This window comes from Schistocerca americana, chromosome 5, assembly GCF_021461395.2.
Source record: "Schistocerca americana isolate TAMUIC-IGC-003095 chromosome 5, iqSchAmer2.1, whole genome shotgun sequence".
In the NCBI taxonomy this organism is placed as follows: domain Eukaryota; kingdom Metazoa; phylum Arthropoda; class Insecta; order Orthoptera; family Acrididae; genus Schistocerca; species Schistocerca americana.
Window position 1 is genome coordinate 618,252,444 of NC_060123.1, and position 72,089 is coordinate 618,324,532.

The 72,089-nt window shown below is 42.9% G+C and overlaps 1 non-coding gene across 1 annotated transcript; it reads right to left on the bottom strand.

Annotated features, from left to right (window-relative positions):
* Positions 1 to 12,941: 12,941 nt before the first annotated feature.
* Positions 12,942 to 13,016, bottom strand: Trnal-caa. Its single transcript has one exon. It is a non-coding gene; the product is annotated as a tRNA-Leu (tRNA).
* Between the last annotated feature and the right edge of the window lie 59,073 nt (positions 13,017 to 72,089).

Below are 72,089 nucleotides of genomic sequence, written 5' to 3' on the forward strand. Positions count from 1 at the left end.
GCTCTGGCTTGATACCACTGCAGTCGCAAATGACAGCGGTTTGAGACCTGCAGAACGCACAGTACAGGGCATCTGACTCGAAGCTATCTTTAAAGGAAACTATTTATAACAGTTCTTTGTGTCACTGTGATATTAATTACTGCTCGAATTGCTGCTGCAGATGCAGTGCAAAGCGCACAAAACCAACGCTGAACACGATAGACCTTCGCTCTCGATAGTGCGACCACCGCTGCCAGCGGTCCTGTACAGGAGCTACATTCCTGCCAAGTGCCTCAGCAGTATCACAGAAGGAACGTCCAGCTTCTTGTAGCTCTATTACACTACCACGATCACTGTCAGTGAGGTGCTGATTATGGCGCCTTTTCGCCTTAACGTCTTTCTTCACTAACATCTACCCACCAGGCCAAATCTAAAAGGTAGCTAATGCTCACAACCATTTCACTGTATATTTAAAGTAAAACTGATTTGCAACCTAATAGTAGAGGCATTAGCGCCACTCTTCTGCAACTGTTGTGAAACTTGAATGACATCATCTTTCAGATGTAGGAACACGAATACCAACTTCCACAACTCCTTCATGTTGTTGCGATTGTCTTTCCTGTCGATAAATAAAGGGTGGTCCATTGATAGTGACCGGGCCAAATATCTCACAAAATAAGCATAAAACCAAAAAACTACTAAGATCGAAACTCGTCTAGCTTGAAGGGGGAAACCAGATGGCGCTGTTGTTGGCCCACTAGATGGCGCTGCTATAGGTCAAACGGATATCAACTGCGTTATTTCTAAAAATAGGAACCCCCATTTTTATTACATATTCGTGTAGTATGTAAAGAAATATAAATGTATTAGTTGGACCACTTTTTTCGCTTTGTGATAGATGGCGCTGTAATAGACACAAACGTGTAAGAACGTGGTATCACGTAACATTCCACCAGTGCGAACGGTATTTGCTTCGTGATACATTACCCGTGTTGAAATGGTCCGTTTACCAATTGCGGGCCGGCCCTTGTGGCCGAGCGGTTCTAGGCGCTTCAGTCTGGGACCACGCGACCGCTACGGATGCAGGTTCGAATCCTGCCTCGAGCATGGATGTGTGTGATGTCCTTAGGTTAATTAGGTTTAAGTAGTTCTAAGTTATGGTTGATGACCTCAGATGTTAAGTCCCATAGTGCTCAGAGCCATTTGAACCATTTTTTATCAATTGCGGAAAAGGACGATATCGTGTTAATGAATGGCTATTGTGATCAAAATGCCCAACGGGCGTGTGCTACGTATATTGCTCGGTATCCTGTACATCATCCAAGTGTCCGGACCGTTTGCCGGATAGTAACGTTATTTAAGGAGACAGGAAGTGTTCAGCTGCATGTGAAACGTCAACCACGACCTGCAACAAATGATGATACCCAAGTAGGTGTTTTAGCTGCTGTTGACGCTAATCCGCACATCAGAAGCAGACAAATTGCGGGAGAATTGGGAATCTCAAAAACGTCGGTCTTGAGAATGCTACATCAACATCGATTGCACCCGTACCATATTTCTATGCACCGGGAATTGCATGGCGACGACTTTGAACGTTGTGTCCAGTTTTGTAACTGAGCACAAAAGAAATGACGTGACGATGACATATGTTTTGCACGCGCTCTATTTAGCGACGAAGCGTCATTCACCAATAGCGGTAACGTAAACCGGCAACGGAAAATCCACGATGGCTGTGGCAAGTGGAATATCAGCGACCTTGGCGGGTTAATGTATGGTGCAGCATTATGGGAGGAAGGATAACTGGCTTCCATTTTATAGATGGCAATCTAAATTGTGCAGTGTATACTGATTTCCTACGTAATGTTCTACCGGTGTTACTACAAGATGTTTCACTGCATGGCAGAATGGCGATGCACTTCCAACATGATAGATAGCCGGCACATAGCTCGCGTGCAGTTGAAGCGGTATTCAATAGCATATTTCGTGACAGGTGGATTGGTCGTCGAAGCACCATACCATGGCCCTCAATTTCAGCGTATCTGATGTCCCCAGATGTATTTCTGTGTGTAAAGTTGAAGGATATTTGCTATCGTGATCCACCGACAACGCCTGACAACATGCGTCAGCCTATTGTCAATGCATGTGCGAACATTATGGAAGGCGAACTACTTGCTGTTGAGAGGAATGTCGTTACCCGTATAGCCAAATGCATTGAGGTTGACGGACATCATTTTGAGCATTTATTGCATTAATGTGGTATTTACAGGTAATCACGCTGTAACAGCATACATTCTCAGAAATGATAAGTACACAAAGGTACATGTATCACATTGGAACAACCGAAATAAAATGTTCAAACATACCTACATTCTGTATTTTAATTGTAAAAAGCTACCTGTTACCAACTGTTCGTCTAAAACTGCGAGCCATATGTTTGAGACTATTACAGCGACATCTATCACAAAGCGAAAAAAGTGGTCCAACTAAAACATTAATATTTCTTTACGTACTACACGAATATGTAATAAAAAATTGGGCTTCCTATTTAAAATTCGTTTGACCTATGGCCATCTAGCGGGTCAACCATAGCACCATCTGGTTTCCCCCTTCAAGCTAGACACGTTTCGTTCATTTAAGTTTTTTCATTTGACGCTTATTTCGTGATATTTGGCACGGTCACAATCAATGGACTACCCTGTATGCAGCAACAACTTCCCTCTCTTTCTCTCTCTCTCTCTCTCTCTCTCTCTCTCTCTCTCTCTCTCTGTGTGTGTGTGTGTGTGTGTGTGTGTGTGTGTGTGTGTGTGTGTGTGTGTGGGTGGGTGGGTGTGTGGTAGAGATGTAGAGAGAGAGAGAGAGAGAGAGAGAGAGAGAGAGATAGAGTGGGGGTGGGGGGGGAGGGAGAGAAAGAGAGAGGCTGAATTACCTAAAACTTACACCGCTAGTATTACGGAAATGGAAAGTGCTATTGATAGGCGATTTCCACAGAATGGGTTGGTAGTAGGGGGGTCGTATTTTCATCCAATCAGCAAATTGTAATAATACTTAGGAAGTATTAACAAGAGTCTCATAATCGTTTCCATGCAGCTCTTTATGGAGCGCGATGTGATATGGATGAAACCTATGACGACGCAGAATGCGCAGGAGGTTTTCCTGACTCATGCCACATCATCATGCGATTGCGCGGGAGCTAACGTACGGAACAATTGCGACAACAACAAGAACATTCATTTCCCCCTCTTCAGTCGTCACTTGTTTCCTTCTGTTACTGTTGTTAGGTGATAAACTTCCACACTCACGTAATTGATTGAAGACGTTGATAAATAATTGCCGAGTTGGTTAACGTCTATTGGGGTGTTTTGTTGCGTACACCGTACAAGAACGAACTGTTTTATGCCTATAAGCTCCCTACACCACGATAATGTCGGCTTTTTCTGAACCGGTGAATCCCATCGCCAATTCACGACCTAATACTTGCACTGCCTGACGCTGACTAGCAAGTGGCACTGCACTCAGGAAACACACGGATGCACTATAAGTAAACATAACAGAGTCGTACCTGGCAACTAAGCATGTTGAATGACAGAAAAAGTGTCAGTGTGGAATGTTTTCAAAATACGGTATCTCGTAAACCACTCGCAGTGGAATCCTTCAACAAACACCACTGATATCTTAATGTATCCTGCTGCTAATTTGTTAATGACAATAGGAATTATTTCATTTAAAAAACTGTATGTTTGCACAAATATATTATTACAACCTGATCATTGGCTAACTCTACGAGGTACTGACCAGCAATCTTTTGTGTGAAAAGAGCACATCAATATCACTTCCCTTTTCCGCAAAATTTACGGTGCAAATCTGGTGTGCTTCGACATGTATATTTTGAATGTACCCTCTTTGGAATAAGGGAGTGATATGACAGCGGCATAAAGCAAACCGCGAAGGATGCTGCGAGGAATGCACAAAAAAGGAAGAGGAAAAGTAAGATCGTCAAGTATGTAGCACGAAAGAGGAAGAGACGAAACAGACACTGGGGAATCAAAACATTAGGAGCGCTTGCCAGACAACATATTGGCCCATCTTTCCAGTGCGATATAACAGCGATCCTGCATGATACTGTGTCGATATGTTCTTGGTGGGTTTCCGGATGTGTGTGGCAACAGAAGTCTACGCACGGGTTACATAATTTCTGTAAATTACGGGCCGGTGGTCTGATGAATGCCCGCTAGAGTCTCAGAGACACTCTGCTTGTTTCATCTCAGACTATTTCGGTGGCCAAGAACTAACACAAATCACTATCACGCGCCTCAGTCCTCCGTAGAAAGACTCTGGCCTTGTGACACGGAGAGTTAACCGTCCTGCAAAACGCCTCGCTGCCGGGAACCGCATCAAGAATGAAGGGATGCAAGTATTGCCCTCGTAGGGCTATAATGATGCCTCTGATAGCTACCACAGCTGCTAAGGAAACCTATGCCAATGTCCCTCATTGCCTGATACTGCACCCATCGATCAGGCTGCAGGTTTCACCGGTCCGTGATCCATTCTCGATCATCCCTCGCCCAACTGTAGTCGTAAATGACAAATTCGTTGGTTCAATGTGGGAACACGTGCGGGTCGTCTGCTGCAGAGCCCCTCGTTCAATAATCTGCGCTGAACGTCGTGCACCGATACAATCGTGCTTACAGCTCCACTGTACTCTGTTGAAGGTGTACTTCGTATCCTGATTGAAAGAACACCCAATCATCCAGCCTCAATTATCACTTATAAGGCACGGATTGCCGACTTCCTGTTGAACACTCTTTCTTTCACCATTCTTCAACCACATTCCATAGATGCTCAGGACAAGAGAACATGATATGTCAACCTGATTCGCCGTCTTCGAGAAGCTCGTTAACAGCCGCTCGAACCTAATACCTGCCCTTTGTCAAAGCCGCATATGTCAGTGGATATACTCATTCGGGGCCCATATAGTCGCTAGACTGATCCCCTATTCGTTTCCGCAAAGCTTATAAGCTTTCGATACTGCATCACCTGCCTGCAGCTCACTACGTGGGATTTACTATCGCTACGCTATGGGCAGAGGTAGCCAACGGCCTTGCCGCAATGGTAACACCGGTTACCGTCAGATCACCGAAATTAAGCGCTGTCAGGCTGAGCTAGCACTTAGATGGATGACTATCCGGTCTGCCGACCGCTGTTGCCAAGCGGGTTGCCTCCCGCCCTTGTCAGGAAAACTGAGGAGCTACTTGATTGCGAAGTAGCGGCTCCCGTCTCGTAAACTGGCATACGGCCGGAGGAGCGGTGTGCTGACCACATGCCCTTCCATATCCGCATCGAGTGACGCCTGTGGGGTGAGGATGACACAGCGGCCGGTCGGTACCGTTGGGCTTTCGAAGGCCTGTTCAGAGTAAGTTATTTAATCGTCAGAGGTAATTACGCTTGGGCTCTTCAGTGCATGCTACGTAATTAGGCAGAAAGGAAGGGAGAGGAGAAAGAGTAACAGGCAGCGTTGCTACGAGCCAGAGATGTATAATAATAGACTATACATTGTTAACTGACTTCAAATGAATGTCATAAAAGACGAAATGTGTGTGAGGAAAATAGGTACTAGCGCAGCAGTGCTGGCTTTAAGGACAAGATAGGACTTGTTACAGTGTGGTGGGAAAAAACGTGTTATATTCCTATTAGTAACGTTTACATAAGTATCGAAGCTCTTTGGACGCCTTTGAGACTTACCCGGCCCAAACATATGAAGAAAATATACAATTAGAATTAGAATATAACAATGCATTGAAAGCATTGTAAGCTTGTTTTGTAAGTTACTATAGCTTCATTCGATCCATCCGCGGGTTGAGAGTTCACTGTGTTACGCGCTCTCTCTAGTTTAATAGTCCACTGGAGACATCTTCAGATAGCCTCCTGTTTTCACGTGGCAGCACGCAGGTCAGTAGGCCTTGTGCCATAGGAGCGTGGCAGCGAGGCTTGCTACAGCCCTTGAAATTGTCTATTATGTAGCGTGCTATTAAGTCCTGATTTAACAAAACATGAAAAATTCGCCAGTACAGGTGATCAATCGAGAATGGCTTGTGCAGGTGGAGCACTTGTGTCTTTATTCGCCTTACTGGATTTACTAAATGAAGTGCGCTTATAAATATAAGCGATTCACACCACAGATAGACATTAAAATAACTGATGGAAATAAATCCGAAGATTTCAGTTTTCTTGGCATAAAAAGTATCCTTGACTTACAGGTTGCTCTGTAACAAGTAAATTGTATTGTTACAAGTGTATTTCTTTGGTGAGTCTGCAACTGAAAAAGAATGGACGTAAGCTTCTTTCGAAGTATACGTGACAAAAAATTTTCATAGAAAAGCCGAGGAACTTCAGAGTTCAAGAATGTAGCTCCAGGATCAAGAGAGATTGTAATTGTTGGGTGATGGAGGAACTGAGCATTCAGTTTCTGAAGGGACCAATCTTTTATCCGTAAAATATAGTGCAATTGTTACTGAAACTAGATTCGTAGTCAAGAGATTTATGTTTCTTGGGAAAGCAAGGACATGCGTTCAGAGGACAGTTCGTTGATGAAAATTCCGACGACAAAGGCAATTACCATGAATTACTAGAAATTTTTTCTAGGCATGAACAGGTTTTTCGTTATCGCTTGCAGAGCACTTCTCAGTTCAAAGGAACTTCAAGCACAGTTCAAACACAAAAATTTATGTTATCGGTTACCAGTGTCATTAATGATCACGTTACAAAAGAGTTACAGTCATGACAGTTTGTTGTAGAGCAAGTAGACGAAATGCTGGACGTTTATTGTAAGTCACAAATGAGTACTATTCTCATGTTTTGCAAACGAAACGGTACCATATTGGTTTCCACAATGTTTCTAGCGGCAAAACTCCTGAAGCTGTGTGAGAAATTTTACTCAACGCAATTGCTGTTTGGGAAGCTACTGACAGATTTCTGAGACAGACGGAAGATGGAAGCTGAGAAATGCCAGGTAAACATGAAAGTGTCCAAAATTTTGTGAAACAAAATTGTCTACGAGCTACATGTTTTCACGGTTATTCCTTAAAGTTAATCTAGTGGTGGTACATATTTCTAAAAATAATGAATCAGTTAGACTCTTCATTTACAGTCTTGTAGCATCTCAAGCATTTTGAGTGAGACGTCAAAGAGAACACTGCTCTTACAAAAACAAAGGTTCGGATTCCCTGAAACACGTACTACACACTGGAAATTCAATTCACGACCTGATCAGGGAATGTGCCTTAAATACCACGAGTTGCATTTTCCAAAATATGGCCACAGAGGATGATGAGTGGGATGCAAATTCGTTCAACAGTGCTTGTGGCTTTCTGAGTATGCTTAATAAAACTCAGTTTCGTTTACTGTTTAGCCTTTCCAAAGAAATATTTGTCTACGTTGACCAAGTCTATCCACTTTTTCAACACAAAATTGCAGGTGTTTTAGAATGTGTAATGTTGAAATCAAGAGGATCATCAGTTTTATAAAAGACATCAGTTTAGAAAAAAAAAAAACTGACCTCATTTATTGGAAGCTGTAAGGAGAAATTACCCACTGAAAAGGCCGGCCGGGGTGGCCGAGCGGTTCTAGGCGCTACAGTCTGGAACCGCGCGACCGGTACGGTCGCAGGTTCGAATCCTGCCTTGGGCATGGATGTGTGTGATACCCGTAGGTTAGTTAGGTTTAACTAGTTGTAAGTTCTAGGGGACTGATGACCTTAGACGTTAAGTCACATAGTGCTCAGAGCCATTTGAACCCAATGAAGAAATGTTTGTGAGCGCGATTTCCAGTCCCTTAAGACAGTATGTTTTGGGATCTTAGATATCGTGATAGTGGATGCGGAAGTGTGTTTTGTAGATATTCAGTATGTTCATTTTACACAGTTACTTGATAAGAATCAATTTGGTAATTACGAATGAAATTTCTTAACGATGAAACTGAATGGTCTTCTAAGAAATTACCCATTGTTAAACAAAGAGCGACTGGAAAATGAGTTAGGATATATTTCCACTGACAACATAAATATTCATAGCCTGCAGATCGCCATACATTCATAATGGAGAATACTCTTCAAAATATTTTTAACGAATTTTATGAACTTCATCCTCACATTTCCTGTGACTTCAGCATCTTCTGGAAGTAGTACGAGCACCATTAGGAGAATTAAAACTTGTGTTCGTAATTCAATGGTAAATGGTAGCTCAACTCCACTCAGCACAATTGCCATAGAAAAATTCCTTAAACGACTTACAGGTGATCAACAATTTTAGGTAACTTGACTGATAACTTTGATACCAAGAAGAATCGACACAAGGATCTCCCGAATAAAAAGGTATACTGTAAGATAGCCTGCCGACAAGTAACCCATTAGCTCCACCACTAGTTTATAAGTGCAGGAATGCTAATTTTAAAGAGCACAAGATGGGAGTCGTGTTCTTATGTATGCAGTGAGTGTTCGAAGACTTTGCTCCTGTGACTACGTTTCTAGTACGAATATTGTTGTGCCACGAAACGCACTCAATCGTATTCATACCAAACCCGGGCGCTTGGCAGGCAGGCAAGGAAAGCGAAGGGATGTGGAGTAGACGTCACAGCAGCGAAAGCAATTGGCACATCGCTAGCTGCAGCCATAGCAGTGACGCAACGTCGTGAACAATGTACCAGGCGCCTGCCTGCGCGAGGTGGAAGACAAAAGCGCGTCGCAGCCGCAACAGCGGCGAGTGATCTGAGTGGCGAGGCCAGTGCCACTTGAGCCAAGGCCCCATCGCGTATGCTGTGACGTCACGATTCTGCGGCTGACGTAGCTAACTGCATTGGAGTCACCCATGAGTCAGAGTTTAGTAAAAGGTAGACGTGAAAAGAAAAACCGGATACCGTCTGCAGCTGAGCGCGAACTATGGTCTTTGCTGCACTACTTTTTAAAACATAAAACATCTCACGATAGATTCGAGTTATTCCAATGTTGGAACCTGTGTCTCTAGAGGTGAATTACCCATAAAATAGTGACTTACATACTGACAGTGTATGCCGGCCGGAGTGGCCGTGCGGTTCTAGGCGCTACAGTCTGGAACCGAGCGACCGCTACGGTTGCAGGTTCGAATCCTGCCTCGGGCATGGATGTGTGTGACGTCCTTACGTTAGTTAGGTTTGATTAGTTCTAAGTTTTGGGCGACTGATGACCTCAGAAGTTAAGTCGCATAGTGCTCAGAGCCATTTGAACCATTTTGAACTGACAGGGTATCCTTGCTGCAAGCACATGTTTACAGTTAGATAAACTTCAACTTTTGGGAGGGGGGGAGGGTTGGGTCCTTTAGGGCAGAAGACCAGACAGTGATGTCATCGGTCTCATCGGATTAGGGAAGGACGGGGAAGGAAGTAGGCCATGCCCTTTCAATGGAACCATCCCGGCATTTGCCTGGAGTGATGTAGGGAATTCACGGAAGACCTAAATCACGATGGCCAGACGCGGGATTGAATGCCGTTATCCCAAACGCGAGTCCAGTGTGCTAGCCACTGCGCCACCTCGCTCGGTAAACTTCAACTTTCAGCTATGACTTCATATAATTATTGTTTTAATAATAATTTTGTATGAAGATGAAAACTGGTGTGCACCACTTCATACACAATGGAAATGAAATCGTATGGCGTCATTGGCTGGGAGGCCCCTTGCCGTGCAGGTCCGGCCGCCGTGGTGCAGGTCTTATTACATTAGACGCCACATTAGGTGACCTGCGCGCCCGATGAGGATGAAGTGATGATGAAGACAACACAACATCCAGTCCCTGAGCGGAGAATATTCCCCGATCCAGACATGAATCGAACCCGGGCCCGTAGGATGGCAATCCGTCATGCTGACCACTCAGCTGTCGGGGCTGACTTCATACACAATAATAAGGAGAGATGGGCTACACAGAGGTGTGGCAACTGTCATCGCAGGACAGCTGGACAGAAGCAGAACGGTTAGGGAATAGCTTAATGACAGTAAGACTTACTTAACCTGTATTTTACCAAATGAAGAAAGACTCATTACAAATTTTGCAGCAAGACACAGAGTCCAAGTTTCGCTGTCAAAATGTATGACGTGTTCCTCACCACAGAACGAACTACGGTGTCAGAGACACGATTAGACAACATCTTCGTAGCGCCATGTGACAATGTTGCTCTGAGCTCACGTAGGCTGAGCTTCTGCTGCCGGCCGTTCTTTACTACAGCAGATGGTGATATCATGGTACAGAGCTCCTGGAGGTGTGGCACTTTATCGTTAAAAGAGACACCAAAACAGAACAAAACTGTTTCTGCATAGACTTCATACTGTGACCCACTATGGAGGTAAAAAATGCACAGCTCATATTCATCATTAAATCATATTCGAATTCAATTTCTTTTCTCTCTTTCTCTCTCTCTCTCTCTCCCTCCCTCTTTCAAACACACACACACGCGCACACACACACACACACACACACACACACAGAGAGAGAGAGAGAGAGAGAGAGAGAGAGAGAGAGAGAGAGAGAGGGCGAGAGAGAGAGAGAGAGAGGAGAGAGAGAGAGAGACTGAGAGAAGGACAGACAGAGCATAGGATGGAATGAGTGAGAGGGGGGAGAGTGAATGAGGGTGGCTGTTGGGCTGAATATGTAATATGTAAACATTCTAAGAAGTTATTTAAGAAAGTTTTGCAGTATGCTTCTTTATTTGCCAGTTATTATTTCATGAGAACATAAATATGTATCAAAAAAGTTACATAAAGAAACATTAGCACATCAACCATTACATTGTATAAACTGTGAAGTTGTCAAATGTGCAGTTGTTTAAACAACGAAATCTAGGATATAAATGTTTGGGTATACTATTGGCTGCTGCTTTCATGTGCATACTTCTTTGGTCTGTTCACTGCACAAACCAAATTTACCTTACTGTAAGTATTTTTAGAAGAATTAAATATACATGCCAAAATCATGCCAGTACATTATTGCTTGGATTGATCTGCTCCTCCCTACCTTATGCCACTATTAAATCATGTGCTTGATCATTTCTTGGTAGGTAACTCTGTTTGAAACATGTCCAGTGTATTTTAGAAGCATCTGTAGTGAGCAATCGCCTGATGTACAATGAAACAATGCACAAGCGTTTTCCTTCATTATTATCTACTAAGGCTTTAACTTATAAATTTCCTATTCTACAACAAGCTGCATCTGACTCAGTCCTGGTCAATAACAATATTACCAAATGCTAAGAAAACATATTCTGTATCCTCAGTTTTCCTCTGTTTCAAATACTTGCCTAAAAGAAATGTAGCAATAGCCCACATTTTGCTCCACAGTATTTCACAGATCTATCTGTTAAAGAGTCCGTTTGAATTTTTCCGATAATTAATTATATACCCTTTTCTCTTACACAGCCATAAACTAGGAAAAATCATTCACAGGAGCAGTACTGTGTTTAAGTCCACTGCGTATTTCTCTATACAGCTTCTTTCCATCAGAGAAATCTTGCTATGAGCACAACCATGACACAGTTCATATGCAAATTATGGATATGTTGCTAACTGACACTTACGGCTCCCAAAAAATATGCCTCAGCCCTTGACCTTTAAGCAATATTTTAAGGTTAGCAACATCCCACTACTTATTATTTTTGTAAGAGTGGCATTACTCTTCCAGTTTTCAATCTCTTTCTTGGGCGTAGCTTATACAAAGCAACAACTGTCATGTAGTCAAACATACGCAATGTTAGCTTCACTATTTGCCCTTCACTTACATTTGGATGTAGGGTCTAAGTGTCAAAGTGTTACTTTGTTCGAGTAACTTACTCTTTTCTTTAACGTTTAGTCCCTTCTGTAAGTCAGACCTCCTTTCAAGCTATCACCAAAGTCAGTAAATCACAAGATTTGCTGCTTTTGGTTAAACCAGTTACGCAGATCTATATTAAATGGTGAACAGTATCCTCAAAATAGGGAAGTGGGCAGTCTGCAGAAAACTTCGCATGATGAATATATTGTATGAAACTTCCTGGCAGATTAAAACTGTGTGCCGGACCGAGACCCGAACTCGGGACCTTTGCCTTTTGCGGGCAAGTGCTCTACCAACTGAGCTACCCAAGAACGACTCACGTCCTCTCCTCACAGCTTTACTTCTGCCGGTACCTCGTCTCCTACCTTCCAAGCTTTACAGAAGCTCTTCTGCGAACCCTGCAGAACTAGCACTCCTGATAGAAATGATATTGCGGAGACATGGGTTAGCCACAGCCTGGGGGATGTTTCCAGAATGAGATTTTCACTCTGCAGCGGAGTGTACGCTGATATGAAACTTCCTGGCAGATTAAAACTGTGTGCCGGACTGAGACTCGAACTCGGGACCTTTGCCTTTCGCGGGAAAGTGCTCTACCAACTGAGCTACCCAAGAACGACTCACGTCCTCTCCTCACAGCTTTACTTCTGCCGGTACCTCGTCTCCTACCTTCCAAGCTTTACAGAAGCTCTTCTGCGAACCCTGCAGAACTAGCACTCCTGATAGAAAGGATATTGCGGAGACAAGGCTTAGCCACAGCCTGGGGGATGTTTCCAGAATGAGATTTTCACTCTGCAGCGGAGTGTGCGCTGATACGAAACTTCCTGGCAGATTAAAACTGTGTGCCGGACCGAGACTCGAACTCGGGACCTTTGCCTTTTGCGGGAAAGTGCTCTACCAACTGAGCTACCCAAGAACGACTTACGTCCTCTCCTCACAGCCTTACTTCTGCCGGTACCTCGTCTCCTACCTTCCAAGCTTTACAGAAGCTCTTCTGCGAACCCTGCAGAACTAGCAGACCTGATAGAAAGGATATTGCGGAGACAAGGCTTAGCCATAGCCTGGGGGATGATTCCAGAATGAGATTTTCACTCTGCAGCGGAGTGTGCGCTGATACGAAACGTCCTGGCAGATTAAAACTGTGTGCCGGACCGAGACTCGAACTCGGGACCTTTGCCTTTTGCGGGCAAGTGCTCTACCAACTGAGCTACCCAAGCATGACTCACGCCCCCTCCTCACAGATTTTCTTCTGCCAGTACCTCGTCTCCTACCTTCCAAACTTTACAGAAGCTCGTGGTAGAGCACTTGTCCGCAAAAGGCAAAGGTCCCGAGTTCGAGTCTCGGTCCGGCACACAGTTTTAATCTGCCAGGAAGTTTCATATCACCGCACATTCCGCTGCAGAGTGAAAATCTCATACTGGAATTTATTTCTTTATTTATATTAGGAAGGTCAGAACTGCATCAAGCAGCTTCTGTGAGTGTGTAGGTTTTATTTTGTTCAGTTGTACAATGGATTGATCCAACAAGTACCCTTCGGATCCTGCAAGAAACAATTTCCACCTCACACTACTACAAAAGTCAGACAGACGCTCCAGATGTACCAACAAGAACTGCTTGAAAAACATTCAGCAACAAATATCTTCTGGAGTCATCTGCTGTAAGGATAAGACACAAAAATATTCTACACTCCTGGAAATTGAAATAAGAACACCGTGAATTCATTGTCCCAGGAAGAGGAAACTTTATTTACACATTCCTGGGGTCAGATACATCACGTGATCACACTGACAGATCCACAGGCACATAGACACAGGCAACAGAGCATGCACAATGTCGGCACTAGTACAGTGTATATCCACCTTTCGCAGCAATGCAGGCTGCTATTCTCCCATGGAGACGATCGTAGAGATGCTGGATGTAGTCCTGTGGAACGGCTTGCCATGCCATTTCCACCTGGCGCCTCAGTTGGACCAGCGTTCGTGCTGGACGTGCAGACCGCGTGAGACGACGCTTCATCCAGTCCCAAACATGCTCAATGGGGGACAGATCCGGAGATCTTGCTGGCCAGGGTAGTTGACGTACACCTTCTAGAGCACGTTGGGTGGCACGGGATACATGCGGACGTGCATTGTCCTGTTGGAACAGCAAGTTCCCTTGCCGGTCTAGGAATGGTAGAACGGTGGGTTCGATGACGGATTGGATGTACCGCGCACTATTCAGTGTCCCCTCGACGATCACCAGTGGTGTACGGCCAGTGTAGGAGATCGCTCCCCACACCATGATGCCGGGTGTTGGCCCTGTGTGCCTCGGTTGTATGCAGTCACGATTGTGGCGCTCACCTGCACGGCGCCAAACACGCATAAGACCATCACTGGCACCAAGGCAGAAGCGACTCTCATCGCTGAAGACGACACGTCTCCATTCGTCCCTCCATTCACGCCTGTCGCGACACCACTGGAGGCGGGCTGCACGATGTTGGGGCGTGTGCGGAAGACGGCCTAATGGTGTGCGGGACTGTAGCCCAGCTTCATGGAGACGGTTGCGAATGGTCCTCGCCGATACCTCAGGAGCAACAGTGTCCCTAATTTGCTGGGAAGTGGCGGTGCGGTCCCCTACGGCACTGCGTAGGATCCTACGGTCTTGGCGTGCATCCGTGCGTCGCTGCTGTCCGGTCCCAGGTCGACGGGCACGTGCACCTTCCGCCGACCACTGGCGACAACATCGATGTACTGTGGAGACCTCACGCCCCACGTGTTGAGCAATTCGGCGGTACGTCCACCCGGCCTCCCGCATGCCCACTATACGCCCTCGCTCAAAGTCCGTCAACTGCACATACGGTTCACGTCCACGCTGTCGCGGCATGCTACCTGTGTTAAAGACTGCGATGGAGCTCCGTATGCCACGGCTAACTGGCTGACACTGACGGCGGCGGTGCACAAATGCTGCGCAGCTAGCGCCATTCGACGGCCAACACCGCGGTTCCTGGTGTGTCCGCTGTGCCGTGCGTGTGATCATTGCTTGTACAGCCCTCTCGCAGTGTCCGGAGCAAGTATGGTGGGTCTGACACACCGGTGACAATGTGTTCTTCTTTCCATTTCCAGGAGTGTATATTCTTACATAACTAGTGGAATACTTGGGTACTGGAGTATTGCTAGTTAGTGTAAGAAAAACAGTAAACGAACGAAAAATATTATTTATTGCAAAAAAAAAAGAGTCAGTCCATGTTTAAATTTCTCAATAAAATAATAGGTGCAGCTGGTTTCAGCACTAATTTATATGGTTGAGTTCCAGATGCATTAAGACAATTAATGATAAGGCACAGCTCTCTATTTAAGATAGTGTCAACAGAGCGTTAAATTTTTGATGTTGCCTCAAATGTGGACAAAATGAAGTCATTTAGTTTACAAACTTGATCGTTTGGAGATGACAGTGGCCTTTTCCTGAACCCCATCAAGTTTTTTAACAGAAACGGCATCTGTCGCTCCCATGAAGTGTTATAGGTCACCTACCGGTCACATAAAGTGTTTATGCCCTATGCTGTTCCGAGTCCACATATAAGCGATCTAAGAGACATTTTAAGCAGAGATCTTACATTGTTTGCTGTCATTCTGTGTAACAACATCACCAGCTAACCATAAGCAGTTGCAAAATAATTTAGGCAAGGTATCTATAAGGTGCAAAAAATAGCAGTTGACTATGAATAATAAGAAGTGTGAGATCATCGACGTAAATACTAACAGGAATCCGCTAAATCTCGGTTACACAGTAATTCACCATCACCAACTTTCTCCTCAGAAGGTGAAAATATTCTGTTGGCGCCCACTCACATAGGGAGAATGATCATTGTAATAAAATAAGAGAAATCAGAGCTCCCACATAAAAACAGAAGTCTTCCTTTCTCCCGTGCAACAGTGGAGAAATAGCTGGAAAGTGATTCAATAAACCCTCAATCAGGCACTTAGTTGTGAGTTGCAGAGTAGTCGTAGAGACGCACATTATCGTTATGAAAACTAGACATATTCGTCTTCATCGAGTTACATCGACCGTTTCTTATAAAAAATAGTTCATTTTCAGTCGCAGCTATAGCTCTGTTTCACATTCGACAAGTTGCTCTGTGACTGTAACAAATGATATGAACATGGGCAGGTGGCCCGAAACCGGTGATACAGAAAAGAAGGAAAACGGAGACTGATTCTGGACATTATTTTGTGTATTATCCCGACCGGATGATAGGCTCTCATTATAATCTCAGGTTACAGTTTTATAATATGTGTACATAGGTATTCTTTGACATAGTCTGCTATCGTCCCTCTTGGAGTAACTCTTAAGGTTTAACGAACTTCTGTAGGAACGGTGCAGGAGCCCATACGCTATTGTTGTTATCCAAATCTCGCATTGTTCATCTACATAAACATGTGCACTCTGCAAACCACTGTCAAGTGCATGACAAAAGGTAAATCCCACTATGTCACTTCTTTGGGATTTTTCCCATTCCACTCACATATGTAATAATCTTCCAGACAAATATATGAAATTATTTAGTAGTTAGAATTTGCAGTTTTTTGGAAACAAGTATTAATTTGAGGTATAAAACAATAAATAAACTTAAAATTAATGACAATGAATTTCATGACCTGGGAAGTTTTCTTTGACATTTTTCAGTTACCTAGCGCTGGATGACCAGCCAACTGAATAAAATGTAAAACACGTAACTCATGTTATTTAATAGTCTCACAGGGATGGCCCTCTCTCATTGAATCTGAAACACCCGTATGATTTTTCAAAATTAATTCTAGTGCTCTCAAAATGCCTATTTTTTACACTAAAATTTTATTTCGTTTTATATGGATTTTAATTAGGAATAAAAAAAAATATATAATTTTCTGCTGCACTCAAAAGGCGAACTATGTTCAACCAAAATTTTTCTTCATTCTAGTGCACTAAAAATTTAATTTGATTTTTGTATATAGTAGTAAGTGGGTAGTTTATGCACACTTGGCACGTTTTTAATGCACAACCTTTCATACGAATTATTTAAATTAATTACACTATATTTTATTATCTTACATTATAATGTAAGTATGGTATAATTTAATAAATTTAATTAATCTGTAAAACAGGTTGTGTAGAGAACAGGGCAAAATGTCTAATAGTGGTAGTAATACGGAATACTATGGTTTTTCGCCTTGTAAATACTATACTCTGATGAGCTGTTTGAAAACTACGTTCAAACCTGTAGACTACTTTATGATACAGTTGGCAGCCATTGTGAGGGAGTGAGGCACTTTTAAAGAATTCAATGGAAGAAACAGTTGTGGCATGTTGGTGGTCTTCAGTTTCATTCTTGTCATAATACATAAATTCCTAACACATTTAGTGAACAGATGTTTAGCTAAAACATGAACATGTAAAATGGAGTGTTTATCCTCTGTTCATATTTAATTTTTGATTTTATTTGCATTTCTGGATTTCAAGATGGCTATGTTACTAACATGGAATGCTACTATTCCATATCTGTACCCTACTGTTCCACATGTGTACCGTAGTTTCACAACTTGTTTTACTTATAGGTATTGCTTCAGAAATGACTTACTGAGCTCAGAAGCAGTGCGATGAGTCTGCTATGCAAACAGCAATTAAAAATGTTAGAGAAAAGAAACTGGTCTTCCTGAAGATGCGAGAAACTTCCCAAATTCCATGGCTCACTCTGTTTAGGCTAGTAAAATCAAATTTACCAGCTGATTTAGCCACAGACTCGTGTGAGCAACTATTCTATCCCCCAAATAAGAATATCATCTGATTGAATATAGGACGACTATGGAAAGGATCTCCTACAAATGGCATTTCAATATGCCAGACCAGTATAATCCAGAATTTACTTCTTGGTGACTTGGTTCGAAGAGGGTGGCTATGCCTTCCCTTAAGCGGCACAAAAGGGTATTTCAATTTGATAACCCATGAGAGCCCCATTTAATATACCTCTTAGTTTCACAAGAGAAATCGTGGCAATGTTTTCGCCCTATTTTCATATGACATGGAGAAAAACGGCTTTCCTCTGGAGAGAATATACAATGTTGATGAAACTGGTATAAACGTTGTGGAGAGCAAAGTTCCCTCCAATGAGCGTGGATCACTTGCCACATGAATGAGTGCTACTGGAAAGTTTGTCTCACCAGTGATGAATTCCCTCACAAGAATGAAAGGTGTCCCACTTGGGTCCTTTCTTGCATGACATTTCTCTGGATGGATTCTCTTCCCTGATAAGTTCCAACACTTCCTGAGCAACTTGAAACCAACAGCAGAATCACCAGTGCTTCTGATTCCGGATGGGCACTATTATCACTCCATAAATCTGGATATTATAAATCTCTCTCACAGAACTATGTCAGCATCTTGTATCTGCCTCCTCACGCCTCCCAGAAGATGCAACCTCTGGATGGAACTTTCATGATTCCTTTGATAGCCTATTATTCTGAACAGGTACGGTAATGGATGAGGGAAATTACACGTCTAGTAAAAAACGTGGATATCGCCGAACTGAATTGGAAGGCCTACCTCAAGTGCCATATAGGGGAGATGGCTGTCAGTGGGTATAGGGTGACATGAATATACCCATTAAACCCTTATATTTTCAAAGATGCCGATTTCATTGACAGCGATGAAGGAATAATTGAAGTTTTACCTAACGATCCAGTCAATGAGCCATTCGCAGGAGCTGTGGCTTCTAAAAATGGAAAGGTTAACGCTGTAGTCGAGGGAGGAACATTTGCCGCCATATTACACGTTGGCAAATCTTACACATTGCACAAATATGAAAGAGGTCAGACACCAGGGCTATAAAAGCAAGTCCTTCAACAGTCCTGACCTTGTCTACATCCAAGAGACCTCTTGAAGTATCGACAACAGCAGCAAATAAACAAAGAGTCAGAAGCCACCAAAGACTAGGGACCTAGAGTGATCTGATTCGAGTGTGAGAGATGATTCGCCCACCCTCAGTAGCTTTCTGGACCACAGTGTACCCACGAATGAAGAGATGCCTACTGTCTCTTTTTCTCAGGTAAAATTTTGCAGAAGGAGGCAGTGGAAGAATGGTTCATGTGTCTAATGTGTGTAATATGAGCGCAGACTAAATGTGCAGGTTACGGCAAAGAACGGTGTGCGTGCGACTGCTCAACTGAAATTACTTATAGCAAGAAATTTAATAACTGAAAAGAGTATATTTCGTGTGGTTTTCTATTCCGTTATTATGTGTTATAGAGTCTTCTATGAAATTAAGTTATTAGATTTGTCCATTATTTGCTTTACCTTTAACAAACTAGAAACGAATAGACTATTCCATATTTGTATCCCATACTGTAAAGTGCCAGATACGTCAAACTCTGTGTTGAGCCTAATTTAGAAATGTTCCTAACGCACTATGTGTTCAAAAATATACAAAGCATTAAAATATATCCCAATGTATATGCTACAGATATTTTATATGATTAACGTGAAAAACGGAGAAATTCATGAACGAAAAACTAAATGGTATCCATATTTGTGCTACTTTCTCTACTAAAAAAAATGTCCAGTGCGCTGAATGTACTCACATACTACTAACCGTTGGAAATGATGAAGGGAGTTTGCGCCAAGCACGAAATCGCTGACGTTTATGTTAACGAAGTTCCTTGTAAACAATTCCTCAAGACTCTTATCCAGAATGTGAGACTAGGCCCTTAGATGGTCATCGAAGAGCCATAAACTGTACAGAGGTGTGTAACAGGAATGGCACTCGACACTGAAGATAGTGAGGGGAGCTACTGAGGTTAGAAATCGTGTCAAATGATTATTGGTATCGAGGATGTACAATGTGCTACCATGTGGTGTTAGTAGAGTGCAAGATATTTCGTTGAAATGATGCGAATTATGGGTGACTTAAATGCCCCTCCCAATCTGGTGCGCATATTGGAGACTGTGAATTGCTTTTGGGTAGTCAGATGGTGGGTGCCAGTAGCTAAACTGCATGTGCAGTCAGCCAAACTGTCCACCGTACCAGCGTGTCAGCATGCAGAGCGTGGTCGCCGGTAGTTTGTGGTCACATTAAGGTCACCATCCGATGTGGCTGAGTTGACATCACGTTTGGACGCCGTCCACCAAATGATTATTGGTATCGAGGATGTACAATGTGCTACCATGTGGTGTTAGTAGTGTGGAAGATATTTCGTTGAAATGATGCGAATTATGGGTGACTTAAATGCCCCTCCCAATCTGGTGCGCATATTGAAGACTGTGAATTGCTTTTGGGTAGTCAGATGGTGGGTGGCAGTAGCTAAACTGCATGTGCAGTCAGCCAAACTGTCCACCGTACCAGCGTGTCGGCATGCAGAGCGTGGTCGCCGGTAGTTTGTGGTCACATTAAGGTCACCATCCGATGTGGCTGAGTTGACATCACGTTTGGACGCCGTCCACCAGGCTCCGTTCGGCTCAACTGTACTGAGGCGCCGGCAGGAGAGGCCGTGCGGTTCTAGGCGTTACAGTCTGGAACTGCGAGACCGCTACGGTCGCATGTTCGAATCCTGCCTCGGGCATGGATGTGTGTGATGTCCTTAGGTTAGTTAGGTTTAACTAGTTCTAAGTTCTAGGGGACTGATGACCTCAGAAGTTAAGTCCCATAGTGCTCAGAGCCATTTTTTTGTACCGAGGCGGTGGGTCTGCTGACGCTCCTGTGAGCTATATTCCGAAGCATTGTTGCCTGCAGTACTTACACGTTGTCGATATTGTAAAATCGCGAAGACCGCGTTCACCAATTTTATCTTGAAATACAGTCATACATGATCACGTGAAATCGTTGCTATTTCAACTTGATGCAGGAGTCTGACAACGTAGAGGGCATGATGCTTATGGTCGTGTATCAGTTTGAAGTTTACTAGAGCGCATAACCGGGGGAAAACTGAGGGGCACTTGTCCCCATGTTGTTCGTCGTAAATAACTCGTAACTTTTACTTCAGCACCCAGGAGAGGCGTTGAGGAGAAGTAGGTTTCGCAGAGGGGTATTTATTATCAGCACGGGATGAATGAGTAATATCATTAATGATACCTGTGCCTTCACAGAGGTGATTGTTTAATGTGATGAATTTGGCAGTGTTACTTGATGCACGTTGAGAGGATGCTCTCGACAACTGCGTACCAGATAGTGGGCTCTTTTGGGCGAAACAGCGACACTTTTGCAGAGCCACTGTGAGTGTACGAGTGGGGTCACCGGTGAATGGTTCTACTGATGACCAAAGCGAGAGACCGAGCGGTACGACGGTTGGGTGTTCGACATATGCTCGCTGCATGGTCTAGGCGCGGTAGCACCGTCCGAAATTGTCCACTCGGCTTGGCCACATGTTGTGGCGCGAAGGGGTTAAACGAGCTTGAACGCTGCGGGGCGCACACATCAACAGCGGCGAACAATCACGAAATTGGATATTCGGGCAGCTCATGGCCAGTATTTGTGTGACCTGCTTGCAGAATGTTGTCCGGAACGAGATCGCCTTCCACATTGTCATCAGGATTCCATTGTTTAATCCATTTTTTTTTCTTTTTTTACCAAAGGGAGGTTGCTGTGGAGTCGGCTTTAAGACGAAAATCACTCCCCAGCCTTGAGAATAGCGACGTGCAGTAGTTGCACAGTGACTGCGTTTACATCGTGTAGTATTCGAAGCTGGAGATGTACGAGCAAGGAGAAGTTCCGCGCATGGTCGCCAGTGATCATTAGTGTAGAATGTTACCCTACGAGAAGATAAGAGCGACGATCAGTAATAATACGGCTCTGGTACAGTCACTCTTTATTTACCATATGGTGCGAATACAAAAGTACTTCACAGACTTTGGTGGTCATAGAAGGAACTGGGTCCCCCTACAAAGATTATCTTTGTCGATGGTCAGAGGGTTTCCTCTCAGGCTGTGTCGCCTCATGTTGTTCCGACATTAACCAACAGCATAGCCTCTCAACGTTCATTTTTTATACAGCCTATTTCCTCTTCTTCCTCGCAATGATGTGCTCCAAAGATATTATTCTTTTCTTGACAGTGTAGTTTGTTCTATCATTGTTCCCTTTTGATTGTTTGTATTGTTGCTTAACGTTGCAAGTCACATACTGCAATCTGTCAACCAATGGCTAAACACGTCGACCCAGCTTACTCTCGCAGTAGCAATCTTTGCCAATGTAATGTACTTTTTTCCATATCGCTGGTCTGGCGTGAATCACATATTTTCATGAAATAAGAGAGAATACCGACATATCAGAATCTGGTCTCATGTACATGGAGGGAAATACATAACTTCTTAGCATGAGAAGTGGGTCAAATCAAATAATTTTGTGAGTAGACGATACTGACTCGTCACAGGATCCACTTTAGTATCTTCCAGCCCATTGAAAGACTTATGACTGAAAACAACTATGACTTTTATGAGTTTACCAACACAATGATCGAGCTGTTCGCTATTTTCAATTGTTCCCATCTACATCTACATTTATACTCCGCAAGCCACCCAACAGTGTGTGGCGGAGGGCACTTTACGTGCCTCTGTCATTACCTCCCTTCCTGTTCCAGTCGCGTATGGTTCGCGGGAAGAACGACTGCCGGAAAGCCTCCGTGCGCGCTCGAATCTCTCTAATTTTACATCCGTGATCTCCTCGGAAGGTATAAGTAGGGGGAAGCAATATATTCGATACCTTATCCAGAAAAGCACCCTCACGAAACCTGGACAGCAAGCTACACCGCAATGCAGAGCGCCTCTCTTGCAGAGTCTGCCACTTGGGTTTGCTAAACATCTCCGTAACGCTATCACGCTTACCAAATAACCCTGTGACGAAACGCGCCGTTCTTCATTGGATCTTCTCTATCTTCTCTGCCAACCCGACCTCGTATGGAACCCACACTGATAAGCAATACTCAAGTATACGTCGAACGTGTGATTTGTAAGCCACCTCCTTTGTTGATGGACTTCATTTTCTAAGGACTCTCCCAATGAATCTCAACCTGGCACCCGCCTTACCAACAATTAATTTTATATGATCATTCCACTTCTAATCGTTCCGTACGGATACTCCCAGATATTTTACAGAAGTAACTGCTACCAGTGTTTGTTCCGCTATCATACAATGATACAATAAAGGATCCTTCTGTCTATGTATTCGCTGTACATTACATTTGTCTATGTTAAGGGTCAGTTGCCACTCCCTGCACCAAGTGCCAATCCGCTGCAAATCTTCCTGCATTTCGCTGCAACTTTCTAATGCTGCAACTTCTCTGTATACTGCAGCATCATCCGCGAAAAGCCGCATGGAACTTCCGACACTATCTACTAGGTCATTTATATATATTGTGAAAAGTAATGGTCCCATAACACTCCCCTGTGGCACCCCAGAGGTTACTTTAACGTCTGTTGACGTCTCTCCATTGAGGAGAACATGCTGTGTTCTGTTTGCTAAAAACTCTTCAATCCAGCCCCACAGCTGGTCTGATATTCCGTAGGCTCTTACTTTGTTTATCAGTCGACAGTGCGGAACTGTATCGAATGCCTTCCGGAAGTCAAGGAAAATGGCATCTACCTAGGAGCCTGTATCTAATATTTTCTGGGTCTCATGAACAAATAAAGCGAGTTGAGCCTCGCACGATCGCTGTTTCCGGAATCCATGTTGATTCCTACAGAGTAGATTCTGGGTTTCCAGAAATGACACGATACGCGAGCAAAAAACATGTTCTAAAATTCTACAACAGATCGATGCCAGAGAAATAGACCTATAGTTTTGCGCATCTGCTCGACGACCCTTCTGGAAGACTGGGACTATCTGTGCTCTCTTCCAATCATTTGGAACGTTCCGTTCCTCTAGAGACTTGCGGTACACGGCTGTTAGAAGGGGGGGGGGGGGCAAGTTCTTTCGCGTACTCTGTGTAGAATCGAATTGGTATCCCGTCAGGTCCAGTGGACCTTCCTCTGTTGAGTGATTTCAGTTGCTTTTCTATTCCTTGGACACTTATTTCGATGTCAGCCAGTTTGTGCGAGGGTTTAGAGAAGGAACTGCAGTGCGGTCTTCCTCTGTGAAACAGCTTTGGAAAAAGGTGTTTAGTATTTCAGCTTTACGCGTGTCATCCTCTGTTTCAATACCATCATCATCCCAGAGTGTCGGCATATGCTGTTTCGAGCCACTCACTTCAGTGACAATTAATCCCGGCCGAGATGGAATAACTACTTTTGACACATTATTAACTTTATCGAAATCATGAGCCACAGCCGTTGAGGATATATGGTAAAACAACTCTACTTCGTAACCTCTCATTAACTTGGATAAAATGCGTTGAGGAATTCTGCAATTTTGCTGGAGCAAAACGTTTGGCCACAACATTATTGGAAGGTCACTCGATTTCCACTCAGCAGTGGAGGAGTGCGCGGAATTTAAACGAGGGTCGAAAATTAAAGGTGCGCCAAGACACGGAGGCCGGCTAGCTACGCAGCAACTGGATTAAAACCGTGCTTCGGGCCACCAGACGTGCCCGTCCCTATAAACAGTGCTGTTTAAGGAGTCGAGGGGGTAGCATTTAAGAACCAGGAAATCCATTGAGTCTGTGTACATGTACCGATTTGGTCGATGTATCTGCTCGTCTCTGAGACATATCTCGCAGTAACGTTGATTCCCAGAGGTCATCCATCAGCTACAATAATTGTTCTTTAAGGAAAGGTTGTTGATAAAGTTAGGTAACAGCTGTACTGAGAAATGTCTTTTAAGAATTACAATTGAAAATACATGATGACAAGACACGAAATAGGAAACTTATTCACTGCGAGCAGTCGGAACAAAATATGACAGTTTTCCATAATTTTATGTATTTCATTCAGTTTAACCTTTCTAATCTCCATTTAAGCTAATCTGCTGGATGTTAATTTAGTGGCAAATACAGCTTAAAACTATGTTCCATTAATTCATCTTAAGTGTCTCTAAATAAAAGGCTGTATATTGTAATTAATTGCACTTAGCTATTCCTGTCCTCTTGTTATTGCTACGTTCTTCACCCAGAAGTTATGCCGCACATAGCCAGATAAATGATCAAAATTTATCTTCCTCTTTTCAACATTAATCCATTTTTTGTGTATTATTTTACTTTCTTGAAGCAAAAAAGTAGTAGTTCTACAAAAGCACTGTAGTACTACTACAGTGGTACTCACCTGAAGATGGCCAGAAGACTCTGCACCGAAATAACGTGGCTGGACGTTACTGATATCCGGCAGTTGTCCCGTGTTTTTATGGAACAATCAGTACGCCGGGAAAGCTTTAAACATCACAAGAAATAGTAGATTTGTCTGTCCTCAATATTTTAGTCCACAACTTATGGTACATCAATCACACAGAGGACTGTCTCTAGTTACTATATGTGTGGACCTCCATATCGAACTCTATATGAGATATTGTTAGTGGCATTGTTTACAAGGATATCTTTCATCGGAGATTCGGCTGTAATTTTAGAAGTTGTACGAAGTCATTTCAGGTAAATAATGGAATTACTGTTCTATCCAGATTGCACTTCCACCGTAGATCGAAATTCGTTGGTATCTGAAGACACTGATATAAGCAGCGTGTGGAAATCAGACCTTATATCCGTGGAATATCTCCTGTTTCGTATATTCGGAACGTTTGATTGAATAACCAAGCTTCCCCACACAACCCACCGCCCCACCCCCACCCCAGCACTGGAAATCTCCAATGGACAATAATATACTTCCTTATCAACTGCCTAACTTTAGTTAGTCATACTCTGCAACTTTTATGTACGTGTAACTAACGCCTTTAACTGTGATTATGAATAAACCACCATTAATGGAAAGGCCAGAACAGTGAAGAATTGGTCATTATTATTGTGCAAATTTCCTACATAACTTTAATATTGCTGTGAGAGAATAAAGAGAATATTTCACAGATTAGTGAACGATTACTTCATTGTAAATATAAGTGGTACGACTAAGAGTTTTCAAAAATCTCCAGCATTATTTTTTATTGGTGAATGTACTACAAAACGTGAATCACACATAATTTTTTGAATTTTCCATTGCCCAAGCAGCTGCAACAAAAACACCATGAAAAATTTTTACAGTGTTATCAGTTAGTACTGAAATACATGTGTCGTTAATTCCTGTGTACTATGTACATAACGTGTGAATATACCCGTGGACATCCTATGTTATCCACAGACTTGACAAAACTACACCCTAGCTTCCCCCTGCGCTCTGATCCTCATACTCTCCCATAAATCTAATACCACATTCCAACTGTACAACACTTCCACACACTCCACATTCTCTGCCAACAAACCTTTAATCAGCCCCCCTTAAATGTCTGTGAAATCCGCATAGACATTGTATGTCATATGATGCCCAGCAGAGCCTGTCCCTCGCCCTGATTACACGGATCCGCTCATCAGTGTTCCACTCCACACACATCCTAACCGTCCGCAGCTCGTGGTCTAATGGGTAGCGTTGCTTCCTCTGGATCATGTGGTCGCGGGTTCGATTACCGACTGTCCAGGGACTTTGTGTTGTTCTCCATCATCACTGATGCAAGTGGCGAGATTGGACTGTGTAAAAACTGGGATTTTGTGCGGGCGCTGATGACCGCACAGTAGAGCGCCCCCACAAACCAAACATCATCATCATCGCATCCTAGGGCTCAGTTTGGAATTTCGTCCCTCACCACCTTCCCAAATCCGTCACCCAAATAGCCATCCTTATAAAACTCATATCACAAACACCCAAAAAACCTACTAATACCATCACATTCTTACCCCTGGCAATTTACATACACCCATCAGTTCATTCGTCTGTGTAACTATTTTAAACGAGCAACAATTCAGCCTTCAACATTTACCCTACATAGTACAATACTTCTATTTTATTTTGTGAAAAAAATTTCCAACTTTTTGAAACCATGTAAGCTTTTTTAATTAGTTTTAAACTTTTAAAATCGTTTAATTCAAGAGTGCTACATGGCAACCACTGTTAGCACACTCCCCTACAGTTTGGAGCGAATGAGATGAAGTTACAACAAAATAAAGAAAACCTAATACTCACAGATAATTTATTTAAAACTCCTGTATTTAGGGTGATGTTGTTGTTGTGAGGGTTCCACATGTACGTGGAGTACGATTTTATAAAATATTTCATGAAAATGACATGAAATGGTTATCATATGGAGAAGAGATTGTATCTTTGACACCACTGAACCAAAGATGTTGCCTGAGTGGCAGACTCGATTGTAAGTAGGGGTGTGTGGAGTGCAATAGCAGTTACAGTTGCATTCTGTTAAATGTAGGATGTAAGACTTAAAGCTACGGACTAGCTGTGAGAATTTAGCTGTTGCCCTATGAATTCTGCATAATACAAATCTGTAACGTAATGAAACTGTGTATATTTAGTTTTAAGTATACAGCAACGCAATGTGGATCTTGCTAATTTTACAGTACTGACCCTTCAGTGTAGGAACCAAGTATTTGCTATCAGGTTTAATGTATAGGTTAGTTAGGTGTACCCGATTTTTAATATTTTGTGTGTTTTGCAATCCTAATGCAGACAAGTTAAATTTTGGAATCTATTTTGTTAAACGATGTTAGACTTTTCTCATGTAACTATCCAAGTATTGTTAACTACGTCACTAAGTGAGAATTGTAGAACAGTAGAGATGGCCACTGATTATGAAGTTAATGTAAAATGTTTCATATTAGATTTTGTGAAAGAGGAACTTTATTTTGAATACAGGTTTGTAACTGAACTATTCGGTCTTAGCATATCCACTTATCAGTACCTCATCCTCTTAAATGTGTTTGTTTAAATCCAACCAATATTTTTAAAAGAAATGATTTTTCAGAGTCAGAAAAATAGTAATGTTTCAGAATCAGAAAATTATTAATGTATGTAACAGCTTTATTGTGGGCGGCATTGCTCAGCGCTGAGCCAGTATCCTAAATTATCACTGAACATTTGCTATTTTATTCATTTATCAACTAATCTACTGACATTATTTGTATGAAGCTATTTTAAGGCCGGTATTGCACTTCGCAGAGCCAGGATTGAATATTTTGTATGCCTGCTGTGGAGAGAACAGAATACTACTAATACATCTGTTGCGACTCAAGAGCTAAGAAAAATGTATTTCATTTGTTTCTTTGTATAGGGAAATTTACCAGTTTATTACGAAGGGCTATAGACCTCGGTGCTCACGAGACTGAGTAAATTTCAGAGTGATTGGTTTCATTATAGGCATTACGTACTGGTTTCCCAGATTAAGTTGTTTAATTTTTGTTTGGATTACAGTAAGAGTGTTTATGCCTACCATTTGCTCAACAACACATCACACAGTAAATTTGGATAACACACAGATATATTTTTAAAGAACGTTACACTTAGACTTTTTTTTGTAAAGAAAGAATGTACAACAAAACCATTCGCAATGATGCAAATAGACTTCACCATGTAATTGCTGCCACACATAACTCCACCCTTCATGACTACAGAATGGAACCCACGCGTTGAGTTTATGTTCTTCGCTTGGCTGGACGAAATCATGTCTTGATTTCCTCCATAACATTGACCTGAAATTACAGGCAAAATGCTGCTCCTTCCGAACATCTTCGTCAGAAGGTTAATCTAGGGAGACGAGATAGCGGATGTCCGAAATAGCCCTGGCTCTGTGTGGTAGTGTGTTAGGTATAGGTCGCTTCTGAGCCGAGGTTCAGGTATTGGACCGTAGGTGTAGGTTTGGTGTTCACTTAACAGCTGAGTGGTCCACCTGCTTAAGATTTAGCCTCTGGCGACTAGGGTACGGGCAATCATCGACGGCTTGGTACCCTAATCGAATTTGACATGGAAAGTTAGAAAGTAATTATTTTATCTAAAATTCGTGACAAGCGTGAGGGCTTACTGTTAGGGAGGATATAGTATATTATCGAAAGAAGCAAAAGAAGTTTTAACCGTGCTCTGAGTTTGTATACTGAGACCCATGTTCTTTGAGTTGTACGTTACGGGGATGGAGACAATATTAATTTTAGAATTAGAATTTCAGCAGCTGATGCAGTTACTTGTAACGAAGTGCTGTCTGATAAAGCAGTGCAAATATCCCATCTGATCTTTATAAGTTTTATATGTGATCTAGAGACTGGCTACTTAATTTCAGTGCCCAAGGCCTTGTTACTGACTGTTTTACATAATGTGGAAACGTAGTATCTTATATCAGTGACTCACAGCGGGAATCAGTCAGCTCGTACAAATACCTTGGTGTAACAGTTTGGCGACACTTGACATGGAATGATCACACACATTCAGATGGGTCTATAATATGCACCTCCGATCTAGGATGAGTCTGGATTCAGCAGCCGTGAGAAGCGGCCGTCTTCTTAAAGGCAAGTTTACCGTTCTAGTGATTGTACGTTCTTGATACGTCTGGCTCTTTGTTGATTCCTTCCCCCACTTATCGTGTTGTTCACGTGGTTTTCCATGGATGCGCTGTTTTTGTTTGTCTGATCTTGTTTCGATATGGCTTTGAATTTGAGAAGAGAGACTTTCAGGAAGTCATTACTGTAATGCATGTGACACAGCTTTAGCTGTAACATTTGTTGAACTCAAGGAATCAAACCTTCGCAACAATGAAAATGAATAAATGGGAGGAATCACGAATTTTAAAGAATTCTGAGAGAAGTGTGCGCGAAGATCAAGTATTTTTTACTGAACTGGGTTTACATACCGTGAAATATTCGAAACTCCATCCGAAATCCCTTACGACCACGGAAGACAAGTTTTAAATGCTTGCGGAGTAACCATTTTCTTTCCTGAAGAAATGGGAGGAAGTGGTTATCCATGGACTCTAATAAATCGTGTTAGAATTAGTTTGAAGAAGCACATTCGATCCTTTATAAATGTATCAGGGTACCGTGCTTTTGTTATATGTGGCGGACAGAAGAAAATGTCAAATGGCTCTAAGCACTATGGTACTTAACATCTGAGGTCATCAGTCCCCTAGACTTAGAACTACTTAAAACTAACTAACCTAAGGACATCACACACATCCATGCCCGAGGCAGGATTCGAACCGGCGACCGTAGCAGCGGCAGGTCTGGACTGAAGCGCCTAGAACAGCTCGGCCACAGCGGCCGGCTGTAGTGGACAGCCTGGAGCACGTGTAGTACGAAATTTTACGGAGCATACTCGTTCTGAGTGACCAAGCCACCACCTCAGCTGCCACCTGAAGATACAATAGCAGATGCAGTCTACGTTGTGAACATCCCACTTTCATGCAGATGGCGTTGTAAGCATTTTGATTTCATAGAGCTGGAGTTGTAAATATACTTCTCTCGTATAGCTGGCATCAGTGAACATCCCACTCTAGTACAGCTGACATTGCAAACACCATACTTGTGGTACGCGACCGCGGCTAGTCAGACACACCGGCTCCCTTCCGAGAATGCGGTCGCGACGTGGAACTACGGCTGAGGGCACACCTCAGGATCAGATTTCGCACACGAATGATTATGAGAGTCTCCTTGCAATGCGTCCAGTTTCACAGCGCTAAATTGCTATGGAAAATATGTGCCAAACATATAATAAAAAAAACTTCGGAATTTTAAATGTCCAACAGCGAAATTACTTTTTCTGGTTAAACGGAAAGAGGATCATAATGAACAACACGAGCTCATAACACAACGACTGTAAATATCAACAGTCCGCAAAAATTAGCCGTGTTGAAAGACTTCTCCTACGACTCAGATACTAATAATAATAGTGTCGTGTGGCGCACCAGCCTGATGCAGGTCTTTCAACTGGAGCCACTATGGCGACTTAGCGGGTTCAGATACTGAAACTGCGCTATCGCAGGAAGTAATGATCCACTGATTAATTAAATTTTAAAATCGGCTTTTGGAAAGAAAATGCATATGAGGCTGCAGTTTTGATCCACCGTAGACTCTGTTAGGTGACTGTCTTGTAAAATGTTTTGTGCGAGTGTAGCAAATATTTATGCACCCTAGTGGAGTAACTTATGAGCAGCTAGGGCAAAGGTTGTTAGAAGCGAAATTCTTCAGCTCTTGAAAGACAAACTGGGGTATATTATGATCGCGGGAGACTGTAACTGTGTACTGAACACCAAAGCTGAAGCACCTTATTTTAAGTTTTTACAAGAATTGTGTGAGTTTGTAAGGGACACACATCTAAATACGCTTGCGAAGTGGTACACCCCATATAACATAGATCCTGAATCAAATTGAAATAAGATATTTTTAATGTTTGAGAGAGACTAACACAGTGTCTGTAGACACGACTGCAGTCGTGTTTTTCGATCACTATGGAGTACACTGCAGCATCAGTGTAACTCGGCCAAAGCCGTTCTGGGCCCGAAGACTTTGGAAATTGAATGTTGGAGTTGTTGACTTGAAACAAGTGTCTTAGATCAAGTGCAAGATACGGCTCTAATATCGAAAATGGACTACTCTTGCAAAAGAGACAGTGGATGACAACTGATCGAATGTGGAAGAAAAAAAGCCAAAATTATGAAAAAAAATCATTAAATTCTGTCACCCTACATTTTTTGAGCAGCGTTCTATGCAAATAAAGAAACTAAAAACAGTTTTAACATAGTTTGCGGAGGAAACTGTCAGCAGTATAATCGAGGTTCCAAACAAATATAGAAGACGAAATTACCTCCATGTACCATCTGATAAGGTAACGAAATGAAATGAGCGTGCGGCATCGTGGGCCAGGAGTCCCCCATTCGGAGAAGTTTGGCCGCCAAGGGCCAGTTCAAATGGTTCAAATGGCTTTGAGCACTATGGGACTTAACATCTTGGGACATCAGTCCCCTAGAACTTAGGATTGCTTAAACCTAACTAACCTAAGGACATCACAAATATCCATGCCCGAGGCAGGATTCGAACCTGCGACCGTAGCAGTCCCGCGGTTCCGGACTGCAGCGCCTAGAACCGCACGGCCACCGCGGCCGACTGAGGGCAAGTACTTGCTGCATTCAACACAACATTGGGCGACTTACGCGTCGGAGATGCGGATGAAATGATGATGAGGACAACACAACACCCAGTCCCTGAGTGGAGAAAATCTCCTTCCCCAGCCGGGAATCGAAACCGGGCCCTTTGGCGTGGCATTCCGCCGCGCTGACCACTCAGCTAACGGGGGCGGACAAGGAAACGAACTTGGAAGAAACACGTTTACGAGTGAGCTGCGTGCCGCAAACAAGGACATTGCTCTAGAACAGAATGCAGCTGATCATAAAATTCACAGTATTTTATGTACTTATCTACTAAGATTGAATACTATGAACAATATCCACAAACATTACTCGAAACTACTGACACTGTGGTCACACAGAACGGCAACAAAGAGTCGGTGACACATACTGCACTGAAGACCTTCCGGATGGCATCAAAGCCTCCAGACTCAGAAGACACCTGGCCGACAAGCTTTACCAGTAGAATTTTACAGAAGACTCTAGAATCTCATAGGCGATAAGTTTACTCAAGTGATAAATGAAGTAATCAACAGTAGTCCCAAACCACCGGAATTTCAAGGTAGTGTCGTGGCGCTGGTACTCAAGTTCGAGGAACGAAAGGAGGTAAACTGCAACGTGTTTGTTTGTTAAATCGTGATTACGCAGTTGGTACACGTGCAATGGATGTCCGCATGACTGAGGTACTGCAACAACTGACAGGAAATGACCGAACTGCCCAAACGCATTGAAGTGTACTTAAAACAGTTAGTGAATACGTTGACATTACAGCAATATTTTTAGCTGCTAAAACTAAAGACTGCCTAATGTTTGTCGAGTTTGACAGTTCCTTTGACAGGATCAATAACTGCTATCTTTTTAAAACTCTTGATACAATGGTCTTCGCAGATAGATCCCTGAAGTCGTTGAGGAATAAGCTTGCTGAGATGACAGCGACAATACTCGTTAGCGCGCAATTCACGACAGACATCGATATTCTCGAGGGCGTCTAACGTGGTAGCTCCTACTCGTAAAAAAAAAAAATGCAAATTTGCATCTGGTCTGAAAATTAAATAGTGAACTAACAGGAGTAAAACAATGTCTGTGAAAAAAAGTGACTAATGTGTAAGTAGGAAAATAAAGAGATATCTTCTAACACTATTATATACAATGGTCTTATCTATACTCATGCTCATAAATTTAGGATAACCGCAGGATTTGGTGCCACACAATCTGGCACTACACAAAACTGGCGCTAATAGCATAGGCACATAGGGAACACACACGACACAGATATGTACGTCCACGGTACTGGTGATAAGTTGAGAAAACCTGTCGGAAAAACATGTGCTACGAAACGCCACTCCGATTCAGGTGGTCGAGCAGCTGATGGGGTATAGCCTCCCATTCTTGCACCAGTGCCTGTCGGAGTTCCTGAAGTGTCGTAGGGGTTTGAAGACATGCAGCGATACGTCGACGGAGAGCATCCCAGACGTGCTCTATGGGCTTTAGGTCTGGAGAACAGGCAGGCCACTCCATTTGCGTGATATCTTCTGTTTCAAGGTACTCCTCCACGATTGCAGGTCGGTGGTGCCGAGCGTTATCAACCATCAGGAGGAAGATGGGACACACTGCATCCCTGAAAAGGCGGAATACTGGTGCAAAATGACGTCCCGATACACGTGACCTGTTACAGTTCCTCTATCAAAGACATGCAGGGGTGTACGTGCACCAATCATAAGCCCACCTCACACCATCAAACCGCCACCTCCATATAGGTCCCTTTAAGGACGTTGAGGATTTGGTATTTGGTTCCTAGTTCACGCCAGATGAAAACCCGGTGAGAATCACTGTTCAGGCTACACCTGGACTCGGCCATGAACATAACCTGGGACCACTGTTCCAATGACCATGTACTGTGTTCTTGGCAACAGGCTTTATGGGCTCTCCTGTGACCAGGGGTCAGTGGAATGCACCTTGCAGGTCCCCGGGCGAATAAATCGTGTCTGTTTAGTCTTCTATGGACTGTGTGTCTGGAGACAACTGTTCCATTGGCTGCGGTAAGGTCCCAAGTAAGGCTACCTGCAGTACTTCACGGCCGTCTGCAGGAACTGGATGTGAGATGTCGGTCTTCTTGTGGTGTTGTACACTGTGGACGTCCCGTGCTGTAGCGCCTGGACACGTTTCCTGTCTGCTGGGATCGTTGCTATAATCCTGAGAGCACTCTTTGTGGCACACGGGGGGCCCGTGCTACGACCTGCTGTGTTTGACCGGCCTCCAGTCACCCTAGTATACTACCCCTCATAACGTCATCAATATGTGTTCTTACAGCCATTTTCAACACAAAGTCACCATTAACACGTCTGAAAACGTCTGCACACTTACTCGCTGCACCGTACTCTGACATGCACCAACACACCTCTGCGTATGTGGACTGCTGCCAGCGCCACCGTGCGACGACCGCTGGTCAGATGCACCGCACGGTCATACACCGAGGTGATTTAAACCCGGAAACCGTCCACCAGAGCGTTGTTACACCATGTATCAGCATTATCATTAATTTATGAGCATGAGCGTAAATTTTTTGTCTGTTTTTGCTTAATGTGACTTTGGTGTGTACACGCTATTTGATGTAACATCCACGTGAATGATTTATTCACTATATAGGATCATTTACGCAACTCCAATTTCAAAATAAATGTGCTGTAATAGAATGTGAAAGTTAATACTTTAATGGCAATACTGGTTTATGCATAGGGTAAATACTTTTTTTAATCGCGTAGATCTTGGAGGTAAGTCCCTACGTAACTTAAATGACTAGGCGTAAATAGAAAAGTAGGATCTGGCGGTCGAACTGCAAGTATCTTATGTGACATTAGTCGGTCGGTGCCTATCAGCCAAAGGGTGCGTATCTGGTGACTGAAAAGGAGAGAGAACATTTGCGGGATTATATATTATAGCCTAAGATGCTGAAGCAATTCGGCTTATCATTAGTGGAATACTTTGGTTAGCTCTGTACTGTGAAAATCCAACGCTAGGAAGAGCTTGTTACACAGCAAGAGCCAAGGATACCTTTGTCACCCGTTTCGAACAACACAGGAGATCGACACTGCCACCAGCTTCATGTCAGATTATCAACTGGGTACTGTATAATTTCATGGACTAGTAGTGTGGCGTTTTCGATAATAATTATGGGTTCTGCAAAATTTGTGTTGAGCCACCGTATTTTGTATTTAGTCATTTACCTAGACATGGTCCTATTCTAGGTGCCCCGATGAATCTGAGTGTATGATTTATCTCGACTGATAACCGATTTTCTTTCTTAACAAAACTTAGTAAGCTTTTTGGAGCTTTAAAGTACAAAATTATTTAGTGAACATAGGTTTTGTAAATCTCCATGTAGTTTCCATAAATGGTCAGTTAAAGTTACGTCAGAGTACAGTTTCTAAGAGAAGATTTGAAGTATTTAGGTCATCGATATTTCTTACTGAAATAATAGTGTTTACAATATGATGTGTTATGTAGTTATGTAGTGTTTCTCCTATTCTGTTGTGATTTTAATGCTCAGCCTTCATCAGGATGTGCCAATAGATTAGCTTGAGGTCCCCATGCTCGTTTAAAATGTCATATTACAATAACAGCAATCGAGAATAAGCAACTGTTTATAGCTAGTATAGTTTGTACTAGATCCAGGTATCGCAATGTTCCACTTGAGTTAAATAATATATTCCTTGAAAATGAGAATAATGATCAGTACAAAAGATACAATTTCTTCATAACTATTTCAGTAGTAGTAACTTCCTGACAAATGAAACTCTTGCCCGAGTCAATAGTGCTCTAGCATTTGTAATCATTTCTATATAATTATCATTACCTTCCTGCTGTAAAGTACAGGTAGTAATGTTATTCAGAGCCAGTTGTTGCTTAAACGTATTAAGACTCCTCCAGGGTAGTTCAAGTCAAATCACCAGTAAGTTACTAGCTAAATTTTGCTACTGTCTTGTAGTTCAGTGCCGGCCAGGGTGGCCGAGCGGTTCTAGGCGCTACATGCTGGAACCGCGCGACCGTTACGGTCGCAGGTTTGAATCCTGCCTGGGGCGTTGATGTGTGTGATGTCCTTAGGTTAGTTAGGTTTAGGGGACTGATAACGTCAGAAGTTAAGTCCCATAGCGCTCAGAGCCATTTGAATTTTTTTTTTTTTGTAGTTCTGTACCAAGTAAAGTCAGTCCCAAAAATAACTTTAGTTATGAGCGGTGCTACTACTGTGTACAACTTTGCTAATTAGGCTGGCGACCGTTTCCTTTCACACAATTACAGTTTGCTTGAATTCTAATAGAACCTTGGTTCGATTTTCATTTGTCTTTCTACTGCTTTCATTCACTATTAATCTTTAAGGAAACATAACAAGCCCTATATCTTTCCATTACGCATGTTCACAGTCAACATACTATCCTTTCATAGGATTAACATTAGCGACATATTACTAATTTAATAATAGCTGGTAGTATTGTATGTGGTGACCGTGAGAGGACAAACAGTTCTGTTAGAGAAACAGTGTTACATATGCCTCTACATGACAGCACATTCATTAGCTTCTTAGGTAGGAGAATACAGACCGCAGAAACTGTACTAAGCGCAAGAAAAACGCATTATGAGCGCTGAATGTCCAGTGCACGATCTTGCAGTAACCTGAATAGAAAAAATAATAGCAAATATTATGGAAATTTAGAACGTGAACTGTAATTCACGTTCAGTATTAAATGGGTACAAAAACAGCAGTAGATGAAAGCGGACGGAAAGTGACAGAAACAGGGCACGCTGAGAAACATCGTGAAGCCCGATAGCAGTTGTCGAAATGAGTACACAGATAGTGCCACAGAACAGCAATTGGTTTACATAACATATCACAAGTACGTAAATGATCAGATTCAGATGACGAGCTCGTGACAAAGAAAACAGGAACTTAACGCCGGCATCAAAGCATTATTATACGATAGAGCTGGATAGTGAGAAACCATTAATCATGAACGACCTATTCAAACTTCTGTGTACACAAGTTAAAGATCAGACAAAAGCACAAACTGGCAGCATTAAAATTCAAATTAATGCACAAGTTAGTGGTCTTGATAAAGAACTGGAAACACAGGCAGGCGATACTAGTAGCCTTGAGAATCAACCGTAAACACAGGAAAGTAGTACCAACAATCTGATGAAAATACAGAGTGTAAAGATCGTTAACCAGATCGAAAAAGTAGACTAAAAAGTAGGTGTAATGAGTACTGCCATCAAAGGCATGAAACGTGAAATAAATAACGTAAATACCAATGTTGCCACTATGCAGGGGCGAGTCAATGACATAAACGAAAGATTCGATTCAGAAATCATAAAGAACCAAGAAATCGTAGAACCTTTAGTAGCAACGAAAGGGGATAACAAAGTTTACGGTCCGGGAACCGAAACTGTTGACGAAAGTAGAAATGAAATCCCACATTTCAGAAAAACACTGGTGGCAGCAATGAAAGAAATAAGCAGACAGATAAATATTTGTGAAAAGACCTCCAGAACCCCAACACATCACAAATTGAAGCAAGATATGTGACTCTGGGAGGGAAATAAGGAACAAATCCAGTTGGGTCAATGGTAGGATACCTCATAACAGAGGTGAAGAACGGTTTGGTCCTGTCAAAAGACATACTGGATGACACCTACTGGATTTTCTGAAAAACTACCAAATAATTTTTCCTCAATACTTGACAGATCAGAAGAAGATTGATGTAGTTGTTACTGCCGTAGTACATGATGCTAAACGATGGGATTAAATTTGAAAGCTGGATCAGATGAGGTTTAGCGAATGAAAACAAAAGTTTATCGAGGAATACTGGTCAGAACAAAAACGAGATGGTTTATGGTGAGAATTCATAGTGGCTAAATTATATGACAGTAGTGACAGAAACTCTATGAAAGGTTTCTGATAATAGTGGTACCGAAAATTGACGCACCTAATAAGTTGACAGTCCGAATCAGAGATTAAATGTTAGCTATGGAAAAAGCTGAAGGAGGATTCGAAGAGAACAGTAGGAAGCAATCACAAAAGCAGGTCTGCCTTTTCAGAAAGAGTAGAGGATGAAGATCAGTGGCGAAGTAGTCGTGAATATCTTCAGAACAACAACAATAGGGTCAGTTAGAAAGACAACAAAATGACAGCGATAGGTATCGCGTTAATATTGTTCAACGATAACAGGGTCAGAGGTCGAGGTAATTCAGCCATTCACTGAAGAGGATTTACACCGCGACATTATCACAACAGCAACAACACGGAAAACTGAGGACCGCATGTGTTGCGGCCCAAACTAACGTGGGCAGTCATTTACGGTCTAAACGCAAGAAACAATACCGGCGCAGATGTAATCAATCTAATACTCTAAGAGCGCGACTGCGAAGCACCGCAGGTCACTGCAAGCAAAGCGATAGGTGCACTCAATAATGAGTCACGGCAAACAGGTATCACGAAACTCACAATAGCCTGCGAACAGAGCCTGCCAGCGAAGAACACGTCAGACCGATCAGCTGCCATACGGAAACTGTAGTTACGGCAGTGCGACACAGTGAGGACGTCACGGTAGAATGTAATGAACTTGCTTCAGCAGATATCGACACTGGGGCAAGAGAAGACATGTTCGTCGCCGAAGAAGAAAGCGCCGAAGACGATATAAATTGCGAAAATAAGTTGTCAGTGATTACTAGTTACTGCAGACTGGTCTATGATTCGTACTAAGCGCTAAAGCAGTGCCAGTGGGAGAATTTCAAAAGGAATTATGGGACCAAAAGGCAACGTAGTAGTGAAAGGAGAAAAAGTGACTTCGAGAAAAGGACGAAGCCCGATATCAAAGAGGAAATGGAAATATTTAGCACCACGCAAAGTTCGTGATCACCAATTAATAAAGATGGAGCAAATAGTGAGGAAACGGGCGCAGCGCAAAGTACGCAAACTACCAATAATACTGAAATTAGTAATAAGGAAAGTTGCAAAATCGTAACGAGTAGAATGGGAGAAGATGGAATCCTCAGCATTGCTGATGGAGTTTTCCTGACTTACAGATCGCAAGCAGAACAAACTGCTGTTAGTTCCCTTCAAATGCAACAGCAATGTCCCTGATTCCACTACTTCATAGATTCTTTAAACACAACCGTCAAGGCACCTAAAATTATTGTTATGTACTTGCTGAACCTACTGGGAAGAGAAGGGTCCATCAAGCCACAAAACGTTTGAGCAGACATTTTTCCTTTTCCTATTGCACACGTTGCATACACTAACTTCAAATTCACATCATAGGAATTATGCACGATGTTCAAAGTAATTTTCGAGGTAGATTTATTGCAGGATCTACACAGAACGACTAATTTTGACGCTAAACCCTTCCTGCTACTTTGTCGTTCAGCTATTTCCAGACAGCCCACACCATCAAATTGTTTACATTTGCCTCTTCCTTTATCAAAGAAGATAAGATGGGCACATCTAAAAATCCACTACAAACAGCGTCATTGTTATCAAAAAGTTTGAATCACCAGTAGCCGTGCCATGTGGGAATTTCTTCCCTGAAGAACTGATACATAGGGGTGACTTGCTTTTCTGTGAACTGGTTACCACGGAATTTCCTTTTATTGAATTTCTTGATGCTTGGCATATTTCGTATTTATTGAACACTAAAGGATATGTACTTTCACAAATATATGTAGCACTTGGGCAACAAACATTCAGTAACACATGAACAAACTGCTTCAAAAGTAAGTACTATCAAAGATAATCATTTACAGACACTAGAAACCTGCACTGTTACCAACATACAGAGTGTATCATACGTATAATCGCTGGAAACAGAACGCTCACAGTTGTTTTCGAAATAATAATGGTTTCTGTAACAGAAATAAAGGGGGCATGGCGGCATGTATTTGACCATAATTTTAAAATTTGGTATATATAAGTCATTTTTCATTTGAAACCCAATAATGTGTATGTTAATGTAATCAGGAAAGACTATAGAATTTAATAAAGTCATAAGAAATACGATTTTTCCACCACTTATAAGTACCCTGTACCCTTAAGGAATTCTCTTGCAGCGCGGGATTAGCCGAGCTGTCTCAGACGCTGCAGTCATGGACTGTGGGGCTGGTCCCAGCGGAGGGTCGAGTCCTCCCTCGGGCATGAGTGTGTGTGTTTGTCCTTAGGATATTTTAGGTTACTTAGTGTGTAAGCTTTGAAACTGATGACCTTAGCAGTTAAGTCCCATAAGATTTCACACATGTCTGAACATTTTTTTAAAAATTATGTTGCTTTACAAACAAAATATCACATGATGGACCATGCAATGAGTACATAAAATGTGCAGTAGCTCAGGGATGGAGAGCATCTCTTGCCATGAGAAGGTTGCAACTCTCCAATATCAGATTTAATTTGACAAAAAGAATTTCTAAGAATGTATATTTGGAGCACTGCATTGTACAGTAATGAATCATGGGTTGTGGTAATCAGGGAAGAAATAGAATATAAGCATTGGAGATGTGGTACTATAGATGAATGTCGAAAATTAGGCAGACTGAAAATGAATGAGAAGGACTCTCTGCAGAATCGGCGAAGAAAAGAATGTACACGTAAAAGACACAGACAACAAGAAGGAACAGGATGATAGAAAGTGGTGGGCCAATGGCAGTATCACCCCAGTTTGTTGGTATAGGTTGCACACGTTCAGGGGCATGACCCTCCAGTCTCCTGATGATCTAATATATTCTCCCCACTCAGCATTTCTGTCTCATCCCCCTTCGCTCCCATCCCCTCACGCCTCCCCCCCCCCCTCACCTCTTAAAATGGCGGAAAATAGACATTTTGGTGGAAAATTTCAAAACTGATGAGAAATTAAAATATGTTGGTGGGAATATCAAATTTCGTGGGTTCACCTTGAGGTTTGGAGACTTACTTGCCTAGTTCATAACACCACCACCATAGGGTGCTGTTCTTTCCTCCCTATCTCCACCACCACCCCTTCCACACTATCCAAATTCCCTCCACTCCACCACTTGTGAGGGAGTTTCAGTCTGTGCTGAACCACTGGACAGGACTGATGCAAATCGTTACTCTGTACTGTGTGTTCAATGTCTGGGATGCCTGTATTGCTCAAAGAGGAACTGAACAGTTATATTAGCTGTAATAATGTAGTTGAGGACGTGTCCATAACTCCCAACATGTTGCTTTGAAAGCAATGGTACTGAACAAGCATATGAAGAACATGAATATACTTCTTTAAATAATGAAGATGCAGCAGGTAGGGGTGAGGTTACACTTTACAATTCATGCAGATAAATGTCTATGCTGGAACTGGAGATCATTCGAGAAAAAGCTAGTCTGTCTTCCGTAGTGCAAGTGGCAGGATGCTCACACAATCGGATGCGAGCACCCATGTGTACACAATGTGCTCAATTGAGGAGATATTGGTTATCAACAGAGAGGAGCACCATATGCAACCATGCAACTGAGGACTGCTACATGAAGTCTAGAAAGAAAAGATAATGGATGAGTGTAGGGTGAATATTTTTCGACAATCAATATTGAAGCAGTGGGATGAGGTGATGATACATTTCAGGATTCATGCAGACAGAAGATTGGTGTGGAACTGCCTACCTTTTATGAAATTGCCAGAGGTTTGTGGATCTCAAGTGAGTTAGTTCATAACATCACCTCCAGAGGAAACTGTTGTCCACCTTCACCACAGCCCTCCCTAGTCAACAGGAACACAGGAACGCTACATGTATCCATGATGTAGAGGATATAATGTGAATGTGGCAGCTCGCCCGTCTCAGTCACTGTCTGGAAGAAGAAGAACCATGAAGTGTCATCTGTAGCAGTTGAGTTCATGTGGTACATCACAGCAACAATATAGGAAGAACTGAAAATGTACATTTAAATAGTTTCACTACAGTTCCATTTTATGCTTTTTTCAGCTCCAATTTCGTCGTCTGTGTGGGTGCTTATGCTTCTTCTTAACAATATGTCCACACCAGAAGCAACATGCAGAAGCAGGACAATGATGTACTGTTGTCTATACCACTCAGTAATGAACACACTCAGTCAGTTGCACAAGTGTGCCAGTGGTTGTACCCTACCTAGTACAAGTCAGTACTGACTGCCAACATATAAGCCATCTCAGAAGATTCTGATGCCACTAATAAGCTGTACATACTGTAGATGAGAAGTTAGCAGTTCCATCTAGCGCTCTAACGCTTTTCACTTCAACATAAAATGTAACATCTACAGATTCGAAGTTTTTAAATGTCGGTAAGCTAGCAGTAGCAGAAGCCAATGACTGGTGAGTGTTGTTATAAACTGAAAATGGATCTAAAAAAGTTAAAATGCAGTTTGCTGAGCCAGAATGGGATAAAATGAAATGTGCTGAAGCCTGTATCAATCAGCAGATGACCACCAAGTATTATCCAACTCGCATCCCACCAGAAATTAACTGTGGTGTTCTGACTCTCTCTGTTACAACAGTGAATGATGACTCAACACTACGTGTGAAATCAGAGAACACATTCATTTATCTGTGACATTCTATTGTTAAAAACATGTTTGGTCGAGGGATGACATTATCCTGTGCCTTTGAAAGACTTAGTTGACAGCTGCATTGTGTTAAAAGTCGGTTTAACGACATTACAGATTATCTCGAAGTGAACAATGTGCATGCTGACAACTTACAACTTTGTATCAATACAGTGCCAAAAGAAACTGAAGGACAACTAATAAGTTTCAGAGAAACTCAAGTTGAACGCGATGCATACAAGAAATTATTATTTGCTAAATTCTCGACAGGATTGACAGTGAGGAAGGAAACTGATTTTTCAGATGCATTGCATCCAATATATGAATTTTGAATTACATAAGTTGTTTAAACCCAAGTACCAAGTACTGCAAAAGATATTGCAGGGTGTAGATGGTGTAACATACATGACATTCACTAAGAGCAGTCAAATTTCCCCACCAAAGAAAGTAAAACCAAACACAGTGTTCGTATTTAACAATATTGCAGAGGGAATCCAAGATAAAATTTTATGATATTTTCTACTCTGGTCGACATATTGGTATTGACATATTTTATTTGAGTCACATATATTCTAGAATCCCAAATCAGTTGGTGATTGGTAATATAAATCACATTATAGCTTTCAAACGAGACAATCGCAATCGAAAACACGTTTAACATGTAGGAACTTGTTGTGTCTAGACAAGACAGCCTAGACACCATGAGAGGAAGCCGAAAGGCACGCGCTTAAACTCACACAGGCTGGCGTGAGGTCTGAAACAGGATACGTAATGAATGCTATAAAGAAAAGTACATAGCTTGTGGAATACTTAACTTTAATCCACATTTGTAGAACATCGCTCTTGATGATACATTAATGGAATCACAATATCAATTGAATACGGCGCTTTGCTAGGTCGTAGCAAATGTAGCTGAAGGCTATGCTAACTATCGTCTCGGCAAATGAGAGCGTATTTGTCAGTGTGGCGTCGCTAGCAAAGTCGGCTGTACAACTGGGGCGAGTGCCAGGACGTCTCTCTAGACCTGCCGTGTGGTGGCTCTCGGTCTGCTATCACTGGCAGTGGCGACACGCGGGTCCGACGTATACTAATGGACCGCGGCCGATTTAAAGGCTACCACCTAGCAAGTGTGGTGTCTGGCGGTGACACCACAGAACTGACATGTCATTCAATGACTTTGTAAACATATGGGCAGATTGCTGGTATTACACATGGTATACATCACGCAATGGATAAGTCCACATATATGTCAGGCATTCAGCCTGAGAGGACAGATTTTCATAGACAGAGAATGGGTCTGTACATAGAGGGAAAATTTACGTCTCTCGAACATAAAGTTAAGGAGCTAGAGACATGTCCATAGGCCCCTCTGAGACTGATTAATGAATGAGATGCTAGAGTTAAGGAACAAGAGACAAATGCCTGCATCGTTCTGAGAAATAAACTAACGACATAGCTGTAAGCTTGATGCAATTAACTGACTTAACTGAAAAGGTTGAGCAAAACGTACATAAGGTCTAGTCTGTGAAGCAGCCTACTGAATTTGAAAATAGTGTTCTGGTACTTACAACACTGAATCGATGGCTCCTAAGTTTCGGCCTTGACACGTACCCCTACTCCATCGTCCAAAGAAACATCTAGAAAAATGAAGAATATGTCTCAGACAACTGAATGCAACATGTTATGAATAATAAATGTATATACATAGCCCGCCCTCATCATTAGAACCACAGTATGTTAAGTAAAAAAAAACATATTTTCTCTAACATCTACATGTTAAGAAAAAAATGCACTTAAATTCTTGCTGATCCGACTCAGTTATTATTGCTAGAGGCTGTCTAACTCAGCCACCTTTTCTAGGATTAATGGTTCAATGACAAGAAACAAGGACTGTAGTACCCATTGCGGAATAAAAATTCGTCACACACTAAAATTACAGGAGCAAACTGTACAAAAGCTCGGTAGTGTGAAGATATGCACCTACCGTTTACAGAATAAACAATTGCTGTGAAGGATACCAAATTAGGGGACACACAAGTAGACTGAATGAATAGAACACTTACCTTACATGGCAGGCTGTCCTGGTGAAGCTGCTACTGTTGATGCTATCGTTGGAATCTTTTCCTGAAAAAGAAATCTAGCGCAAGAACACACAGGCGAACTGATGATGGCAGACTGAGAGCGACTGCACTACAAGTGCCTTTATAACCTCTACCCCATCCACCCACCATTTTACCCAGAGAGTCAATAGGAGTACGGCATTCCTCTCCACCTGATGAAGAATGCTGGTCTGAGTACACAGGAATAGTGGGTGCTGGTCAGCCAGCCATGGATTTTGCATGCATTTGTACGAATTTTTTGGTGCACTCTGGAAATAACTACTTGTTCCTCTGTTCTGTTTCTCTTGCTGGACACACTCATCAATCTGGCCAAAGAGCCAGCTTCTGGTTGCTGATTCATGTTGCGAGCTGAAGCCACTAACAGTCATGTTATTTCAAGGGGCCCTAAACAGGTGTAGAATGGCCTGCACGTGTGGGAACACATGAAGCTTCTGCCACATCATGTGGCCCAGTGGATGGCATTTCCATCATGATCGAAAGATTTTTAACAGTGTAATTACGTGCAATCAGTTATGCTGACAGTAGTCCATGTGCGATAAAAAGATGCAATCGGTTTAATTAATTCCTTTCGATATAATTTACAAGACATACATCTTCCTAAACAGCAGAGAATGATGAGCAACAGAGATCCAGTCAATAAGAATTTAGTTATTCACTAATTTATAAAAATGTTTCTCAAATGGCAGGAAACTAAATTGCTATGCAACTAAATTTCCTGTCATGAGATTCTCCGGCTCTCATTCAGTCTAACTGACAGAGTGGGAAGAGCTATTGGAATAACTCAAGGCAAAAAGTTTACTTGTATTGGTGAGGGGGGGGGCGGGTGATTGGAGGTTTCCAGAGGTGTTGCGGATTGGTGGAGGAGGAGGGGGAGGGGGTTCCTAGGACAGATCACCCTAGGGAGTCACAAATCAAACCCAGGGTGGCATAACCAACTGAGCAGAAATATGGGTTAAGGAGAGGGGCAGGAGTTCACAAATTAATCAAGTTTATCACTAACTATATGCAACCCACACTAACAAAATGCGCTGATCCCCACTTTACCCCATTACTACAGTATATCTGTTGAGACATCAGTGAATAAGTTACAAACTCTTCAAGAGAGCAGTAGAACGTAATAACCTTAGGAGAAAGATGACATCGGAGTACATACAAGCAATAACTGAGGAACAATGGTAAAAGTTTTGAGTAAAAAAGCTTCTGCCCATGTGCCAGACACTGCGATAACAGTATCAATCTACACAGTCTCCACTTGTGCATCTGACCTCATAGTGAACATGAAGTGTGTGTGTGTGTGTGTGTGTGTGTGTGTGTGTGTGTGTGTGTGTGTGTGTGTGTGTCTGTTATCAAATAAGGATAACCAAAAAAAGATACTTTCTAGGTGGTGTACAACGAGAGCTACTATTAGTACACTTTTAGGTATTGGTTCAAATGGCTCTGAGCACTATGGGACTTAACATCTGAGGTCATCAGTCCCCCTAGAACTTAGAACTACTTAAACCAATTATCCTAAGGGCATCACACTCATCCATGCCCGAGGCAGTATTGGAACCTGCGACCGTAACGGTTTCGCGGTTCCAGATTGAAGCGCGTAGAGCCGCTCGGCCACTGCGTCCGGCTTTTAGGAATTAGATCCTTCTGGGGAGCAAAGCGCCATCCTCGAGCGGTCTCCATCAGACTTTTAGGAACCTTTCTTTGAAGTTCTTGTGCTGCTTAAACCAAACTGTCCGGTGCCATACAGCACTGCCTGAAAATCTATTGTCTGCCCTTGTCATAAGACTTGATAAATAGCTCTGCTAATAAATAATGTACAAGAATCTGTCGATGGGATTTTCTTACGCGATGTGACTCGACGATTAATAAAACACCGTTACAATTTTCAAGTGAAACTCATTCTCGTAGCTGTCATTCACATTGCGTCCATCCACTTTAAATCGCTCCATTGCTTTTGAACATTAACGAGGTATAAACCTGGTCTTGACGATGTAGTTGCAGGACTATTACTAACTTCTGAGGGGTTTGATGTAATCTTGATGCATTGGTTCTGTCAAGAGAGAAATCGATGTCTTAGCACCTCTGTTAATGATGTATTCCTTAACAGAAGCCGTATTGAAAATTGTTTCACGCAAAATTTTTGGAACTTTCTAATGTAAACAAGACTATTTTCTCAGACACTAACGAGTGAAGAATAATGAAACCGGGTAAGTAAACGCTACGATCCCAAACACTGCACTGATTGTTACCTGAGACATGACAAATATTTGATATTTAATGTATGTAAGCCTATGTTTCTAGCAAATACCGGTGAAAATTTATTTTATCTGTGGTTCAACGTAATCATACGACCTGAATGAGATAATTAACTAGGAAGTGGCGATTGACTTAAATGATACTTTTCCTCTGTGGAAAATAACGATTTCATCGCTTCTCTATCATCATTTTTATGTCTGTCCAGTTGTGGTCACTGCTCTTCTGTAATTGCAGATCGCTTCAGAGTCTGATGCTTTCATCCTCATGTAGATACTGTGGAAACATATCTATTACACATCCACGAGTATATCATGTCAACAGTAGGCTGCATCTACTGCTATGGCTACATCTCATCATCGATTCCCGCAATATGTGCCTGAATATGAGGATATGTTGCTTTGATATAGGCTTCAAATACAACTGTGCGCACATACGAAGTAGTTATGAAAAAAGGAATAACGAATGTTTACACCATAGTCAGAAATTTAGCTTCTGTGTCCCACGTCTCCTGTCACTATGGAAGTAAAAAGATTAAAATGATCTGTACACACCACAAGTGTATATCATTACTTGTACTGGCGGAAAATGCTGTCACCGTTTGATTTGGCAAGGCTACAGAAAGGAAGGACCGGTGCAAGGCAAATACAAAGGCTTGGGAAAGGCAGGAAGGCGCAGTAAGGCGGAAAGGTAATTTACTACAGTATAGAGTGGGACAGGGGCTAATGCTGTCCAGCCCCTATACGCAAAAAGGAAAAACGAAAAAGTTCCTCACGAGTTATCAAGGGCCATACCAAGTTGTTGACACCACATCCCCCGTTAATATTCAGCTTCAGCTGCCAACTAGGACAACGATAGTACGCATTGGGCAGTTACGGCTATTTAAGGGTTGCTCGCATGTGATGCGCCCGCGATCCGAAGTCCGAATCCGCAGCCCTCGCCTCGGGATGCCTCCGGCGTGTGTTGGAAGTCAGGACGACTTCCCGCGGAAGCGAACCATGTAGTGGCCCACCGCTGGCTAACTACGTCGGCCTCAGTGGGTCGAACCAGCGACCCGCCGTGGACTGGAACGCTGGTGCCCCATCTGTTGCTGCAGAAGTTGGCACTAATATATATTGCATGTTTAACAGATAAATACCCTACTTAAATACTGAATCATACTTGTTCTCATAGGAAATAACAGCTAATAATTTTTAATTACTGTTTCATAGTTTCTGTTCCTTCAGAAGTCTGTAATCTCTCTTTTTGTTCTGAAAATAAAATTTATCCCGAATCAAATGATTTGGTCATCTATAGAAACTGAAATTCTTGCTTATTGTTAAAAAAAAATTTCTTCTCCTTCATTGTAATAATTCAATATTGATTTAAAATTTGGTATGTCATTATCGCCTTTTGTGATAATAAATTATTTGTTTCCAATTATGATGTCTACTCTTACGATACTTAATATTGTAATAACTCTGGATTTTCGTTCGAGATTGCATTTCGCACCTGTTTTACTTCATTTCCGCTTGATTGTAATAGGTGCTAATAGGTGCTATAATTCTCCCCAACTGCACTTTCACTCCCCATTGACGATCGTCCCTGGCCTCTCGTATTGAGCGTGGGAAATCGCTTCCGATTCAAACGTTGGTATATCTTCAGTATCGTTACTGGATTATCTTGAGGACTATGCATTCACACGGCTTGGCCCTTTTCGTTTTTATTCACGGAAATCATTCTGTTTTTCCGTTTGAAACTTTTAATCAAGGTTACCTGCATTTTGTACCAGCAAACACAGTTCTGTCCATCCGTGACTGCTCTGCTACTACAGATGGTAAATCCGCAGACGCTTCCGTTGGATGCGTCAACCTTTGTGTTCCGAGACCTTCCTCCACAGTATCACGCTTCTCATCACCTGACATGGCGGAAATATCCGATTTTTTGTTGTACGCCCCCTGACTACGACTGCACTGCCACTTCTACAGTAGCGCCGTTTACTGTTTCTTCCATCGATGTTAAGAGTATCAGCTGTGGTATCATCTTGAGGGAAACTACCGGCTTGGGCTTGGCTGTTATGTAATGGATCAGTATTCCCCACTCCTGAATCTTCATGACACTCCCCACGTATGCCTAAAGGCAGAAATGCAGGCTCATTTAAAATATTTCGATCGTAGCTACAGTGTTCAAGCGCATTGTTTACAGTTTTGGGACTATCAACAGCAACTGAATTTGTTCCAGCTGATATGATACCGTTTATCGCCAATTCTCCACATATTTCAGCTACGAGGTAAGAAAAGAAAGATTTTAGTTTAGTTCAGTTGGGTTCAAGACGACCTATTTAACATGGCGTGTTTTTATGTGATCGGAGACTTTCCCGAAATATGTGTTGTTTCCAGGGCTCTCATGTGTCCAGCCGGATGCGATCGTTGAAGTCCCACGATATTTCGGCGAATAACCTTTCCGCCATCATCAGGTAGTTCTGATGGAATGGTCTGCTGCTCATTGTCAGTGTTATTTATGTCCGCCAGTCGGGCTTCGATTCCCTGCGCCGACCCAGGTCCGTACCCACCCCGGAATCGCGCCGGGTGGTGGAAGATGCAGAATCCTGTGAAGTGTCCTCTGCGGCCGTCGTAGAAGGGTCTTGTGTCCGCTTGTGGCGCGACTCCTTGATGGAGTTAAACAATGGTTACCGTGCCTTGCTTAGTTGAAAACCTGTGTCTCGGTTTATGAGATTGTCCGTTACGCGAATTTCAATGGCTCCTTGAAGATGCTGTCCCAGTACAAACTGGTAGGGGCCAGAATCTCGGTCTCTTCGTATTACGAATTGTGTCCAGTTTCCAAGCAGTGTTCTGCCAGTGGCGATTTGGTGGGCTGGCCTAGGCGCGTGTGTCGTTGGTGTTCTTTGCAGCTGTCTTCGACTGTTTGGATTGTTTAACCGATGTAGGATTTGCTGCAACCACATGGAATATCATATACGCCCGCTTTCTTGAGGCCAAATCCGTCTTTCACTGCCTCCAGTAGGGCCCGTATCTCGGATGGTGGTGGGAAGACCGCGTCAATTTTGTGTTGCTTTAGCAGTCTCCCAACTTTTGATATCGCGTTGCCTGCATACGGTAGAAAGGCAATGCTTGTTTCCTCAACTTTATCTGGGTTTCTGCAGTGTCGTTTGCTGTATCCGTTCTTGTGAAACACATTTCCTAGGTGTTTGAGTTCTTTGTGCAGAATTTGTTCGTCCGATATCGAGTATGCCCTATAAACCAGTGTGTTGAACATCCAGTTGGGTTGTGCAGGATGGTGGCAACTCGAGGCATGTAGATACAGGTCCGTATGTGTAGGCTTTCGGTACACGCTATGACCCAGTGTGCCATTTGATCTCCGCTCTACGAGTAAATAAAGAAAGGGTGATTTCCCTTCCCTCTCGATCTCCGTGGTGAACCGTATGTTGTCGTGGACGGAATTTAGGTGTTCTAAAAACGTCTGTACTTGATCAGGTCCATGGGGCCAGATGACAAACGTGTCGTCCACGAATCGATAAAAAAAAAAAAAAAAAAAAAAAAAAACAGGTTTCCGTTCGGCTGCTTGAAGTGCCTCCTTCTTGAAACTCTCCATAAATAAGTTGGGTACTACTGGTGAGGGAGGGCTCCCCATAGCCACACCGTCGGTTTGCTCATAGTATTCGCCGTTGTAGAGGAACTAGGTGGACATAAGTACGTGCCTTAACAGTTGTGTCAACTCGGGACCGAATTTCTCGTTGATAAGGTGAATCGAATCTTCTAGCGGGACCCTTGTGAAGAGTGACACGACATCAAAGCTCACCATGATGTCTATTTCTCGTAGGGCCAGCTCCTGGAGACGACGAATGAAGTCTGTTGGGTTCCGAATATGTAGTTCGCAGTTTCCCACATACGGTCTGAGCAGACCTGCCAGATGTTGTGCGGGACGGTCTGTTGCAGCCCCTATGTTGCTGACAATGGGAAGCATACGTTCCTTATGTGTCTTCGGGAGGCCGACGTCGGCGCGGACACGGGTCGGTGCCCGCAAACGGATTGTCGGCGGCCGCAATCGAAGCGTCGGCGCTCGATAACGGAATGTCGGCAGCTGCAACCGGAAGTTCGGCGGCCGCAATCGGACCGTTGGCGCAGAGAATCGAAGCCCGACTGACGGACACAAATGACACTGACAATGAGCAGACAGGCCAATCACCATCCTCAGACAAGTACTAGACACCACCAGAACACCAACACAACACACAGACAGATAAAACAGTCAAAGACAACCACACATCCAAAATGCACACAGTGGAGTAAAAGCCAACAGGCTACACACTCCGCAAAACACTTCCCCAAGGAGGGGAAAGTTAAAAAGTGAGAAAGAGACAGACCATTCCATCAGAACCACCTGATGATGGCGGTAAGGTTAATCGTCGAAATATCGTGGGACTTCAACGATCCCATCCGGCTGGACACCCGAGAATCCTGGAAACGTGATGTGTTTTATTACGTATGGAGCATTGTGGCAGTTGCACAATGCACATAATGAATTCTTGATAGCTTTCACTACTCATTGAGGAGGGGATCGCTTTTCTTTCATTTCCATTTTTACATCTTAATGCATTTGTGACAGCAGAAGGATAAAAATCTGACTACACCTACTTCCGAATTCCATGAAGTTTCGATGAATTTCCAATATGAGTATCACTGTTTCGGTTGGAATATACACGAGAGAGGTATAAACACAAACATTGCTCAAGTTCGCTTCGATTCACTAAGAAATGGTGCCTGTTAGTTCAAAGCTACAAGCACACTCACGGATTACTCGCTCATACACCAAGTTACAGCGAAGTATGAAATATATGAAGTTCCAACGTATTGCTGGAGGATAAGATCTGGAACTTGGCTTGTTGAAATCTTTATTTTCCGGGCAATAACCGCCACAGTTCCGATATAAGTCATTTCTTTGTGATGACTAGTTTCGGACAATCACGTCAATTTTCAAACGATGGTCTGAGTCGACAGTCCCCACCAATGTACAAGTGAGTAAATACGCATCATTCTTCACCATTAACCCCCTTACATGTATACAACATGATAAACCTTGTAGGAGAATATAATGTGAATTTTTTCCAGTTGAACGCAGTGAAGTGTGAAACGGTAAATTCACTCGTTCGTACAAAGTTGAACGCTGTCAACTTGATCTCTTGTTACTTTCAAATATTTAGTTAGCCAGTTTTGATTACAGAGAGCTATTAGCCGCTCGCTGTCCTAGCTGAATTTAAGTTTCGCTGAATTATTCCGGTAGCAGGTTTACATGTCTGTTTAAACTCCTGCACAAACTTAAGAAAGTCTACAGACTATGACTTTCGGCGGCCGAAGCGGGACTTCGCATTCTTCTACTGGCGAACACGTTAACAAGCTCGGAATTTTTTAATGATTAATGACGCTAAGGAATGTCCTAGTTTTAAACGAGGAATTTTTTTCGGTATGCGCATAAATACGTCGAACTGCGTTAGGAAACTCGTGTCTGGGCAACGAACTTCGAGTGCAGAGGAAGGGAAACAGTCCGCGAGGTCATCGCGTCGGTGGCTCTTCCTTGCCACGTTGGAAGTTAAAGTTAATCTAATGCAGTGGTTCCCAACGTGGGGGTAACTACCCCTAAGGAATAAAATGAAATTTTCTAACGTGTAAGAACTAAACGATTTGATTCTGTTTCAGCCATGAATTTAAAATATTTTTAAAAGACCATTACTACAATAACAACTTATAATACTCAGATACTGATTACATAAGTTATCAATAATTTTTCTCAATTACTAGGATTAATTCCACTTGCAAACTGCCTTATAAAACAGTGGCAGTCAAATATTTTTCCTAAAGAGCCAATATTAGCATTTCCTGGCGTCACCTCAGGCGGCTCAATATTAATTGGTAACCTACATATGTTAGCGCGCTGTGAACCCCCAGTAGACTAGCAGTAGCAAGGTCGCCATAAGCTGGCGCCGGCCCCTGAGGTACTGATCGTTAGAAGTCGGCACAATTCGGAACACTTTGATTGGAATGTTCTCTGTTTCAAATCGCTGCCACCTTGAGCGACACCAAGGGTGTTACACTCTGCTTCATGAAACGTTGTTATGCTGGCTGTATGAGCCGGTGATAGACTCATTAGTAAAAGTTATTGCACTTATGTTTAAATGCATTATGCAATATGAAGCACTACGCGAAATGTTTGCTTAATGTTTACAATGTCATTTTTCTTGTACTCATATCATTGTATTCCTTGCTACCTGATGTGATGATGATAGTCTCTATAATGAGCGTTTATTAATTCACGTTACTTCAGTGTCAAAATTTATGGGATAGCAACTGATTAGTTGTAGACGCGCACGCTGTGAGTTGTCAGTAGTGGAAGACAAACGCTATACTATCCCTCCAAACCCATAGTGTCCTCGCTACTTACCCCTATGCCCCTGAGATGCGCAGCCAACATTACGTAGACCACGGCCGAATTCACAAAAGTCAATTAAAATTCAGAAAGTGTCAAAATGTGACTGTCTCTGTAAGCATTTTTGTTTCTTGCTGAGCAGGAAAACTACACTCTTAAAATCCTATTCACCTTAGTTGGCGTTTTCCCGTTCGGCTGTTAGATGCTGTATGAATATTATTATAAAATATGCCTCAGGATCGTAGGCCTCACGAATACTTGACTCGGACCGCAACGAAGGATAGCTATGATTATCATAATGATCTCATTAGTAAATTAAGTAAACTCTAAATTTTTTGTGTAACGATATACTAAACACTGAGCGAGAAGTCCTTAAAGGATATAAAGTTAAAATTGTACTACAAAGTAATGTCTATCACTGTCCCACTATATGAATACGAGTCGTGATGATTAAGAAAGCCAAAAAAGAACACAATCGGTTGAAATAAAATTTTTAAGGAAAGTTAAAGAATGTACTCTCAGAGATCACAATAATACAAAACAGTATTAGAAGGGAAAACTAGTGTATATTGTGTAAGTGAAAGAGTAGAGCGAGGATCGATAAAATGGAAACAACATACCAAAGAATGTTGGAAAACTGTCAGTAAGAAAAGTCATTAATTATAGACCAATAAGAAACACATAAGTAGGATGACTGAGGAAAGATGGCCTCAGTGAAGACCGAACTGGCAGTAAGCCTCCTCCACGAAGTGAATAATAAAAAGTACAGTAAATATGTATACTGTTATTGGAAATTCAGATATTATTTACTCTCAGAATCCTTTTACACATTACGAGAGATAAGAGAGTACGAAAGCTGTAATTTGAAAGTTTTATTAGAGTACAGTCAGATTTGGCTGCGACTGATGTGTCTTACCAGTAGTCCTTACAGTTGTGGGCTACAGTGGTCTGGGTTTTAAACCGAAATATCTCATTGACGACGTTTAGTAGAAACACAACTTCCTGAAGACAAAAGTCGAAATTCGTAAGCCGATTTTCGTGCTCATGTTTACTGATTTTCCTACCTCTAACAAATATCTGTTCTATGAGGGTCAGCTGTTTCTCGCGAGTAGCTTCTGTAAGTCAACTAGTCCGATTTCGTCAGCACAACTAGTCGCGGTAATCACTATATTCCTAGTATTTTTAATTCACAAGGAATGTGATTTTCTTTGTGGAGGTTTTTGAAATCATATTGTTCAAAGATAGATTTTTTACAAATATAATCCTTGCCAATCAACTGATGTGAAATTGTACTGTTTCAAAAACCTGGTTTAAGTGTGTGTGGAAGAACTGAGAAAGATAACGATAAGTTGTCGAACATTTTTCCACCCCTACGTTTCGGTTATTTGTAAGAGTAACAAAACTTTTTAATGGGTGAAAACATTTTCTGAGGTTCTATACAAAGTACTAGTGAATGTTTTGTGTGTAGCCACGGGTTTTGTTGTAGAGCCTTTATCACTAAGATAAAGAGTGGGTGGAGAAATAAAATTAATCTTGATCACGTTGTGCTTCCACAGATGATTACTAAGTTAAGAAAAAACCCACGGGTGTTGTTTTATTTAAAAAAATAGACGTAAAATTACAGCTTTGATTATTTTCGTAGTATACAATTTGAAATTGTCGTCATACGAAAGATGTAGGTTTGTTGTTAAGCAGTTCGATTTTACTAATTCCGTAAACATAACAGATTTTATTTCTTAAAGAAACAAATGTGTTTCTGATCGACTAAATAATTGTAATTAACAAATTACTGGTCATAACTAAACTTCTTGGTTTTCTTCATTCCACTCAAAATCACTTCGTCCGCATTAATCAACATTTTGAAAAACAAGTAGCAACCTTACTATCCAGTTACGACAGCAGATTTGAGAGATCATAAAAACTCTGTTGTTATGGGAGAACGTGGCGATAACAATTACCGTGGGCGGAACGGACGAGGATTCTGTGATAGGTAACTCAAGTAATAGGCTCGGGTGATCAGTACGAAACAGAAAGTTACAATACATAAACGAAAAGTATTTATCAAGAACCTCTTATGCGATCTACGCAGAAATAGGGCTCGATTGCGTGTGGTCCCCATCTTAGTAAAGTAACAGCGACGGAGGGGGAGCTGCAGAGGAACGGAACTCTCACAGAAAAACATCGTGAAACTGTAAACGTTGGTTGGCCTCTCAAGACAATGGTGCAGCAGCACTGATAAAACTAATTGATGTTTAAAAGGTGAAAAATGTTAGTTTTTTACCGCCATCCACGGGCCCTGGCGGGTCTATGACACTGACCGACCGCCGTGTCGTCCCCCGAAAGTAGCGTCATGGGGTGCGATATTGACGGGTCTGGCGTCAGCACACCTATCTCCCAGCCGTGGTCAGTATCCGTGACATGGAGCCGCTGATTCTAAATAAAGTAGCTCCTCAGCTGCCCTCGCGAGGTTTAGTGCATCCCCGTCCTACCCTTCACCAAGGAAAAATATCTGGCGCTACCAGGAATCGAATCCGAGTTCTGCGCCTGGTAATCAGCAGCTCTGAGCACTCAGCAACGGAGGCGGACAAAAAGTCTACTTACTCATTTCTAGATACTAGTTTAGAGGGGGAAATTAAACAGTGCATTACTCGACTGCCACACAAATGGTGCAACTATGAATACTAACCTATATGACTGTTCTTCCTTTCATATTGTCTCTACATGTAAAAGATACCCATGCATTAGCACACAACAAATAGCTTACCCTACAATCTGTTTTCAGCTATTTCTTCGTTGCAGACGTAGAGGTAAACACCTTGCTGAAAAAATTACGTGGCACATACAGGAACTCCCAGGATGAATGCTCAGTATTCGGGGATACGACAGGAACGATCATTCGAAGCAAGGAAAGTCTAGAAAACATGTGCTCTAAAATGCGTACCTTAAGACCCATAAGGACATCTTCATTTTCAATAATGTGTACCGTATCGCTTCTGCTGCAACATCTTTGCTTACACCATTTCTAGAGGTTATTCACATTTCTACATATACATTTACATCTGCACATGTACTGCGCAATTCACCGTACGGTGCGTGACGGATGCTACCTGTACCAATACTAGTCATTTCCTTCCCTGTTCCACTTGGAAATAGAACGAGGGGAAAACGACTGTCCATATGCCTCCGTACAAGCGCTAATATCGCCTATCTTATTTTCATGCTCCTTACGCGAAATGTACGATCCCGGCAGTGCAACCGCTCTGCAATCGGCTTCAAATGCGGTTTTCTCAGTAGTGAGTGCCGAAAAGAACGTCTTCTTCCCTCTAGGGATTCACATTTGAGTTCACGAAACATGTCTGTAATGCTAGCGTGTCGTTCGAAACTGCCGGTAACAAATCTAGCAGCCCACTTCTGAGCTGCTTCGATATCTTCCTGTAATCCGACCTGGTGCAGATCCCACATACTCGAGCAGTGCACAAGAATGGGTCAAACTAATGTTCTTTGCAGATGAACTACACTTTCGTAAAATACTCCCAATAAACCGAAGCCGACCGTTCGCGTTCTCTACTACAATCCTTACATGCTCGTTTCATTTCATATCGCTTTGCAAAGTTAGGTCTACATTATTAAACGATGTGAGCATCCCCAGCAGCTTAATGCTACACACGAGCATTACGTGTTTGGTTTTCCTACTCAATGGCATTAACTTACAAAAAATGGTTCAAATGGCTCTGAGCACTAAGGGACTTAACATCTGAGGTCATCAGTCCCCTAGAACTTCGAACTACTTAAACCTACCCAACCTAAGGACATCACACACATCAATGCCCGAGGCAGGATTCGAACCTGCGACCGTAGGGGGTCGCGAGGTTCCAGACTGAAGCGCCTAGAACCGCTCGGCCACTTACATCTTTCTACGTTTAGAAATAGCTTTCATTCGTCAATTATGTCTAAGTCGTCTTGTATCCTCCCGTGTCACTCAACGACGACACCTTCCCGTTCACCACAGCATTATCAGCAAACAGCCGTAAACAGCTGCGTAACCTGTCCACCAGACCATCTATGTATACAGAAAATATCAGCGGTCCTGTCGCATATCTCTGGTACACGCCTGACAATATCCATGTCTCTGATGAACACTCGCTGTCGGTGACAACGTGCTGGGTTCTCTTAATTAAGAAGTATTGAAGCCACTCACATATCTGGGAACCTATTCCGTATACTCGTACCTTCGTTAACACATATCAATTGCTTTTCGGAAATCTAGGAATATGGAATCTGCCTGTTGCGTTTCGTCCATAGTTGATAGGACATCATGTGAGAAAAGGGGCAGCTGAACTTGGCACCAACGATGCTTTCGAAAACAGTGCTGATAATCGGGCAGAAAATTTTTCGTCTCAAGGAAATTTGTTAAAACGGAAAAGAGAATATGTTCAAGAATTGTGCAGAAAATCGATGTTATCGATATGGATCTCAAATTTTTTTGGTCCATCCTTTTCCTTTCTTATATGGGAGTCATCCGCGGTTTTTTCAGTCGCTTGCGATTTTGAGCTGGGTGAGAGATTCGCGATGAATGCAAGCTAAGGAAAGGACCAATGCCTTAGAGTATCTTTGTAAAACAGAACTGGAATTCTATCCGGACCTTGCAACTTACTTGTTTTTATCTCTTTCAGTTGTTTCTCTACCCCACGGAAGGCTATTACTATGTCCTCTACACGAAATTCCATGCTATGCTCAAAAAACGGATTTTTTTACGATTCTCCTCTTTAAACGTTTTGTTAAATACGGAACTTAAAACTTCAGCTTTCCTTTCGCTGTCTCCTATTGCCGCACCAGACTGGTCAATGAATGACTGGATAGGAGCCTTCGGCCCGCTTAGCGATTTTACGTTGAATCCGAAATTTCTCCAGTTCTCGGCAAGATCTTTTGCTATGGTTTGACGATAGTAGTTCTAGTATGCTTCGCTCAACGATGTTTCTACAGACGCAAAAGTCTCCACTAACCTTAGTCGGTCGTCATTTGTGCATAGGACAGTCTTTGCTCCCTTAGAATTTTCGGAATTTCGTTGTTAAATCATGGTGGGCCTTTACCGTCTTTAACCCACTTACTCGTCACATCCGTTTAAATTCCTTCATGTCCAACATAGTAGAACTAAAAGATGTCAATTCACTGTCCAAGTGGGATGCAAATAAGTGCTTTTTAACCGAAACGCTCTCCTCGTCTTGCTGACTGATTTGTTAACTTTAGTAGCCACAGTCGCTATGATGGCATACTCCATACTGATTGTATCGATAATATCAGGCCTCTGTGTAGCTACAAGATCTGAAGTATTTACACTGAGCGTGGGCGGTCGACCTCGCGCTTCAAGACTTTTTCGAAAAACATGTTTAAAATCGTAAAACTGTTTGTCTGTATCCCCCGAAATAAATGCATACGCGTCCCAGCCTATACCATGTCGCTGCCAAACTAATATTGCTTCATTTGGGTATTTACGCTCAACTCGCCGAACACTGTCTTTGAATTACTCTGAAATTGTCACAGCAGAATCACGTGGCCGGTAAAACCAACCAAAAATAAACCGATTTCATCTAGTGCTGTTATACTTACTACTTATACAGGGTGGTCCATTGATAGTGACTGGGCCAAATATCTCACTAAATAAGCATCAAACGAAAAAACTACAAACAACGAAACTCGTCTAGCTTGAAGGGAGAAACCAGATGGCGCTATGGTTGGCCGGTAGATAGCGCTGCCATAGGTCAAACGGATATCAACAGCGTTTTTTTTAAATAGGAACCCACATTTTTATTACATATTCGTGTAGTACGTAAAGAAATATGAATGTTTTAGTTGGACCACTTTTTCGCTTTGTGATAGATGGTGCTGTAATAGTCACAAAGTATGAGTACGTGGTATCACGTAACATTTCGCCAGTGCGGACGGTATTTGCTTCGTGATACATTACCCGTGTTAAAATGGACCGTTTATCAATTGCGGAAAAGGTCGATATCGTTTTGATGTATGGCTATTGTGATCAAAATGCACAACGGGCGTGTCCTATGTATGCTGCTCGGTATCCCGGACGACATCATCCAAGTGTCCGGACGGTTCGGCGGATGGTTACGTTATTTAAGGAAACAGGAAGTGTTCAGCCACATGTGAAACGTCAACCACGACCTGCAACAAATGATGATGCCCAAGTAGGTGTTATAGTTGCTGTCGCGGCTAATCCGCACATCAGTAGCAGACACATTGCGCGAGAATCGGATATCTCCAAAACGTCGGTGTTGAGAATGCTAAATCAACATCGATAGCACCCGTACCACATTTCTATGCTCCAGGAATTACATGGCGACGTCGTGTACAGTTCTGCCACTGGGCACAAGAGAAATTACGGGACGATGACAGATTTTTTGCACGCGTTCTACGTAGGGACGAAGCGTCATTCACCAACAGAGGTAACGTAAACTGGCATAATATGCACTATTGGGCAACAGAAAATCGACGATGGCTGCGACGAGTGGCACATCATCGACCTTGGCGGGTTCTTGTATGGTGCTGCATTGTGGGAGGTAGGATAATTGGCCCCCATTTTGTCGATGGCAATCTAAATGGTGCAATGTATGCTGATTTCCTACGTAATGTTCTACTGATGTTACTACAACATGTTTCGCTGCACAACAGAATGGCGATGTACTTCCAACATGATGTATATCCGACACATAGCTCGCGTGCGGTTGAATCGGTCCTGAATAGCATATTTCATGACAGGTGGATTTGTTGTCGAAGCACCATTTCATGGCCCGCACGTTCACCGGATCTGATGTCCCCGGATTTCCTTCTGTGGGGAAAGTTTAAGGATATTTGCTACTGTATACTTTAGTGCCACAACCAAATTCAACCTCAATAGAGACAATATTTTGGTCAACAACAATGAACACTCCCCCTCCAATGGGGTCGAATCTGTCCTTTTGGTCCCGAGAATAATTTGGGCGCCGGAAATATTCTGGAGGGCAGTAAACTCGGTAGCTCTGTTACGAATACTTCGACGGTTTTCTGATAAAATTTTCAGAGTGGAACAGTGTTTAGTCCGCAAGCGGTCTGATTTCGCAACTAAGTGTCGTCTGGAGAGTGTTCATGAGAGCTTAAACTACGATGTAGTCTGAAAAACCCCTGTGTGCAGTCCACAAATACTCTGCTACTCCAGTAGCTGCTGCCTTTGTGTAGAGCACCCTAGAAGTGGTAAATCACATGTCCTACTTAATATCCATTAGTTCGCTAGTTGAACTGCTCACATTACGGACGAGATCTGGTAGGATCGTAGGTCTAATATCATAGTTGTATCATGGCTAAAGTGCCTAGATGTTGCTTACACTTTTGACTATTACTCTCTTCTGCAAGAAGACTTAGTTTTTTACACCAGTTGCTCGTGCGTGTAAGTTTTTAAGCGAACCAGAAGAATATCACAGCAGCACCACAAATATCGTGATACATTTAAATATTTCTGAGTTTCGTCGTAAGAGAGCCAAATCAACAGCCACCATTTCATGGCCTTTCGATGCATGCCATATTGAAGGATCAGCTTTTAACTTAACGGTGATTCCAGTTGATCGGAATCGCATTGTCAGTAAGCACTGTTTTCCCGCTTAAGTACGGAAAAATTACCAGCAGTTGATAAGTGATAAGTTTTAACCACTAGCCCACAAATAATGAGTCATACTCGTACTAGTGGAACTACAGTGAGTTCTAGTAGCCTATCTCTGTCACGTTACTTATACAGCACAATGTAAGCGAATTCTGCCCCGTGTAAGACTCTAGGTACCGTGCTAATTCTCCACCTTAACGACGCACTGTAACCGTAAAATTTGAACATTAGTTAAGACTTCTTCCAGCACAGCCGAGAGTTAATTACTGAACTCGAACCTTGTAACCTACTTCAGCGCTCGTAAACTTCAGACCGTCGCGTTCGTGAACGCAATGAACGCTGAAGGTCTGGTCTTACCCTGCAGTCGACCGGCGTGACTCAGCCACTGTGTGGGCGGGTGCATCGGGTGCCGGCGGTAGCGCTCACGCTTCTGCCCGGGCTTTGCACCAGCTGTTAGCACCTCGGGCGATAACTGCGGCGTTAACCTCGCAAGGCCGTACCGCATGAATGTTTCACTCCTGCCTACGTGGGAAGTTCAGTGTCACTGCGACATGTTTCACGTAACGATGTGGACAGCGGCCGACAGAGATGCTATTTCCCAATAGAGCGAGTGCGAAATTAGTGTTGTAGGTCACATACACTAGAAATCAAGAGGTCGCCCTTACGTCAGTGCCAAAGCGACAGAAAACAGCAGAGAAGCTACACAGTGACGAAAGTGAAGCAAACTGCTCTGCTCTGTGTAAGCAAAACAAACGATTGTGTTATACTCGTACACCAAAGAGCTAAACAAAGTGGTACATCTGCCTAATATCGTGTAGGGTCTCCGCGAGCGGTCAGAAGTGCCGGAACACGGCGTGGCATGGATTCGACTGATGTCTGAAGTAGTGCTGGAATGAACTGACTCCATGAATCCTGCAGGGCCGTCCATAAATCCGTAAGAGTACGACGGGGTTGAGATCTCTTCTGAACAGCAAGTTTCAAGGTAACCCAGAAATGCTCAGTGATGATCATGCTGGGGGTTAGGTGGCCAGCGAAAGTGTTTAAACTCAGAAGAGTGTTGCAGGAGTCACTCTGTAGCAATTCTTCACGTGTGGGGTGTCGCATTGTCCTGCTGGCATTGCCCAAGACCGTCGGAATACGCAATGGACATAAATGGATACAGATGATGAGACAGGATGCTTAAGTACGTGTCACCTGTCAGAGTCGTCTCGAGAGGTATCAGGGGTAACATATTACTCCAACACCACACGCCCCACACTATTACAGAGCTGTCACCAGCTTGAACAGTCTCATGGTGACATTCAGCGTCCATGAATTCATGGGGTTGTCTCCATATCCGTACACGCCCATCCACTCAGCCGGCCGGTGTGGCCGTGCGGTTCTAGACGCTTCAGTTTGGAACCGCGTGACCGCTACGGTCGCAAGTTCGAGTCCTGCGTCGGGCATGGATGTGTGTGATGTCCTTAGGTTAGTTAGGTTTAAGTAGTTCCACGTTCTAGGGGACAGATGACCTCAGATGTTGAGTCCCATAGTGCTCCGAGCCATTTGAACCATTTTGAACCCATCCACTCAAAACAATTTGAAACGAGACTCGTCCGACCAGGCAACATGTTTCCAATCATCTAAATTCCAATGTCGTTGGTGACGGGCCCAAAAATAAAAAATGTTCAAATGTGTGTGAAATCTTATGGGACTTAACTGCTAAGGTCAACAGTCCCTAAGCTTACACACTACTTAACCTAAATTGTCCTAAGGACAAACACACACACCCATGCCCGAGGGAGGACTCGAACCTCCGCCGGGTGACTGGACCAGGCGAGACGCTTTGTGTCGTGCAGTCATCTAGGGTACAAGAGTGGGTCTTCGGCTCCGAAAGACCATAACAATGATGTTTCGTTGAAGGATTGCACTCTGACACTTATTGATGGCAATTTGCGGAACGGTTGCAATTCTGTCACGTTGAACGATTCTCTTGAGTCGTCGTTGGTCCCGTTCTTGCAGGATCTTTCTCCGGCCACATCGATGTCGGAGATTTGATGTTTTACCGGATTCCTGATATTCACATTACACTCGTGACATGGTTGTAAGGGAAAATCCTCACTTCCTCACTGCCTCGGAGATGCTGTGTCTCAACACGCGTGCACCGACTGTAAAACCACCTTCAAACTCACTTAAATTTCGGTAGCCTGCCGTTGTAGGAGCTGTAAGAGGTCTAAAAACTGCACCAGACACTATTGTCTTATATAGGCGTAGCCGACCGCAACGCCATATTCTGGTTCAAATTGGCTCTGAGCACTATGGGACTTAACATCTAAGGTCATCAGTCCCCTAGAACTTAGAACTACTTAAACCTAACTAACCTAAGGACATCACACACATCCATACCAGAGGCAGGATTCGAACCATATTCTGGGTGTTGACATACCTTTGTATTTAAATACGTATGCCTATACAAGTTTCTTTGGCGTTTCAGTATATAATAGTGTCTAATTAAACCTAATTAACTTTCAAATGCTAGCGTTTAGCAACTATAGCCATAACACGGTATAACCTCGGAGTGAAGCGCACTAACACTTTATACACAGGGGTTGGACAAAAATATGGAAACAACACGAGAAGTACATGCTCGAACACAGATAACGAACGTTAGCCAAGTCAGCAGGTTGAGCTGTTGTATTTCACTACGAACGTCACCTGTGCAATATTACCAATACGCTGCAAGTGTCAGTCGCGGTCGGAACGGCGTTCTGTGTAGTTGTGAGTTCATTGTATTGGAACTACGTGAATTCGAACGCGAGCAAAATGTTGGTTCTCTTATTCTGGATGCTTCAAAATGGTTCAAATGGCTCTGAGAACTATGGGACTTAACATCTGAGGCCATCAGTCCCCGAGAACTTAGAACTACTTGAACCTAACTAACATAAGGACATCACACACATCCATGCCCGAGGCAGGATTCGAACCTGCGACCGTAGCAGTCGCGCGGTTCCAGACTGAAGTGCCTAGAACCTCTCAGCCACCGCGGCCGGCTGTGGAAGCTTCCTCAACCAAGGTAGCCCAAGTGTTTCGTGTTTCAAGAGGCAAAGTTTATACCGCATTCAGGGGAAGTGTAAAAACATCATGAGCGGTCGAGAGTGTATGTTGGATGATCGTGGCTCACAGTCATTGAAGAGGACTGCGAGATAAAAATTGCTGGACGACAGCTGTAAATGTCGCTGCAGAACTGAATGTTGCACTCACGAACCATATCAGATCGAAAATAACGGGAGGGAATCTGCATAATCAGGGAAGCTGGAATTCCAAAACAACTCATCACTGATGCAAATGCCCATAACAGGAAAATATGGTGCCAAAGCCACGAAATCTCGACTGTGCAGGAATTTAATAATGTCATTTGGTCGACGAATCTTGTTTGCAACTTCTGACCGAGTTTACGTCCAGATAGTGAAACATTGCGAGGGTTCGTTATTGATTTGTAATGATTTGGGCAACATGTCGTGGTACTGCATGGGCCATACACCTGCTCAGCAAGACAACATGACTGCTGATGACTATGTGACAATTTGGCTGATCACGTTCATCCCATGGTACAACGGTTCTTCCCCAATGGTTATACTGTGTTCCAAGGCGACAGAGTCCGTATTCACACAGCTCGCATCGTCCAGGTCTGGTTTTGTGGGCACGAGGATGAATTTTCGCATCTCCCCTGAGCACCATAGTCAACTAAATCTCAAGAATATTTAGACTTTGTGCTCTGCTCTCGATGCTTGACGACTGTCCTTCCCCGTAACCGTTATGTGATATTGGCACTGTTTTGGACGAAACTGGTTTAATATTCCCATGGAAACCACACAAGACCTGTATTTACGCATTCGCAGACGACTGCAAACTGCTATAAATTTCAACGGGTTTTTACACCATATTAAGTATGGTAATGTGATGTGTTTCTGTAATTTTGGCGAACCCCAGTGTATGGTCTCTTGATAGTAGAATGTCTACCCAAGACACGACGGCTAACAGTACAGCGTGACACAGCAGGGAGCGCTAAATACCGTGCCACATCCTCTTTATGTATAAAGGGTGTTCCAGTAGGAATAGTCAATATCTAGGGATGTGACAAGAACGATCATTTGAAGCAAAATTGTTTAGTAAACAAGGGCTCTAAAATGCATACCTCAAGAGCAATAAGGACTCCTTTATCATCAGTACTGTGTTATAGTTGTCTTTAGTCCAAGATTTTTGCTTTCCGTATTTTGAGACCTGATACTATGCACAAAAACCTGGAAAAAGTTCGGTAAACGTAACTGCTTACGTTAAAAGCTAAGAGTGAACGAGTATTCATAGCTCCTAAGCTATGCATTTTAGACCCCATGATTACTTGACAACTTTTTCTAGTTTTCGTCCACATCACGTTTTTCGAAAATATGGGAAACAAAGAGCTTGCAGTGCAGGAGGTTTGTTTCATAGTACAGAAGATCACGAAAAGCTCATAGCTCTTCTGATCTTTAGAGTGCATGTTTGCCAGACTACTTTGCTTCTAATGATCGTTTCTGCCATATTCCTGAATACTGACCATTCCTACTTTAACACGCGTACTCTATCTCTTTATTAGCGCTGAACTGCCTTTTTTTATTTTTACTTTTTGAGTACATTGTGGGAGTGAACAGTGATCAATGTGTTACAAATATTTACTATCAAAAACAGTCTTGATCACAATTTATTTGTTATGGTGACCGGTTTTTAACACTACTGTGGTCATCTTCGCCGCGCGTGCTGACCGAACGGTTCTAGGCGCTTCAGTCTGGAACCGCGTGACTCCTACGGTCGCAAGTTCGAATGCTACCTCGTGCATGGATGTGTGTGATGTCCATAGGTTAGTTAGGTTTAAGTAGTTCTAAGTTATAGGGGACTGATGACCTCAGATGGTAAGTCCCATAGTGCTCAGAGCCATTTGATGCATTTTTTTTTTTTTTTTTTTTTTTTGTGGTCATCTTCAGATCTACATGTCGTATACAAAGCAATGGGAAAGAACCTCCTTCTGGTGGTAAATCACAACTTTTTTTTGCAATGTGTAAGAACCTTCTACTAGTGGTAAATCGCTAGTAATTTACCACCAGAAGGAGGTTCTTACTCATTGCATTGTATACGACTTGTAGGTCTGAAGATTACCACAGTAGTGGTCAAAACCGGCCATCGTAATAAATGAATTGTGATCAAGACTGTTTCTGATAGCAAATATTTGCCTTTTTTTCATTCCGGCTGTTGTTCCGCAAGTCTGAAGCGTCAACGAACGTTGCCGATGCGATCGCTTATGACTTGTGGGATGAGTGCTCCTGTAAAGCGTGCAAGAGGGTAAAACCGTGAAACGCACGGAAGCTGAGTGCACCATCTCGGTGCTCTAGTGCAGCACTGACAGGGTGAAGCACCCACTCTCTCGATCAGATGGCTGTGTTTTGAGAGACTGTGAAGGTATAAGACGAAGCTCAAGTGATATAGTATATATAACAGCAGATGTGCTCCACAGGAGAAAGAGTAGTGTCTGCAAAAAAGTTCAATGCTTCAGTCCACCTTTCAGACTGAAAACAGATACAGTTCATCCTACAAAAACAAAATGGTTGTAGTCTAGCCACATAAATTAACAATAGTCTTTCAAGTTTTTATCCAGTGGGGTCTATAGGCTGAGGATGATACAGAGTTCGGTCATTCCCATAGGGGTTTTTCGAAACCTGTTAGGACCGAGTGTGTGTGTGTGTGTGTGTGTGTGTGTGTGTGAGAGAGAGAGAGAGTGTGTGTGTGCACGTGTGTGCATACTAATGTCAATTGAAGCGCCGGAGAAACTGGTACAGGCATGCATATTGAGATACAGAGATATGTTAACATGCAGAACACGGCGCTGAGCTCGGCAACGCCTATATAAGACAACATGTGTGTGGCGAAGTTGTTAGGTCGGTTACTGCTGCTACAATGTCACATTATCAAGATTTAAGTGAGTCTGAACGTGATGTTATTGTCGACGCACGAGTGAAGGGACACAGCATCTCCGATGTAGCGATAAAGTGACGATTTTCCCGTATGACCATTTCACGACTATACTGTTGTGAATATCAGGTATCTGGCAAAACATCAAATCTCCGACATCGCTGCAGGCGGACAAAGCCGCTGCAAGAACGGGACCAACGATGACTGAAGAGAATCGAAGTGCTCCCCTTCCGCAAATTGCTGCAGATTTCAATCCTGGCCGTTAACAAGTGTCAGCGTGGGAACCATTCAACGAAAAATCATCGATATGGGCTTTCGGAGCCGAAAGCCCACTCGTGTACCCTTGATGTGTGCACGACACAAAGCTTTATGCCTCGCGTGGGCTCGTCAACACCGGCATTGGACTTTTGATGACTGGAAACATGTTGCCTGGTCGAACGAGTCTCGTTTCAAATTATATCGAGTGGGTAAACGTCTACGGGTATGGAGACATCCTCATGAATCCACGGACTTTTGATATTAGCAGGGAACTGTTGAAACTGGTGCAGACTCTGTAATGGTGTAGTGCGTGAGCAGCTGGAGTGATATTGGACCCCTGATACGTCTAGATACGACCCTGACAGGTAACACAATCACTTGCATTCATTCATGTCTATTGTGCATTGCGACGGACTCGGGAAATTCCAGCAGGACAATGCGGCTCCCCACACGTCCATAATTGCTACAGAATGGCTCTAGGAACACTCTTCTGAGTTTGAACAATTCCTCTGGTTACCAGACTCCCCAGACATGAACATTATTGACCATATCTGGGATGCCTTACAACGTGGTGTTCAGGAGAGATCTCCACCGCTGGGACTCTTAAGGATTTATGAATAAACCTGCAGAATTCATGGTGTCAGTTCCCTTCAAACAACTTCAGGCATTGGTCGAGTGCATGCGACGCCGTGTTGGGGCACTTCTTTGTGCAACACTTCAGCGTTTCTTTGGCTCTTCATATATATATATATATATATATATATATATATATATATATATATATATATATATATATGTGTGTGTGTGTGTGTGTGTGTGTGTGTGTGCGTGTGTGTATGTGTATGTGTCTACATAAAAGAACGGAACAATATTGACTGCTAACCGATTGCTCAGTGTACTGTTACATAATAATAACCAAGCACAACAAATGTGTATAGCTCTTTGGGTATACGTGGGAACTCAAATGCTCTCATTCGTTTCTGCACTGGTGTTGTTCATTTGTACCCAATAACAGACGCAGGCGAGGGGTTTGTTTTCAGCGACGTGGACAGTGGACGAGACCGGAGAATCGAGTCTCAGAGCGTACGAGGCAGAGAGTTCGGAGATGACGTCATAGGATCCGCTGGTGAGTTGAATGTTAATATACGGACCTCTTTTTGCGATTTCTATTTTCCAGTTACCATGAGCGCTCAGGCTACATTCATTGTGACAGGGTTATTTGAAATCGTATGTAAAGCCACACAATCGGAAAGCAAGGCCTTCTAGTAGCGACACAAATACTTACAGGAAATGAGAAATATTCTCGGGAGAAAAAGTGGAGTGTGAAACCACACTTCTCGCCAGTACAGAAAGGCTTAAAGTGGCTTCCACGATTAAAGACGGAACGCTACCTCATACTGGACTAAATTGAGACACGACGTTGGCTGCGGTCTTGAGAAAGGAACCGCTCAGTTAATTATATTTAATACAGGAGGGAATCTATGAAATACCCCTATAGTGATGACCGGAGAGCGAAGAAAACAGCATATATTTTTAAAAATCAACTGTGTTAGTCTACCACCCGATATAGTGGTATGAAGATCTCTGAATATACATCGAACTGTGTGGATGGCAGATACAATGTGATGGTAGGTCACTTCTGATTGGGTACTAAATGACTATAATGCCATATAGCACGAAGTATCTGCCGTTGATGAGACGTCATATTGTTACTTCATCGGTGGTGGGTTAATTGAAATTAAGTCCTTATGCCCGTATGCTGCCTTTGTTAAAATCTCGATTCGACTCACAAAATAAGAGTTGATAGGCGCTTTCGACGTTAATTCGTTATGAAGTTATTGTAACCCCATTGTCGTGATACTAGCTACAAGAAGATGTCATAAACCTTAACTATCACACGGAATAAATGTAGTTACGGAATTACTTTTCTGTGTGTCTTGAGTCCTGATACAGACTGTATCCCCACGCCACAGTACCTTAGCACGCCGCTAGAGGACACAGAATGATATTGTACAGTTCATTGCTGAAGTGGGTCTCGCATGTTTAACACTTCACTGGCTGCTGCACAGCATTTCTCTTACAGCGACGAAATGCATGACCTCTGGTCGCACACGCTTCTTTAAGACTCATTACTTCCTTAACGCAGTCTTAACCCTATCCCTCGCTCCCCCCGCACTCCCCTCCCACCGCAAACGAAATACTGATATTGATACAGGGGCTCGCTTGTGTGCCTGAATGATACAGACAGTCGTTTCATAGGTCCAAGAAGAACTGAGGGGCATCTATGGACAGGCCGGACTCACATTATGGTTCCTGAAGAGGGGCAGGAGCCCTCTGAGCAATTGCAGGCGAAAGAGTCTGCTTGGGTCACTGAACTGGCACTGCAGCATTTGACAAATCTTCTTTTCTATGTTAGTACTGTGCACGGCTGACAACAATGATAACTACAGTCTTTGTATTTTCCCACGGCGTACTACTCCACTGTCTGGCTTGATGAAGTAAAGTAGTCCTCCATTCGGATTCCTGGAAGGGTACTGGACAGGAGCATGCTGTCATCATGTTAGGGAACCTGAAAAGGAAAATGTTTAAGTTGAAGTTAGACTTAGTGGGAATTTGTGAACTGTGGTGAGACAAAGAACAGGACGTCGGGACAGATGAGTGTAGGGTTATAATTAACAAATCGAATAGGTCCGTCAGTTCATCAGAAAACTGCGATTGGGGTGAACTAAAACAGAGATGAAATGGGTTGTGTAGGGCTACCTTGGTGAACTACATCAGACCAATATCCCGACTGTAGACGAGAAGAAAATGCATACAGACCCAATCACTTAAATCTCTGGACTCAGAGAATATGTTTTGAGTAAGAAGTTGTTGATTGCCAATCAAACAATTCTCGGTGGTGTCAGAATGCAGATGAAGTTATCTCTTACGTACTGAAAATGTCGTTGCATGAGGCGTTATTCACTCACAGCAATAAACATGGACCATATTACTTTGTCTGTCGTTTATACTGGGATACCTAACTAGAGTCCTTGATTTTCCTATTGACACCTATTAGAGGGTTATTACAAATGATTGAAGCGATTTCACAGCTGTACAATAACTTTATTATTTGAGGTATTTTCACAATGCTTTGCACACACATACAAAAACTCAAAAAGTTTTTTTAGGCATTCACAAATGTTCGATATGTGCCCCTTTAGTGATTCGGCAGACATCAAGCCGATGATCAAGTTCCTTCCACACTCGGCGCAGCATGTCCCCATCAATGAGTTCGAAAGCATCGTTGATGCGAGCTCGCAGTTCTGGCACGTTTCTTGGTAGAGGAGGTTTAAACACTGAATCTTTCACATCACCCCACAGAAAGAAATCGCATGGGGTTAAGTCGGGAGAGCGTGGAGGCTATGACATGAATTGCTGATCATGATCTCCACCACGACCGATCCATCGGTTTTCCAATCTCCTGTTTAACAAATGCCGAACATCATGATGGAAGTGCGGTAGAGCACCTTCCTGTTGAAAGATGAAGTCTTCGCTGTCGGTCTCGAGTTGTGGCATGAGCCAATTTTCCAGCATGTCCAGATACACGTGTCCTGTAACGTTTTTTTCGCAGAAGAAAAAGGGGCCGTAAACTTTAAACCGTGAGATTGCACAAAACACGTTAACTTTTGGTGAAATGCGAATTTGCTGCACGAATGCGTGAGGATTCTCTACCGCCCAGATTCGCACATTGTGTCTGTTCACTTCACCACTAAGAAAAAATGTTGCTTCATCACTGAAAACAAGTTTCGCACTGAATGCTTCCTCTTCCATGAGCTGTTGCAACTGCGCCGAAAATTCAAAGCGTTTGACTTTGTCATCGGGGTCAGGGCTAGCAATTGTAAACGGTAAGGCTTCTGCTTTAGCCTTTTCCGTAAGATTTTCCAAACCTGGCGTATCACCAGGCGTGATGGTATGGAGTGCCACTGGTTACACCTCTCGGTCACCTCTTGACGGCCCTTTGAACACTGGACGTTACATTTCAGATGTATTACGACCCGTGGCTCTACCCTGCATTCGATCCCTGCGAAACCCTACATTTCGGCAGGATAACGCATGACCGCTTGTTGCAGGTCCTGTACGGGCCTTTCTGGATACAGCAAATGTTCAACTGCTGCCCTGGCCAGCACATTCTCTAGATCTCTCACCAACTGAAAACGTCTTGTCAATGGTGGCTGAGCAACTGGCTCGTCACAATACGCCATTCACTACTCTTGATGAACTGTGGTATCGTGTTGAAGCTGCATGGGCAGCTGTACCTGTACACGCCATCCACGCTCTGTTTGACTCAATGCCAGGGCATTTCAAGGCCACTATTACGGCCAGAGGGGGTTGTTCTGGGTACTGATTTCTCAGGATCTATGCACCCAAATTGCGTGAAAATGTAATCACGTGTCAGTTCTAATATATTTTTCCAATGAATACCCATTTATCATCTGCATTTCTTCTTGGTGTAGCAATTTTAATGGCCAGTAGTGTAATAAGTTGCTGCACCTGATGTTTGCTGGTACTCCACCTTTCCCTACAGCGCTAGCCACCTCAAGCAGCAGTACACTTCCCAACAAAGGTTCACTCCGCATTCCTGCTAAACGTCATTAACACCGGAACGAACTTTTTTTTTTCAAACCGGGAGGTATTGTTCTACAACAGTTGTTAACTTTATTAAAACCTTTACGGGTGAAAACTCCTATCATACATCATTTTATCAACGGACAACTTATCGAATACGGAACTGACAGCTAAATGTCATAAGGAGACATGAAGTATTGTCAATAGCGAACCAATAACAGCACAACCATTCGGCCAAGAGGTCTGAGTAACATTTATAGGATGTCACCTTTTCAACAAATCAATCAGGTACATTTCAACTCCTTTAAAAGTGCTTAAGTCGACTGCCTGTGATGTGATTATGAAGCGGAAACTCGAAGGAACGACCACAACTAAGCCAAGACCAGATGGCTATCATGTATTGAAGGACAGGAAAAGCCGAGGGCTG